The sequence below is a fragment of the Ovis canadensis genome, chromosome 4 (assembly GCF_042477335.2).
Source record: "Ovis canadensis isolate MfBH-ARS-UI-01 breed Bighorn chromosome 4, ARS-UI_OviCan_v2, whole genome shotgun sequence".
NCBI classification, from domain to species: Eukaryota; Metazoa; Chordata; class Mammalia; order Artiodactyla; family Bovidae; genus Ovis; species Ovis canadensis.
The window spans coordinates 35,071,073-35,143,161 of record NC_091248.1 but is presented as its reverse complement, the minus strand read 5'-3'; the positions used below and the strand labels follow the sequence as shown (position 1 = coordinate 35,143,161).

The 72,089-nt window shown below is 37.7% G+C and overlaps 2 protein-coding genes and 1 pseudogene across 2 annotated transcripts in view; all 3 read right to left on the bottom strand.

Annotated features, from left to right (window-relative positions):
- The window catches only part of C4H7orf78 (chromosome 4 C7orf78 homolog), a 17,974-nt gene extending 246 nt beyond the window's left edge, over nucleotides 1-17,728 (bottom strand). The window contains exons 1-5 of the mRNA XM_069587576.1: nucleotides 17,609-17,728; nucleotides 14,334-14,438; nucleotides 4,439-4,876; nucleotides 1,829-1,913; nucleotides 420-559 (exon numbers count right to left, since the gene is read on the bottom strand). Of these exons, the coding sequence (XP_069443677.1) occupies nucleotides 420-559; nucleotides 1,829-1,913; nucleotides 4,439-4,876; nucleotides 14,334-14,438; nucleotides 17,609-17,728 (888 nt within the window). The remainder of the gene's footprint in view (nucleotides 1-419; nucleotides 560-1,828; nucleotides 1,914-4,438; nucleotides 4,877-14,333; nucleotides 14,439-17,608) is intronic.
- Nucleotides 17,729-29,091: 11,363 nt separating this feature from the next.
- LOC138439683 (taste receptor type 2 member 2-like) lies at nucleotides 29,092-30,000 on the bottom strand. Its single transcript, XM_069588801.1, has one exon. It carries the CDS (start codon nucleotides 29,998-30,000, stop codon nucleotides 29,092-29,094), a length of 909 nt encoding a protein of 302 aa, XP_069444902.1.
- Nucleotides 30,001-48,781: 18,781 nt separating this feature from the next.
- Nucleotides 48,782-71,310, bottom strand: LOC138439173 (large ribosomal subunit protein eL14 pseudogene; annotated as a pseudogene).
- Nucleotides 71,311-72,089: the final 779 nt, after the last annotated feature.

Below are 72,089 nucleotides of genomic sequence, written 5' to 3'. Positions count from 1 at the left end.
GCAAGACTATTCAAAGAAGACTAATTTGTCCAGGGAAGAATTTGAGGCATAAAATGTGTTTCAGCATCTTTTTCAGAGTGTTTGGGAGAGCCTTCTTGTCAGGCCTTGTTTGAGTGCAATACACTCAAAATGGGCTGCTCCAAAAAAAGTGGGAGTAAATTTGGGAAAGATTTCCCACAACATTTAGGCTTCAATCCACCATGTCAACTATCTTTGATATAAGAAAGAAAAAAAAAAACCCTCAAATACTAGATAATCCGTTGTTTGCATTTTAAGTAAAAGCAGAAATCTGAATGCTTCACTTTTAAAGATAGGCATATCTTTCACTATAACAAATGACAAATTCCTGCATCAAAGCAATTGTTAACAACAACGCTATATACAAACCGCAACAGCTATGGGAAAAGAGGCAAACTCACTGTGTATGAAGCAGATTTAACGGGCCAAGGGGCTTTTGGTAAAATTAGCTTTGAATCCCAGGTGCATTCACGAGGCTTGTAGGTGATAAATCTTTCTGTACTGTTCTGTTGACCATTTTTCAGCAATGGACATCCACTTACTAGAGACAGGAAGACAAATGAGAAACTTAGCAGTGACATGAGTCTTTTTGTTCATGAAGTCTCTCACAAGATGGTCTCATTTTTGGAGATCAGGACCCAGGAGCAGTAAATTGCTGGGCAATTTATAGGTGCAAATCTAAATTAAAATTTGTTTATCCTTTCTACTATTTCTGCTAGAATTAATTTTGACCTTCTCTAAACATCAATTCAAATCCTACCTTATTTTATTTCTTTGGGGACTTCTTTAAAAATTTTTTTCTCACTAGTGGTTTTGACTTGAAGGGCATATTTTGCATTCTACCTTATATTTGACTTAGATGTTTCCTAACATCAAAGACTTGGTCTTATAAAATATTTTTGGTGTTTCCTTCCATAGTGACTTAGACACGAGGAAATTTGAGGTGTACTAATCTAATTAGGTTCAATTATGTACCTAGACAAGGTCTTTTAAATTTAATCCAGGCTAAAATGTATACATTATTTGCAAATAAATTATCATTTTACAATTATAAAATTATTTGCTACTCATTTTAAAAAGAAGAAAATAAAATTCAACCAGTAGCCAACTATCCAGAAACAACCATTGTTAACCCCTTATTGGTTTATAATTGATATGTAATTATAATAGTAAATACAGTATGTATTAGCTTTATCCATATAAAAATACTGGATTATACAGATTAAGTCTGCATAAACACCATACAAATGGCACCATAATAACACTAATGGTATGTATATTACCATGTGCTAGACAGCATATGCTTTACATACATTATATACCAGGTGCTTTATATACGTATGGGCTTCCCTGGTGGCTCAAATGATAAAGAATATGCCAGCCTTGCAGGAGACCCAGTGATTCAATGCTCACAAAAATTTTATGATGTAAATTCAACTATTATCATTCCCATTTATAGGTAAGGAAACCAAGATATAGACAGCTTAGGTAATTTAGGGCAGTGAGGCCAGGATTCAAAGCTATGCATCTTGCTTCTGGAATCTATTTTAACTCATTGGTTCTCCACACAGAACACACTGAGTTACAACTCAATTTTTAGTAATTTTTAGTAATATATTAAAGGTTGTGGATAACAAAGCATATTGATTTTTGCCATCAATGAACTGAGAATTTAAAAAATTTACTGTATCATTAAAGGTGATACTTAAAAAATACTTTTTTAATTACTTGCCTTTTTAAATATTCCTGTTAAGATATAATGCAGAAAGCTTATGTTTGCTATGTTTATAACTTTATAATAACAACTTACCCGTACTTAAGTGTTGTGACTTAAATTTTAATCCAAAAGGATCCTTTTCATAAGTCGTCACAAAATTTGGTAAATTACGTTCATTCTAGACATGTAAAGAGAAGATTGTGCTATTACTAAGAAATATTCTTATTGCTAACATTCTACTTGGAATTCAGTTTCTCCAAATATTAAATATTTCACCAGTAAAATGTATTCTGAGGATTTTGTTGTAGCATTTAAAACCTGCATATGAACAGTTGATGTAATAATCCAAGATTCCAGACAGTGTTTAACCAATTCTTTTTATGGTGGCGTGAGAACTTCACTTATCCTTCTGTGAATAATTTAGAAAAGATATTTTAAACAGGATAAAATAAAAAGAATCTATTCAGAATTTAGCAACACAACCTCAAATGCAAATAGAATTACATGTTTTATTTCTAGAGCTAAATTTATTTCAGGCAATAGGAAAAAATGTTGAATAAAGCTAAAAATGATTTGCTAAGACTGAATAGAATAAATATTGTTTTTAGTATATTATAAAACAAAGTTTTTTTAATATGGCTTAAATGCACCAATATGAACTAAAATAGAATTTGTACACTTCCCAGAATCAAATCAAATAAAACAACACAAACGTCTCTGCTGCTGCTAAGTCACTTCAGTCGTCCGACTCTGTGCGACCCCAGAGACTACAGCCCACCAGGCTCCTCCGTCCCTGGGATTCTTCAGGCAAGGACACTGGAGTGCGTTGCCATTGCCTTCTCCAATGCATGAAAGTGAAAAGGGAAAGTGAAGTCGCCCAGTCGTGTCCGACTCTTAGCGACCCCATGGACTGTAGCCTACCAGGCTCCTCCATCCATGGGATTCTCCAGGCAAGAGTAGTGGAGTGGGGTGCCATTGCCTTCTCCGTCTCTGCTTGAAAGCTAAATCAGTGTGGCACAAAGAAGAATGAACTTGGGTTGTGATCCAGAAGTTAGACGAGGTTCTCTTCTTAGTGTTTCTAGTCCTGCCACAGCAAATAATAAAATATTAAAAGTCCCAAAGGAAACTCCTTAATACAAAATTTTTGGTCTTTCATCAAATCCAATGTGAAGCCAAGTTTAGAAAAAAAATTGTCCGCTGTTTAAAGCTGTAACAATACTGACATCTGGTGGTTGTATAATTTATATCTTGCTCCCTGCATTCACTCTTAAAAAGCGAATTAATTGACATAAAATTTAAAAGACCCAGATTGGGATTGACATATGCACACTACCATATATAAAATAGAAAACTAATAAGAACCTACTGATAGCACAGGAAACTCTTCTCAATGACCTATATGAGAAGAGAATCTAAAGAAGAATGAATATATGTATATTATATATAACTGACTCATTTTGCTATACATCTGAAACGAACACATTATAAATCAACTATACTCCAATAGAACTTTTTTAAAAGTTCCTCATTCCTTGAACTTTTATTTCTCCAAGTCATGCCATTCTAATTTTCAGTTCAGTTCAGTTCAATCGCTCATTTGTGTCCGACTCTTCGCAGCCCCATAAATCATAAATTAAATAATTAAAATTAATTTAAATTAAATAAACCAATTGCACTTGATATTTAATTGATCTCCCCTCATTTACAAAGGTAATATATTTCATTTACTACAAACATAAGCATTTAGATGGATAAGTAAATAAGGTTATAGATCAAAGCTTTTTGAATTGCCCAACTTTTAGCCTAATAGCTCCTAAAAGTTCACTTTTATTGAGTACCTCAATATTTCCAACTTTGTTGTAAGAAATTTGTATATAATTGTCTCCTTCATTACTTAAAATAACCATATAAAACATAAAGTATTTTTACTCCAATGTACAAGGAGAGAGGCTTAACAACTTGTACAAAATTATTAGAAAGTAAGAGAACTAGGATACTCAGTGCTCTTAACTGTTTTCCTATATTTTCTCACTGGAATAAGCTTTTTCCTTTTTTTCTTTTTTAGATTTTCTGGTATTATCAGTTTTATTGCTTCTCTCTTTACCTAGCAAGAGTCATATTTATGTGGATTATAGGATATATTCATGGTCTAATGGAATTATATTTTGACCTAATCACATCTCCTTAAATATTTATTTCCCACCACAATTTTAAATTAGAAATTCTTGCTCATATATTATTCAAAATATTAGAAAGACTCCAAACCATTAGAAAGACTCTTTGAAGTAATACAATATCCCCTCTTTGTCAATTTTCACTCACTCATCCCTTTGTTCCATGATTGATTCATTACTAGACAGTAAACTCCTGGAGTCAGTTTTCCAAACATACTTCAGTCCAAGATCTTCTTGAACCCTTTCGTGAATGGCTTTCTAAAGCCATCCCTAAACTGGTCATCCCTTCCAGCAGATAAAACCCCGTCAGAAACATCAACCAGGGTCTTGTCTTTCCTTTGCCATTCATTTATTGCTGAATTTGAATTGTATTGTTCCATGAGAAATACTGCTACAACTTTATACACATTATATTCACATATACTTTTTTTATTCACATAATAGTTGTTATAGTTAAGACATGAATAAAAATAATGTATTTTCCCTATACCTGTTTTAAGTTATTTAGAATCAAATGCTTTTTTCGTACCTGTCGAAAGTCATGTGGTTTTGGATTGAGGTATACACCATTTGGATATTTTCCACTCTCCACAAACATTAACTTTGCTTTATGTGAATCCAGACGTGGAAATGTAGTTATAAATTTAGGAGATATGGCCTTCTTGGGAGGATTCCTTAGGCTGGGAAGGTGAACCATTTTTCCTGGAAAATCAGGGATTTTTCTTCTTTCTTCTTCCATGATGGTCCTTGATGGCTTTTCTGCAAGCCTCAAAGATGTATACAGTTTGTAACTAAAATCAGGAGGCTTTATTTCCCAAATGTTGACTTTTACTTCAGATTGTGGTGGTTGCAGTGCATTTATTTTCCATTTGGAGTTGTGATCTTGCATGAGACAGTGCAGCCTCTCTGCAGTATCTCTGCCTCTCCTACCTGTCTGGGACACAGGGGCGTTTTCACAGGTTGAAATCTGCAACAGATACGGAAACTGGTGAAGTATGCCACTCTAGCAACGGTGTATCAGATATTTTCTCTCTTGGCCAGGGTAAGCTCTAAAAGATTTATGAAGCAGGGAAAAAAAAAAAAAAAGCTCAGACATGATAGGGAGTGTGTGTAGAGGTGAAGAAAGTATTGCGGTGGCTGCAAGTATTTATTCAACATGTTTGTTACAGCAGTTACTGAGCTAGGGGCTAGGAATTCAAAACAATTAACTTGAAATCCATATCCGTAAAAAGTGAGAGAATTGGGAGAAAGGAATGAAGACAAAAAAGAAAACCTATGTAATATGATAGATACCACAAGAGTTTTATGAATGAAGATAAAAAATAAAGCCTATGTAATATGATAGATATTACAATAATGTTAAGAGAGGCCTGGGAGAGTGCATAGCTAGCTCTATCAGGAAAATAGAAATGACATTGAAAGAAAAGTTATCATTTGCACTGAACTTGAAGAATAAGAAGAAATAAGTCGGGGAGTAAAGTAAGGAGATAGCATTTCAGACAGTATCTAAAGCACAGACAGTATCTAAATCTTGTCATAAGCTATTTCTGAGGTATCTGTGGCCATCTAAACCATGATAAGTGTATTGGGCTTCCCTCACAGCTCAGTTGGTAAAGAATCCGCCTGCAATGCAGGAGACTCTGGTTCGATTCCTGGGTCTGGAAGATCCCCTGGAGAAGGGATAGGTTACCCACTCCAGTTTGGGCTTCCCTTGTGGCTCAGCTGGTAAAGAATCCACCTGCAATGTGGGATACCTGAGTTAGATCCCTGGGTTGGGAAGATCCCTGGATAAGGGAAAGGCTACCCACTCTAGTATTCTGGCCTGGAGAATTCCTTAGACTGTATAGTCCATGGGGTCACTAAGAATCGGAAGCGACTGAGCAACTTTCAGGTTCTACTATTGGGATCTGTAGATAAGAATTGGAGAAGGCAATGGCAACCCACTCCAGTACTCTTGCCTGGAAATCCCATGGACGGAGGAGCCTGGTAGGCTGCAGTCCATGGGGTAGTGAAGAGTGAGACAAGACTGAGCAACTTCACTTTCACTTTTCACTTTCAGGCACTGGAGAAAGGAAATGGCAACCCACTCCAGTGTTCTTGCCTGGAGAATCCCAGGGACGGGGGAGCTTGGTGGGCTGCCATCTATGGGGTCGCACAGAGTCAGACATGAATGAAGCAACTTAGCAGCAGCAGCAGATAAGAATCACGGATTTCCTCTTTGTTGATCTGTGACAAGGAAATGGTTGGCACAATTCCAGGATTTAGTGAATGTAAAGAATCTGCCTGCAATGCAGGAGACCTAGGTTCAATCTATGGGTTGGGAAAATCTCCTGGAGAAGGGAATGGCTACCCACTCCAGTATTCTTGCCTGGAGAATCCCATGTACAGAGGAGCCTGGCAGGCTATGGTCCCTGAGATCACAAAGAGTTGGTCACAATTGAGTGTCTAATATGATAGTAGACAATGCCAATGAATTTGAAATCTCCATGGAAAGAGGGATAAAAATCAAACAAAATTTATCTGGCTAAGTGCAAATAAATAATGCTGGTGCCCAGGAAATAAGGGTCTGAGGTAGGTACGACTTCCTTCCTCTTGTGCTAAAATTTTATGCTGTTTGATAAAAATAGCAAAACAGAGAAACTTCAAGATTCTAAATGCTATTATGCAGTAATTTGAAATTGAGAATAAAGAAAAGCTACTTTGAAGAAACACTGACAATGTCAACTTAAAAAATTAATAATAAATATTTTGTAAAATAAAATGATAATTGTTTAACTTCTAATATAAATATTTTTTTAAATGACTATGATCCATTGAGAGAAAAGCAAGAGGCATGTGTAGCAAAAACATAGCATATGGATGTAAAGAGGTAGCAGAATAAAAAGATGGAAAAAAATCAGTTGTGGTTATATCACCAAAGGTCTTTTATGACACATCATTTTAACAAATCAAAGATACCATAAAATTTCTTAACCAAGATAAGAAATACAAGAGGAGGAACAGTTTATGGAAAGAAGTTATAATAATATGTAGGTTTAAGCAAAATATATGTCCACTATATAACTCAAAGTATAGGCCTGTGGCTAAGTCAGCTTTTGCTATAATGCTTTTTAACAAACTGCCCCAAAACTCAGTGACAAAAACTCAATGACTCAATGGCAACTGGAGGTCCCTCATCCCCTCCTTGTCCTTAGAGTGCGTGCCTCGCTTGAGTTTCCTGATCTAGAGGTTGCCCAAGGAAACAGCCTTGAGATAGTACTGTGTTGCTGAGGCTATCTGGACAGCAAATGTGACTTTAACCAGGGAAAGTGAATTTGCTCAGTCGTGTCTGACTCTTTGCGACCCCGTGGACTGTAGCCCACCAGGCTTCTCCGTCCATGGGATTCTCCAGGCAAGAATACTGGAGTGGGTTGCCATTTCCTTCTCCAGGTAATCTTCCGGACCCAGGGATCAAACCAAGGTCTCCCACCCACGTTGCAGGCAGATGCTTTAACCTCTGAGCCACCAGGGCAGACCCCTGGGAACCAGAGAAGTCCTCTCTATAAACTTTCAAGATTCAGGCAGAGAGTGGGGAACCAGTGCAGAGATCTACTTGTCTTGCAGCTGCCCAAGAAAAGCCACATATGTAAGTTCCTTTGCTTCTTAAACCTGCCTACCTCCCTATCTGCAATGGTCTACCTCTGTCTTTGGTCTTTCCTTGCCTTCCATGTACAGGGCCCAGGTTCAGATTACACCTGGGCAGCTCCTGAGGAGGTGGCAAACTAACAAATGGATGAAGAACATGTTGTATATACAGAAAATATCAGCCTTAAAAATGAAGGAAATTCTGCCATGTGCAACAAGATGAATGAACTTGGAGGTCATTATACTAAATGAAACAAGCCAGTCACAGAAGGACAAATACTGCATGATTTCACTTATATAAAGAAATCTAAAATAGTCAAACAGAAATGAAGAGTAGAATGGTGGTTGCCAGGGCTTGGTGTGGAGGAAGAATGAGGAACTGGTATTCAACAGGTATAATGTTTCAGTTATACCAGTCGAATAAGTTCTAGAGGTCTGCTGTACGATGGTGTACTATGTTAACAGTATTGTATTGTACACTTGAAAGTCTATCAGGAGGCTAGATCTTCTGTTGAGGATTCTTACTACATTTTTTTTTAAGCTGAACAGAGACCAAAAAAAGAGTGGTACTTAATATCTGAGTGAGAAGAGTAGAAATTCCCTCAAGTGTTCAAAAATATATTATCCTCTGTGGCTCAAAAATATAATAAAAATAAAGGTGATTTGATGAATAGGGAGCCACTTACCATCTCTACAAAATTACTGCAAAATAAGTTAATCATTAAAGTACTAAACCAATTAACAAAATGTGGATATAAGGTGTAGATTTAGCATTTCCAACTGTACAAAAAGATCTTCACAACCCAGATAATCATGATGATGTGATCACTAATCTAGAGCCAGACATCCTGGAATGTGAAGTCAAATGGGCCTTGGAAAGCATCGCTACGAACAAAGCTAGTGGAGGTGATGGAATTCCAGTTAAGCTATTTCAAATCCTGAAAGATGATGCTGTGAAAGTGCTACACTCAATATGCCAGCAAATTTGCAAAACTCAGCAGCGGCCACAGGACTGGAAAAGGTCAGTTTTCATTCCGATCCCAAAGAAAGGCAATGCCAAAAAATGCTCAAACTACTGCACAATTGCACTCATCTCACATGCTAGTAAAGTAATGCTCAAAATTCTCCAAGCCAGGCTTCAGCAAAACGTGAACTGTGAACTTCCAGATGTTCCAGCTGGTTTTCAAAAAGGTAGAGGAATCAGAGATCAAAATGCCAACATCCGCTGGATCATCAAAAAAGCAAGAGAGTTCCAGAAAAACATCTATTTCTGCTTTATTGACTATGCCAACGCCTTTGACTGTGTGGACCACAATAAACTGTGGAAAATTCTGAGAGAGATGGGAATATCAGACCACCTGACCTGCCTCTTGAGAAATCTGTATGCAGATCAGAAAGCAGCAGTTAGAACTGGACATGGAACAACAGACTGGTTCCATATAGGAAAAGGAGTATGTCAAGGCTGTATATTGTCACCCTGCTTATTTAACTTCTATACAGAGTACATCATGAGAAATGCTGGGCTGGAAGAAACACAAGCTGGAATCAAGATTGCTGGGAGAAATATCAATAACCTCAGATATGCAGATGACACCACCCTTATGGCAGAAAATGAAGAGGAACTAAAAAGGCTCTTGATGAAAGTAAAAGTGGAGAGTGAAAAAGTTGGCCTAAAGCTCAACATTCAGACAATGAAGATCATGGCATCTGGTCCCATCACTTCATGGGAAATAGATGGGCAAACAGTGGAAACAGTGTCAGACTTTTATTTTTTTGGTCTCCAAAATCACTGCAGATGGTTGTTGCAGCCATGAAATTAAAAGACGCTTACTTCTTGGAAGAAAAGTTATGACCACCCTAGATAGTATATTCAAAAGCAGAGACGTTACTTTGCCGACTAAGGTCCGTCTAGTCAAGGCTATGGTTTTTCCTGTGGTCATGTATGGATGTGAGAATTGGATGGTGAAGAAGGCTGAGTGCCGAAGAATTGATGTGTTTGAACTGTGGTGTTGGAGAAGACTCTTGAGAGTCCCTTGGACTGCAAGGAGATCCAACCAGTCCATTCTGAAGGAGATCAGCCCTGGGATTTCTTTGGAAGGAATGATGCTAAAGCTGAAACTCCAGTACTTTTGCCACCTCATGCGAAGAGTTGACTCATTGGAAAAGACTCTGATGCTGAGAGGTATTGGGGGCAGGAGGAGAAGGGGACGACCGAGGATGAGATGGCTGGATGGCATCACTGACTCGATGGACGTGAGTCTGAGTGAACTTCGGGAGATGGTGATGGACAGGGAGGCCTGGCATGCTGCGATTCATGGGGTTTGAGAGTCGGACACGACTGAGCGACTCAACTGAACTGAAGCAATGCTAAAAATATAACTTAAAATATCTTAATTTCATGTTTCTATATTATGCGGTTGTTCAGTTGTTAAATCATTTCTGATTCTTTGCGACCCCATGGACTGCAGCATGCCAGGCTTCCCTGCCCTTCACTATCTCCTGGAGTTTGCTCAGATTCATGTCCAAATATTCCCACCACCACATTGACAGTGGTGGCATCCAAACATCTCATCCTCTGCTGCCCTTTTCTTTTGTCTTTGATCTTTCCCAGCATCAGAGTCTTTTCCAATGAGTTGGCTCTTCCCATCAGGTGGTCAAAGTATTGGGGCTTCAGCTTCAGCATCAGTCCTTACAATGAATATTCAGAGTTAATTTCCTAGGAAATTAACTGGTTTGATTTCCTTGCAGTCTAAAGGAGTCTTCTCCAGTACCATAATTCCAAGGCATCAGTTCTAGGGTGCTCAACATTTTTTATGGTTCAACTATCACATCTATATGTGATTACTGGAAAAACCATAGGTTTGACTATATCGACCTTCGTCGACAAAGAGATGTCTTTGCTTTCTAATATACTGTCTAGGTTTGTCATAGCTTTATTATACAGTAAACAATAGGAATGTCTGCATAGAAATTGAAAGGGTTTGTAAATAAAGGAAGTTAAAAAGAAAGGGTGAGAGTTTGAAAGTTGGCCATATCCTTCCAAGATTCTTCCAGAGGGGAGGGCACGCTGGCTAATAATTGGTATTTTTATTTCCCTTCTCATATCTATGCATAACTTTTTATAACCTGGTCCATTTAACTATATAACCAATAATTATTTATTATTCTTATCTAACTTTAACCAAATCAATCTTAGATGATCATCTGGTTTCATATGCACAATAGTCTACTGGAAGACAGTGAACTGGAAAGAAAATATGAGTTAGTTTGGTTTATTTTTCTCATAAACTAATAAATTTGCATGTTGTTTTCATGTTGGGTGCTTCTGAATCTGGCTAATGTGACTTCAACAATGACCCACCCACTCACTAGGAGATGATGAAAATAAGCCCTTGACAGTCAGTGGTTAATCTGTTCCCAGTTCATGCCTTCTTTTATAAGTCTCTTGCCTCACCTATGATCCTTCACATTTCTGTTGAAATGTATTTTTTAATTTCTGAGGCACACCGAAGGCTCAGTCTTGACTAAAATTGTAAATATACCCATCTCCTGCAGGGCTCAGAAATCTGGTTACATGAGCAAAGAAAAGACATGAGAGTATTGATTCGTGGCCAGGGGTTTGTAATCAGCTGCCATGGGCTGCCATCTATGGGGTCGCACAGAGTCGGATACGACTGAAGTGACTTAGCAGCAGCAGCAGCAGCCACGAAAAGACATGGAGGTTGAAGGTGTAGGTAAGTGAGACAGCAAAGTGTCTCACCAGGATGTATAGCTAGGAAGAAACTAACCAGGAAGTTTATAAACTGGAAGAATAAGAATAGGTCTAATCGATATGGAAAACAAGTATCATGGTAGTAAGAGAGCTGGACAGTCAAAAGATTAAGAAGCTCTAACTGGAGAATGCAGTGAGGTCTAGACTTCTTTTTGACTAGGTAGCTGAGAGTAGACACAAGCTCATCTGTCATCTTCTTGCCACTACTGCTCATTTCTGTCTCTGTATATGTCTGGGGCTTCCTGGCTACCAAAAACTGTAACTATGCAATATATAAACCAGGGATAAATTATCTTTAATTTGTATGATACTTCATTGTGTCCTTATATTATGAAGTTATTGTTACATATTATTCAAAAGAATAATATGCATTAAAATTAAGCTTCTGTGCTATACGAATCATGTGTTAGCATATATCATTGTGATCTCGGGTGGCCTCGGTTGGCAATGGCTTGGAGCAAGGCTTTGGTTCCCAGGATATTGTGGCTGGGAAATAGCAGTGAAAGCACCAGATCCTAGCCACTAGATCAATGGTCAGTGACAAGGGCCCTGGCCTTTCAGCTTTGCAGAAAAGAATTCCCACAAAGATGGAAAGTACTGAAATGAGTAAAGTATTTATTAAGAGGAATAAAAGAGTATAATTGAAATCAATTCTGAATATTCACTGGATGAATTGGATGATGCTGAAGTTGAAGCTTCAATACTTTGGCCACATGATGTGAAGAACCAACTCACTGGAAAAGACCCTGATGCTAGGAAAGATTTAAGGCAGGAAGAGAAGGGGACGACAAAGGATGAGATGGTTGGATGGCATTGCTGACACTACGGACATGAGTTTGAGTAAGCTCTGGGAGTTGGTTATGGACAGGGAAGCCTGGCGTGCTGAAGTCCATGGAGTCACAGAGATGGACAAAAATTATCAACTGAACAATAAAAACAATGCGTGGAAAGACACAAGGGCAGACTCAGGGAGAGAGAGAGGGGCTGAGTCACACCCTCATGGCAGTTTGAATTACTTTTATGGGACATTTCTTCCAGGTTTCCTTTGGCAAGTCATTTTGATTTGTCTGGTTCACTGTCCATATTTGGTATATCTCAGGATCCTCCCACGTGTTTGCATGCATCTCTAGGGTCCAGGCTCATCCCTCAATTGTCCTGTTATTCTCATCTTGGAGTTTCAGCCCATAGGGAATTAATCTCTAATTGCTTTACCCTTGGGGTAGGGGTGGCCCATCTGCCTCCTCCCTCAACTGTAGTCCCGGGATACCCCAGCAGAAAGAAATCAACTGGAGAGCTAGTTGAATGATTGAAGCTTGTGATGGCAATATCACATTATACTCCTCACTTTATGTGGAGAAAGCTAAGGCATAGAGAAATATGGTCATAAGATGTGAGGTTGAGAAAGTAAGAAAAAATAAACTAGTAATCTCATTTAGTCAAAGATTTAGTGGTAAATGTTGATATTACAGAAGCTGTACTTTGCAAAAAATGTCTCACTGGAAATAATAGAATAGTTTAATCTGAATTCAACAAGCCCAGTTATTCTCCATCTAAGAAATTACCTGGTTTTAAGGATTAGTTTAAATGCCGCTCCAATAAAAGCTTTTTCCCAGATCTATCAGGGTTCATATTTCCTTATGAATACAGCAGTGGAACTCGGAGTTACATTTTGCCTTGTTCCTTGTATTAAAGTTACTTAATTCCAAGATCTGACCAGTTAGATTGTAACATTGAGTCAAATATACCTATTTTTACAAACACTATGTAGGGTTGTGCATATTTTAGGTTGAGTCATGTGAAATTTCTTTTATTCAATGATTTTTCAGCCTTACAAAAATGCAAACTTTAAGTGGTTCCATGATAAGAGGAATAATTTTATGTGCCAAATTCTGGAAATTACAGATTTTTTTTTGAAACTGTATCTAAAAGCTCAAATATCTAATTACATTTTTTCTAAATAATGAAAACTTCTAATAGTGGCAATATAAAAAATAAACTTTAAATTTCTTCCTCAATATTTTCTACTAGAATGTCACAAAATATTTTTGTTATCTGCTTTTACAATCAGATTTTAAAATAAATGCATTCCTTAGGTTAGTAAATGTATGCAAATTTAAGCTTATTTTGCTCACAAATATGAGTTTAATTTTGTAAACTTAAGTATTTGGGAGGCTAGACAGACAGAGAGATAGAGATACAGATATATACCTGATACCTAAATGATGCCAACAAGCAAAGAGCATTATAAAACAGTCTGCTATTAAGATCACAGTGAATTCCTTAGACCAGGAATTCATTTACATTTGTAGATTTACAAAGAAATTCAGCACTTCCAGCTTTCTCCTTCTTAACATATCTCATGATTTCCCATTTATAATATTATATATAAAGAGATTGCTTCTCTCATAAATGAGTTCATGTCATATATTTTAACATAAAGTACACAAATTCAAAAGACCTAGATAAATCGACAAACTGGAATAATTCAAAATAAATGCAAAAAAGGAGCATTCATTAGAAAATCAGTAACTTAACTCACCATTTAAAATTGCGAGTTTGAATTAAATTGTTTTTGGCAGTATGTCTCAGAAGATCTTTTCTGCAAAGCCAGATGAGACTAAACAGATAGTTTATAAGGAAACATTTAGCCTTTGCTTTACAAAAGATCTCAAAGTGCATTTAAGATTTACCCACCTGGGTTGCTAAGAAACTGAATTAATTTTCTAAAGGACTCAAGTCAGAGTAGGAAAAGAAAGAATGAAAGTAGGGCCTCTAATGTTCCCTAAAACCTAGCAACAAGGCAATAACTCCTGAGCTCTTTTTGGAAATGTTAGAAAATCAATATACTACAAAATTCAAAACTTAGTAAACATCAAGAGAGAAAATAATCCCACTCTAGAGCAGTTTTACTAAATAATGTCTTGACAATTCACTTTTTATATTTGTTTAGTAATCTTTTTGTAAGTCAGTATGAGCTTAACATTTAATATAAGCACAATTTGAAAAGCAGGTTCAACTCTTTTATTACCTTGTGCTTAAGAATGTTTGAGTTAATTTCCTCAATGTTCATTTTATAAGGCAAGTGAGGATTACAAATTCTTCTTCCATAGTTTCCAGCTTCACCTACTGATTTCTGCAAAATAAGTTATGGAGAAAGCTTTCTGTTTTCACTGGTCAAATTCTACACTCAGCGATCTCTTGGTGAGATTAAAAAACAAAAAACACCTCCCAGAAAATTTCAAATGTGTACCAAAATAGACAGAATCGCATAGTGAATCTTCATGTTACCATCACCTGGCTAAAAAGTTGATCAACTTATAGCCCAAATTGCTTTAAATATCCTGCAACTTATCTCTTTCTCTTATTATTATTATTTTGGTGCATCATATCAACTTACTGAGTTTCCTTGGTGGCTCAGTGGTAAAAATTGTCCTGTCAATTCAGGAGATGTGGGTTTGACCCTTGGATTGGGAAGATCCCCTGGAGAAGCAAACAGCTACCCACTCCAGTATTCTTGACTGGGAAATCCCTTGGACCGAGGAGCCTGGCTAGTGGGCTGCTGGCCATGGAGTCAGCAAAGAGTTGGACACTACTTAACGATTATACAAGAACAAAACAATCAACTTATCAGTAATTATTTTAGAATGTTTCCACTAAAAGAGAAAACACTTAAAAAAAAAAAAAAGCATAAGCATAGCACCACTATGAAACCTCAAAAAAGAACATCAATTCATTGATACTAATATATGGCAAAATTAAAGTTTGTAATTATCCCACAAAAGTCATAAATATTTTTGGTTTTTTCTCTTTACAATTTGTTTGTGATTTGGGCTAGTTATTTACTCTCATTTGGTCCAAAAAATTCCTGTGACCTGAGCATTAGCTTCTCTTTTTCTCATATTTTTCTAATGAAATTAGGGCATCTCAACACACTCCAGTATTCTTGCCTGGATAATTCTAGGGACAAAGGATCCTGGCAGGCTATAGTCTATAGGGTAGAAAAGAGTTGGACACAACTGAAGCAACTTAGCAGGCACGCATGCATAAAACTACCTGAACCAAGATCCCTAATGTCTGGAGTCTTTCAACTATCCTATTATTTCATCTGAAGTGAAAGTTCACCCCTGGGTGGCAGTGAATTGCTTATATATAATTTAATCCCAGTTTATAAACTGAAGCTCAAACATCAATTTACCTGCGCTGTTTTTCCCAATATTCAATTTCATTGTGTTTTTTTCCTTGGGGAAATGACAGTAGAGTTGGGTTTACTCAATCTCTTAGAGTTTTGGAATAAAATTAACCTATCTTTATGCTATCTAACATGTATCTCTCTCACTCTCTGCATAGGGATGTATATGATTCTTTCTCAAAAGAATATGTTCAAAGTGCCTTTTTATATTGGTTCAGTACTATTGTGTAGGATGTGAAAATGCACAGGGCATGGCCTTAGATTTCAAGAAAATTACAAATAATTCACTAGAAAAGATACAAACCTATAAGAATGCATTTTAAGACTAAGTACTAAATGCCAAATAATCAGTCCTGACAGTTACTCTTCTGGGAAATTAATGAGGGGGCAGGTCCTTGAAGTAAGAACATCTCTGAAAATTTCTTTAGAGCAACAAAGATCTATTCTGATCTTTCACAACAGTGAAGTTCTTAGTAAAAACGAGAGGAAGGGAAGGTGGTTTAATGGGTAGACACCATAAAAGCTACTATAATTCTCTTTAATGCTTTCATGAATGCTTTTCAAGACGTTTCTGCTAGGGAAATATTGTTTTGTGATTAAGTGACTGAAGTTATACATAGAACCATTCAAAAACCTCCTGTTATGTAGATACTTTGAATGTATAATACATTTTTACTGCACATAAATATCTATGATATGTGAAAGGATCTGATGTTCAGCTTCCTTAAAATTAGGAAGGTAACCTGTTGTGACAAACAAAAACCTCCACATTCTGACTTTCGTGTCTCCTGGTACTAAGTGCTGACTGAAAAAAAAAAAAAAAAAGTGCAACCTGAAAGTTGAGAGTTAGATTTTATTCAGTGGGAATGTCAAGACTTGAGCCCAAGAGACAGTATTTCAGGTGACCCCAAGAGAGCTACCTCCAAGGAGGCAGGGGAGGAGCCAGGCTATATACAAGTTTGCAACAGGGAGCAGGTAATCTGAATATTAAAAGATTATTCTTAATTAAGAAAAAAGTAAATCTCTCACATGAAGAGATTTAGCAGTCTTCAATGTATGAGAAGATGCCAGCATCTGGGCTTGCTGAAATAATCGTTTTCATATGCATCTAGCTATCTGGGGCCAATCCCGCTTTCTTTGTTGTTTACACTCTTGTTCCTTGTTTAACATAAGAGATGGCAAATCTGTCTGATGGCCGCCTCACACATCCCCTCAACTCCTCAGCACTTACCAGAGAGGAAGCAGCTGATGGCTTCCAAATAGCTGGCTTTATTTCACCTGTGCTCAGAAATCTGCATTTGGAAAAGGCTTGTTTACTGGTAGAGCTTAGAGCAGAAAACATTTTATTTTACATAAGGAATGTGCACATTTCTTAAAAGGCTACTTGAATAACATAACAGCATATGTTTATATTGATTCAAATAAATTAACTTAAAAACTATTGTAATAATCTTATCACATAGCTGGAGTTCAAAATACTCCATAAATTAATAAGAAAGTAAAATAGGTTTTCAATTATGTTCAGAATTTTTTAAAAAAAGGATGGGAGTTTCTTGGGCAGTAGGAATAATATTAATGTATGCCATATGCAGCTAAATGGCTTTGTTTCTATTTTATGTCCTTCTTTATGAAAGGGAACAATTTCCATACTGAAAATAACAGAGAAAAATAGGAACATATTGAAGCTTGAGTTACCTGAAAAGACAATAATAAGATAGCATAGTTATTTACATGAATTTGGATCTATAAAACCATAGGGGCTACATTTCAGAGCAGTTAGTACTGGCAGTATGAAATGAGGTGGTACTCTGACTATTCGTCAGGAGGACAAAATTGTGTAAGAGTTGTTGGGGGAGTGTGTAATTTCCTCAGTTCTGTCTCATCACAGCAAAAAATTGAAACAGTGGGCCAGCTCAGTTTTATTTGGCAGACCAGTGTTATAGCTCAGTTTTACTTAGCAAGCAAGGAAAATACATGCTTCAAGGCGTGAGGGTGGGCCAACCCAAAAGAAGAGCTCAATTTTGGCTCCTCTTTTTGTTTTTTTGTTTTTTTTTTCTCCTCCCCCTGAGCCTACCCTATGTAAACTGGCTAGCCAGGAGGGCTGTTTGTTTCACCTGAGGTTCCCACTCCAGTTCTCGCATTTTCTTCTGTTCCATTTTTGTGGACTTTTCCTTTCTTTGTCCTTCAGCCGCCACCGTTTTGGACTCCTTTTTCCTACTGTAACTATCTAACATTTCCCCCGCAAGATATGAGAGGCCCAATTCTTTGGGAATAGGGGCATCAAGGTCTCTCTGTCTACTTTCTGCTGAACTGGGATGGTGAGGGGCATTGGGCCTCCCCCTCTTGCTAGTCTCAAGCCTCAGAGTCCTTATAGCAGTGTCCTTTCAAGGATGAGTGATATTTTCCATGGTTGGGTAGTTTTATATATCCTTGTTGAACTGAAACTACATGTTGTAGCTTGTTGACCTGGGCAGAGACGAAATGGGTTAGAAAACTGACAATGGAGCAATCATAAGCAGCATCAATATGAGGATAACAGGGATTAGTAGGGGCGTTTGCCAACTCTAAATTCCCTCTCGCCAGGAGAAGGATTCCCCCAAAGGGAGATTGTTGTCACCCTGAGGACTCTCCAGCTCATCCTTTGATATCCCATAGGATCAGAATGTTTTTCTTGAGGACTGTGAGACTTTTTAAAACTTAGCTGGAGGTATTTACCCAGAAGCAATACGTCTCATTCAAGATTGCTCAGGTTCCTCTTTGTTCAGGGATCAGGAGATCTACCTCCTGCCTATTTTGGAGTATAACCCCTGAAAACCTGTGTTGGCTCTTTAGAGCTATCCTGAGAAATCTTATCTCCCAAAACTTAATTTTCATGGTGTTCATACGAATGGCACTCATCTGTAGTCCTGAATGGGTATCTGAGATGTCCCAGAGCTCATAGGTATATTGAGTGTCCTCCTCCTCTGTTTCCTTTCACAGCTTGATTTGTGAGTAGTGAATCCAGGAGTCATATCCTGGTACCTTGACTTCTGTGGGGGTAGAAATATTACAGAATAGGGGCCCGTCCATGTGGGCTGGAGTTAAGCCTTTGGGGACCCATCTTTCCAGACTTTAATTAGGACTTGAGTTCCTGGAGCATATAGTGGTGGCTCTTTATAATCTTTTGGACCCTGGTTGATGCCCCCAAATATATATCTTGTTGGAATTGTCCAATGGCCATGGTATAAGACTGGACAGTCTAAGCCTCTGGATCTAGGAAAAGGTCACTGAGATAAACAAAATGTCTCCCAAATAGCATCTCATAAGGACCAAGACCAGCCTGTTCCTTAGGGGCAATACGGGTGCAGAGCTATTGGTAAAGCCTCCTTCTGTCTGAGGGAGGTCTTCTGGGTTATCATTTTTATCATCGATTTTAAGAAATGGTTGGCTCTTTCTACTTGTCCTGAAGACTGAGGCCTCCAGGCACAATGGAGATAATAAGTAATGCCCAATGCTTTAGAGATCATTTGGCTGACCTTAGAAGTAAATGATGTCACATTGTCACTTTGCAATGACCTAGGCAGGCCAGATCTTGGAATGATTTCATGGAGCAGTTTTTTTACTACCTCCTCAGCCTTCTCAGTCCTGGTGGGAAAGCCTTCAATCCATCCTGTGAATGTATCTGTCAGGACTAATAGTTACTTATGCCCTTGAGAAACTGGGTGAAGTCCATCTGCCAGTCCTCTCCTGGCCACGTGGTTGGATGGGCTGGGCCAGCTGGGGTCTTTGAGCTCCTTGGGGGTTGTTTAATTGGCAAGCGGGCAAGAGGAGACCACTTGCCTTATAGTCGTCTGGAGGCCTGTTCCTCTGAAGGACCTTTCTAGTCATCTTTGGAGGGCCTTTTCCCCTAAATGAGTGGCAGCTTGTAAGGAGTTAACCAACTTCCATTGGAGGTTCCCAGGCAGAAAAAGGAGACCCTCCTTTTGAAACCACCCCACATAATCTTCTTGAAAGCTCTCACTCTTAGCTTTAAGAGTCTCACCTTTGGTATATGAAGGAGTTTCTGGCAAATTAGTCTGTGGAACTAAGGTGACAACCCCTACTAGGTCATTGTTCTGTAAAGCTGCTCTCTTAGCTGCCTAATCGGATGCTTGGTTCCCTTGTGGCACTTCCGTGCTCCCTTTTTGGTGTCCTTTACAATGTGAGACTGAAACCTCGGTGGGCAGATGGACTGCCTCCAAGAGCACTGTCTTCTCACCTCTTTCTGTCTCTTCTCACCCTTCAGCCTCTTGGTGCCTTCCTTCACTCCCATTTCATATACTGGTGTCCTTTTGTCATTCTGCAGTGGTTGGTAATTCTTGTTTTACCACCTCATTAGCTGCTGCCCTTCAAAGCATTCTAAAATAATTATTTACTCCCGTTTATGCCAATTAAAAATACTAACACTGTTCATCTGTAAACTCAATATAATTTACTTCTTTTCTCAAAGTACTGATAAAAAGTTTTAGTTCTGTTCAGTAGTTAGAATGGGAAAAAGGAGTCCAAAAGGGTGGTGGTTAAAAGACAAAGGGAAAAGACCACAAAAAGGTAAGAAAGAAAAAATCCATGGATCAGAGTGAGAACCTCAGGTGAAACAAACACACCCAATTCCAGGCTAGACCTAATTTGCATAGGGCAGGCTCACAAGGGAGGAGACAAAACATAAAAAGAGGAAGCCAAGACTTGTTGGGGCCTCTCCTTTGCAGTTGGACCATCCCCATGGAAAAGAAATGCAAAAAAGAAAAATGGCTGTCTGGGGAAGCTTTACAAATAGCTGTGAAAAGAAGAGAAGCGAAAAGCAAAGGAGAAAAGGAAAGATATACCCATCTGAATGCAGAGTTCCAAAGAATAGCAAGAAGAGATAAGACAGACTTCTGCAGCAATAAAGAAATAGAGGAAAACAACAGAATGGGAAAGACTAGAGATCCCTTCAAGAAAATTAGAGATACCAAGGGAACATTTTATGCAAAGATGGGCTCGATAAAGGACAGAAATGGTATGGACCTAACAGAAGCAGAAGATATTAAGAAGAGGTGGCAAGGATACACAGAAGAACTATACAAAAAAGATCTTCATGACCCGGATAATCACGAAGGTGTGATCACTTATCTAGAGCCAGACATCCTGGAATGTGAAGTCAAATGGGCCTTAGAAAGCATCACTGCAAACAAAGCTAGTGGAGGTGATGGAATTCCAGTTGAGCTATTTCAAATCCTGAAAGATGATGCTGTGAAAGTGCTGCACTCAATATGCAAGCAAATTTGGAAAACTCAGCAGTGGCCACAGGACTGGAAAAGGTCAGTTTTCATTCCAATCTCAAAGAAAGGCAATGCCAAAGAATGCTCAAACTACCGCACAATTGCACTCATCTCACATGCTAGTAAAGTAATGCTCAAAATTCTCCAAGCCAGGCTTCAGCAATACGTGAACTCTGAACTTCCTGATGTTCAAGCTGGCTTTAGAAAAGGCAGAGGAGCCAGAGATCAAATCACCAACATCCAATGGATCATGGAAAAAGCAAGAGAGTTCCAGAAAACCATCTATTTCTGCTTTATTGACTATGCCAAAGCCTTTGACTGTGTGGATCACAATAAACTGTGGAAAATTCTGAAAGAGATGGGAATACCAGACCACCTGACCTGCCTCCTGAGAAATCTGTATGCAGGTCAGGAAGCAACAGTTAGAACTGGACATGGAACAACAGACTGGTTCCAAATAGGAAAAGGAGTACGTCAAGGCTGCATATTGTCACCCTGCTTATTTAACTTATATGCAGAGTACATCATGAGAAATGCTGGACTGGAAGAAACACAAGCTGGAATCAAGATTGCTGGGAGAAATATCAATAACCTCAGATATGCAGATGATACCGTGTTATGGCAGAAAGTGAAGAGGAACTAAAAAGCCTCTTGATGAAAGTAAAAGAGGAGAGTGAAAAAGTTGGCTTTAAGCTCAACATTCAGAAAATGAAGATCATGGCATCCGGTTCCATCACTTCATGGGAAATAGATGGGAAAACAGTGGAAACAGTGTCAGACTTGATTTTTTGGGGCTCCAAAATCACTGCAGATGGTGATTTCAGCCGTGAAATTAAAAGACGCTTACTCCTTGGAAGAAAAGTTATGACCACCTTAGATAGTATATTCAAAAGCAGAGACATTACTTTGCCAACAAAGGTCCATCTAATCAAGGCTATGGTTTTTCCTGTGGTCATGTATGGATGTGAGAGTTGGACTGTGAAGAAGGCTGGGCACCAAAGAATGGATGCTTTTGAACTGTGGTGTTGGAGAAGACTCTTGAGAGTCCCTTGGACTGCAAGGAGATCCAACCAGTCCATTCTGAAGGAGATCAGCCCTGGGATTTCTTTGGAAGGAATGATACTAAAGCTGAAACTCCAGTACTTTGGCCACCTAATTCGAAGAGTTGACTCATTGGAAAAGACTTTGATGCTGGGAGGGATTGGGGGTAGGAGGAGAAGGGGACGACAGAGGATGAGATGGCTGAATGGTATCACTGAGTCGATGGACGTGAGTCTGAGTGAACTCCGGGAGTTCCTGCTGGACAGGGAGGCCTGGCATGCTGCGATTCATGGGGTCGCAAAGAGTCGGACATGACTGAGAGACTGAACTGAACTGAACTGCCCTCATGCCTCAAGGGTGTACTATTCTTTGTTTATCAAATAAAACTCTGAGCTGTAACCAAAATGTTACACTGGTCCACTATTTCACATCTTTATTGCAGCGAGACAAAACTAAGGAAATTACACACTCTCCGACAGTTCTGTTTGTCCAATTTCAAAACAGTACAAAACGTACTTAAGAATAATAACCTACAGGCTTCCAGTTCAAGACTGTGGAGTAGAAGGACACGCGCTCATCTCCTGCTGCAAGAGCACCAAAAGCATAACTAGCTGCTGAACAACTATTGACAGGAGGACTTGAAACCTACCAAAAAAAAGATACCCCATGTCCAAAGACAAAGAGGAAGCTGCAGCCAGATGGTAGGAGAGGTGCAATCACAATAAAATCCAATCCCATACCTGCTGCGTGGGTGACCTACAACCTGGAGAACATTAGTCCAAAAGAAGTTCTCCCACTGTTGAGAAGTTTCAAAACCCCACATCAGGCTTCCCAGCCTGGGGATCCAACAAAGGGACTGGGAATCCCCAGGAAATCTGACCTTGAGGGCCAGTGGGATTTGATTACAAGACTTCCACAGGACTGGGGGAAACAGACTCCAGTCTTGGAGAGCACAAACAAAATTTTGTGCATACCAAGACATAGAGGAAAGGAGAAGTAACTCCACAGGAAACTGAACCAAAGCTGCTAGTGTTGGAGGGTCTCCTGTGGAGGTGTGAGTCAGCAGGGGCTCACTACAGGGACGGGAGGACTGGCGGCAGCTGTCTGGGAAGGTCCCCTTTAGTGTTAACCATCTTGGATGTCGCCATTAACCTGACCATAGAGCCATAGACTTAATTTATGAATAAAATTATAGAAGCTTTAACACACTACAGTGCATATGTTAGAACACTTGGGAACACTGATAGAGCTATAGAAAACTTAATGTACATTTAAAAAGTAAAACTAGGGAGTTCTCTGGTGATCTGTGATTAGAACTCAGTGCTTTTGCTGCTAAGGGCACAGGTTCAATCTCTGGTTGGGGAATTTAGATAATGCAAGTCACACAGTGCAACCAAAAAAAAAAAAATTGATAATAATGAGCAAAACCAAAATCTATTAATGATTTTAAGATGATTAAAGAAAATATTTGATCATTTTATTTTACTTCTGTGAAGCTAGGTAGTGAAAAAAACTATAATGGACCATAACGGGGAAGTGGAGAAGGCAATGGCAATCCACTCCAGTACTCTTGCCTGGCAAATCCCGTGGACGGAGGAGCCTGGTAGGCTGCAGTCCATGGGGTCGCTAGGAGTCAGACAAGTCAGACATGAGCGACTTCACTTTCACTTTTCGCTTTTACGCATTGGAGAAGGAAATGGCAACCCACTCCAGTGTTCTTGCCTGGAGAATCCCAGAGACAGGGGAGCCTGGTGGGCTGCCGTCTGTGGGGTTGCACAGAGTCGGACATGACTGAAGTGACTTAGCAGCAGCAGCAGCAGCAATGGGGAAGTAAGATTTTTTAAAAAAGGGATGAAAGGATAGACTTAGCTACTTTTAAAATTATATAGTAAAACATGTTGCAAAAACTAAGGGCCTCTGAAAATGCAAACTTAAACTTGAAAGAATCACAGCTGAGCCCTAGAAAAGAATTGCAAAGTTGATATGATATACCTTTGTTTCCTGTCCTTTTTCTCATTCTATCCCTTAGTGGCTCTCAAACGAGATTCATTCCATCCAAGTCAAGCATGCAGAGTTTAATTTTTAGAACTTACCACCTTATTGAAACTGACCTTATCTCTTTACTCCATGATCAGAGGTCAAGCAACTGACATACAGTTAATTCATGCTATTATCAGAGTTCTCCCTACTGATAATAAATCAATGTTTGGTGTCACTAGTACTATGAGTAACACAGTCATAACCCTAACTAAAAAAAAAAACCTGCATGCATCTTTTCATCCTGAAATTACTTTTGTGTAATTTATTGGTAATTTCCCTATCTATCCTTTAGTAAAAATTAGGAAGCTTGCTTAATAAAAGGGAAGCAGTTCTTAATAAAATTTTGTAATTCTTATTCTTTTAGGGGATTAAATAGACATGTGTGTGTATGTGTGGAGGAAGCTTTTAACTTTCCAAAGATTTACTACTTAAGCAGCGTCACACAGAAGAGGCACAAGATATTGGGGCTTAACTAGAAAAGTGTTCTCTCTACTAACTAATAGCTGAAACTAAAACTTTTTACTGATTAAATATAAATTCTATAGTGTTGATCAGAGGAAGAGAGGGCTGTGACTATTGAGGGAGAAGTCAGAAGAAACAGAATAAATATAGATATCCTCAAATTCATTTTTAGGTTTGAATCAGCTGTGACTTGCCCAAGAGATGGAAACATAAAAACCTCTGCACCTTTCAGTATTGGCTTATTTCCTGAATAACGTATATGCGGTTTTATACAGTAAAGATCTCACCTGCCTATAATACGAAGTCTGTTTGGATACAACATTATCTAGAACATACTGGGAAGATAAGCTGAACTTCTATTTACAGATTGCAAACTCCCACTCCCAGTGACATGAAAAGTCTCTGTGGAATCTACGGGTACCCCTTGCTTTACCTAAGTCCTAAAAAAGTCCTATTCTGTATTTCTGCGCTAAACATCTTTGCCTCAAACCATTTCAGTGCACAACTAATTGGCAATAAGGCTATTCTCTGTAAAAGGTAAACAACTAGGTTGACAGTTACATTACACTAGAAAAGATGAAAGACACTTGCAAATATAAAAGTCTTTGAAAACCCTTAGGTGAGTTAATCCAAGCCAGATTGTTTACATGTTCATGAAATTTATCTGGAAACATGTAATCCTGTTTTTTGGTGGACTAAGAGGAGCTTGATTCTTCTTTTGCCTCCAACTTCTAATATTGTGTGTTACCAACTTCTAAGTTTGGTAAAGAGAGCATTTGAGAATAAGCTATTGTATGTCAATTATCTAGAGAATAGATTCATTAAAGCTTTTGAGAGCTATTGTGAATTGGTTGCTGTTTCTTTTATGTTTGAGATTGCTTGGTAAATGTTTGAATTTGACATGACTGCTCAGTGAAGGATTTGCAAAATCTGACATGTTATTATACCGAGGTCGGAGTTATCCCAGGAGAAAACTAAAAGACACACATTGAAGGTAGAGACTGATTGTCTCTAGCGAGAGAAGGAAAATAGACGGGCAGAGAGAGCTGACTCACAGTCATGGAGGAGCACTAGAGAAGGTTCCAGAAATTATGGCTATTGGGCACTATGGGCTGCCTTTGACTAGCCAGCACTGGCTTCTGGTTTTGGATTCCCATGATAGTATTTCTTTATCATTCCACATGCAATCCATATATTGCTACATTAGATAATTAAAATACAAATCAGCTCCTATGAACCAAAAGAGTATAAATGAAAGGGTGAGTTAAAACTTGAATGTTTTGTAATAGATAATAGTACTATTTAAATGCCATTAAATTTCTCCTAAAAAAGACTTTATTTTGACAGGAATAGGCTCCAATCAGTAGCATTGATATGCTGTAGTGCAATAAGTCACAAACCTTGGTCCATAAAAAGTTGAATCAGAATTTCCTGGGTAGGTTTATTAACGTATTTTGATTTGGGGGGTTCCAGCACCAGAGACTGTATTCAGAATGTCTTAAGATAAGCCTGGGAATACACAATTTAAAAAATGCTTCCCAGGTGACTTTGATGTATAATCAACTTTAGGAAAAAATACGAAGGTTAGATTTATTTATTTTATTTTATTTTTTGAAAGTTAGATTTAGAAGGTGAGACTCAAGTCTAGATAATTCTAGACTAATTCTATTGTATTTTCAAGTTAGAATATTCTCTATTAGGTTGCAAAGATTCTTGACATAATATACACAAAAAAGGCAATTTTGGAATAGAAAATTAATTACTAACTACTAAAATTCAAAGGCATTGATGCTTTTTTTTTTTTTTTTACAGATTTTATGAAATCTTAGAATGCTTGCAATGACATGGCCTCTTTCTAAAATATTCCCAGCCTGAAACCCATTCCAAGGAAATTCAAGCCCATAGCATCATCACAAAAGTTTCCCATGCCAACAGCCCCCATGCCAAGAGATTCCCAGGCCAGATTTTTTCAAGGCATTAGTACCAATTTGGTACTAATGTATAAATATTATTAAGATTCTCCTCTTTTGATTGTAAACTTTTATTTCACATTTTATGTGTTTTGTTTTGTTTGGGTGAGCTTCTTTTTTTCCCCTTTAATAATATAAACATTGTTTTCAACTCTATAGTGCTCTTTGTTAATGGAGATACAGGTTAGTTATAGAAAAGTGGTTAAAAACGAAGTTACAACCACAAAATAAAATATTATTAAGCTGTTAAAATATGCAAAATTTCACACATATAATTTAAATCAAAGGTAGCATAGAATATAAAGTATGTATATACCAAGTTCCTCATAATATAATAAATTATGTTGCGCTGTGCTAAGTTGCTTCAGTCGTGTCCAACTCTTTGTGACTTTATGGACTGTAGCCTACCAGGCTCCTCTGTGCATGGGCTTCTCCAGGCAAGAATGTTGGAGTGGATTGCCTTGCCCTCCTCCAGGGGATCTTTCTTACCCAGGGGTTACACCCATGTCTCTTACATTTCCTGCACTGGTAGGAGGGTTCTTTACCACTAGCACCACCTACACATATATACTTACATATACCTATATGTCTATATACTTCAAACCACCAAAGAATGTATATGAAAATTTTACCTGTGATTGTATCAGGTTCACTTCTAATAGTTCTGTATTTTTCCAAATGTTTTGTTTTTTTTGACCATGACACTTGACATATAGGATCTTAGCTCCCTGAGCAGGGATCAGACTTGGGCCCTCAGCAGTGAACACATGGAATCCCAATAACTGGACTGACAGGAAATTCCTCTGTATTTTCCACATTTTTATATTGTGTATTATTTTACAATTTAATAAACAATTATTAAAATTATTTTTTAAATTAAAAAAAAAGATGAGCACAGTAGAGGATGTAAATGGCCTACTGATATTAGACGTCACTATGGAAATATATGCCACAATTCCCCGGATAATTTAGACGCTAGCATGAGTAAGAGTTTCAGTTTGGCTTAGGAGACCAGGGGGTGTGATGCAAAAGTGTGTAGGTCTGTTTTATAATCTGAAGGGTAGTTCCAGTTACACAGTTATGCAAAACTCAAACATAGTTAATCACATAGTTAATCACATAACCAACATAACTAAACAAAGTTAATAACAGTTTTCCCAGCAAAGAGTTTAGTACCACCTGACTATAAAAGTGAGACTGCTACAGCAGTTTCCCTACCACGTGAGTCAAATGGTACAAAAATGTGAGTTGGGCACCTATGCATAGCTCCTCAGGCTGTCAGGAAACCAAATATGAGAGGAAATAGAAAACAAATAACTTGACCAAATAATAGAATACTTCAGACACTTAGGAAATTTTTCAAAAATTATCTTTCTAGGACATAATGAAGAAAGGTCATATGATGTCACAGGTCATATGTTGAGTGTCATTTCTTATCACGACTTTCAGAACCTAAAGTTGCCTATAAAGAATAATGGAAAGAAAACCAGAGAGTGTACTGACTTTAGTGACAGAAGAACCAGGTTTGAGTTTCAGTTATAGCAAGGAGTGTAGTTGAGTGGACTTAGACATATATAATAACCTCTACAAACCTTAGTTTCTCAACTGTAAAATTGAGATTATTCTACTGCCTACTTTACAAAATGTTCTGAGAATGAAATAAGCAATTGTGTGTGGAAATATTTTGTAAAGTAAAAAAAGACTTCACACATACATATGCATATGCCTACACACATATCTACTTTTTTTTCCCTTACCCTGGCAATTTTTAGTCCATTTAAATTACAATTTATTTACAAGTAAAATGACTACTAGACTTTTTTGTTTGTTTAAAAGCCAATGAGGATGTCACAGATTCGAAGAGATATTCTGAGATGTAAGATATTAAAAAAAATATTTTCTTCCCCAAATCAACAGAATTTTCGATTTTAAAAGAGGAGAACAATTCAAATCTTGCAATAGATTTCAAAGCTTTTACCTTAGGTCTTCAAGTCGTTTGCAACAGCCATACCTCAGACAAGATTCCCAGTTGGGGGGAAATTAAAACACCAGTTGAATGATACCATGCTAGAACTTCATTGTCAGCAACCTCCCTCACATCCAATTTGGGCATGACTTTCACACCTCAAGGGATTGAAAAATGTTTATTTAACTTGTAAAAAATATTTCTTCAGTTATACTGTGTATCTGTATGCCAGCTCTGTTTGACCTTACCATTTACCAACCTGAACTAGTAACTAAATTCAAAAGTATATCTAGCAAAATAAGACTTTAATCTGTATATCCAGCAAAACATGATATTAACCCATGTATCTAAGTGCATTGCCCTGACATACATATACTTTCAACATATAATTTGCATTTTTAGATAATTATACTAAATTATTATTATAATTAAGTATAATTATTATAAATTATACTCTTTGGAAAATAGCTCTGTGCAGTCAAATAGCCAAATTATTATATTGTTCCAAGTCTTAGCCTAAATCAATGTGATGTTGATTATCTAAACCAGAAGACAGGGAACAGAATTATTTTGGTCAGTGAAATGAAATCTTAGTATTTTTTTAAAAATTTTAATATAACTGGTATTCCAGTACAAGTAAATACTAGTTATTTATATGTTACTGTCATAATGTTTATTAAGTACACAGCTCCTAGAAAAAGAGACATCCATCCAACATTAAAATCAGTGCTTTCAGTGGAGAGAAAGAGAACACACAAAACACATAAGTAAACAAAAATAAAACACAAGTCCATTGAATCCGCGATAAGGAAGTACAAAATATTTTACATTGATCCTCCTCTTCACTGACTCCTTCTTAGGCAGAGAAGTCTCCTGATTGGTTGCTGGAACTTGGAATTACTGCAGATCATTATAACCGAATGACCAGAGGGATATGCTGCCATAATATCCTTCACCACAAAGAAGCAATGACTTCCATAAGGAATATTGAATGTCATATTTGCCATGAAGGCACAAAAGTAAGAAATAAAGAAGCAAAAGAATGTTATCACTGTTCTTAATGCATTAATATGGGCTTCAGTCCTGGTGTTTCTGAAACCAGGAGGTCCATTTTGCATCCGATGAGTGTGCTTGTAGAGAGAAATGAATAATATAACAGTGCATATTATAAATATGGTCAGAGGAAATAGTAATGCCAAGTTGACGAGAAGAACTTCATTAATTTGCTTTGTGTTGAGTTTAATCCTCTTAGCTGTGACATTCCCGAGGACATCAATATCCACAATTTTAGGGTAATCCACCTTGACACACAGCGCTGCAATGTTCATAGAGGTCAGCAGGCTTCCCAGGAGCATCCAAGGCATTAACTTTGAGATCCTGACTTTCAGCCAAAGAAAACAGCACTGGGTGAAGCCTGTTACCTTGAGGCAGTAAAATAAAGAGAGACAGGTGGCAAACCAGAGACTGACAGAGCTGAAAAACATCCAAAAAAGCAGCATTGGTGTGCCATAGATTTTTGTGCTATAAAAGCGTGGAAAGAACACTGAGAAAAAACCTTGTACCATTAACACAGTCTGTAGACCAAATCTAGACATCCCGATACATACGAACAGGAGTTGCATGGGTGTTAGCTTTCTGCTTTTGACCAATTCATTACAGTTGATGATTATAAGAAATCCATTTACTGTAACCCCTGTAATAAATTCTGCAGACATGATGATAACATGTGGAATAACTGACAAAGAGATCATGTTTCCTACCACAAATCTTAGCTTTTCCTTGTGGACAGTGTTCCACACTTCCTCCAGACGATCTTGCAGATAGGAAGCATACAGCATTGAGAAATGTGACCCTCCGCCAACTCCTGGGTCATAAGCAGAGTGGATCTAGAGTCTACACTAGACTTCTTCCTTAAGGAAGAGAATCAGAGGCAGTAGTTTTTAAATCTGATGCCCTTCATTCAAAATGGTGGGAATGCAAATCCAAAGATTTGAATGATGGTAAAGTATTCCAATTACATCCTAGCAAAAACTGTCATGTTGACATTATTCAGTTCTCACAATTACTCAATTATATAAAAAATCTGATTATAAATGTTTTATTTAGGTTACTACTATTTTCTTTTCATTTTTTCCAAATGCCACATTCTTGGGACAGACAACAATTTCTTATTATTGGCACAAGTATCCACTCTTCGATGTGGCTCTTTCTTCAGTACACTTTTTTCCTGTTAATACTGGTTCTAAGACACTTTAAATGAATTCTTCCTGACCCTTCCTCACCCAACCCCAGCCCTCCAAAAAGCAATTAATTTTTTTCTCCAGAATTGAACATTATTTCCTGGGACTTAACTTTGTAAAGAATCCTTCATTACCCTAAATGATTTCTCATATTTTCAGTCTTCTTGGTAGAACTGTGACCTAAGGGTCAGCAAACCCCAGTGATAAAAGTAGTGTGCAATTTATTCATATGCTTATGTGCTCATGCTGAAGATCATCATTTCAAAAGATAGATGGTACAGAAACTTAAAGCCAACAGCAGAGAGTGTAATTGCATACACGTTAAATTTATTTTTCTCCCTTTTTACAAAGAGATGTCATATAACCTTGTTGAGCTTTAGTTACAGCACATGTAAAACATAAATAAATCATCACTGGGCTGTGCTTTTGCTTCTGTTAGGCCCATACTGTTTCTGCCCTTTATTGTGCCCATCTTTGAGTGAAATATTCCCTTGGTATCTCTAGTTTTCTTGAAGAGATCTATAGTCTTTCCCATTCTATTGTTTTCCTCTATTTCTTTGCATTGATTGCTGGGGAAGGCTTTCTTATCTCTCCTTGCTATTCTTTGGAACTCTGCATTCAGCTGGGTTTATCTTTCCTTTTTTCCTTTGCCTTTATTTTCTCTTCTTTTCTCAGCTATTTGTAAGGCCTCCTCAGACAACCATTCTGCCTTTTTGCATTTCTTTTTCTTGGGGATGGTCTTGATCACTGCCTCCTGTACAATGTCACAAACCTCTGTTCATAGTTCTTGGTTAGAACTGGAACATGGACATGAAACGGTTAGACGTGGAACAACAAACTGGTTCCAAATTGGGAAAGGTGTATGTCAAGGCTGTCAATTGTCAACTTGCTTATTTAACTTATATGCCTAGTACATCATGAGAAATGCTGGATTGGATGAAGCACAAGCTGGAATCAAGATTGCCAGGAGAAATATCAATAACCTCAGATACTCAGATGACACCACTCTTATGGCAGAAAGCAAAGAGGAACTAAAGGGCCTCTTGAAGAAAGTGAAAGAAGAGAATGAAAAAAACTGGCTTAAAACTCAACATTCAAAAAAACGAAGATCATGGCACCCAGTCCAATAATTTCATGGCAAACAGATGGGGAAACAAGGGAAACAGTGACAGACTTTACTGTCTTGGGCTCCAAAATCACTGCAGATGGTGACTACAGCCATGAAATTAAAAGTGTTTGCTTCTTGGAAGAAAAGCTATGACCAAACTAGATAGCATATTAAAAAGCAGAGACATTACTTTGCCAACAAAAGTTTATCTAGTTAAAGCTGTGGTTTTTCCAGTAATCATGTATGAATGTGAGAGTTGGACCATAAAGAAAGCTGAGCACCAAAGAATTGATGCTTTTGAACTGTGGTGTTGGAGAAGACTCTTGAAAGTCCCTTGGACTGCAAGGAGATCAACCCAGTTAATCTTAAAGGAGATCAGTCCTGACTATTCATTGGAAGGACACTTGCTGAAGCCCACCTGATGTGAGGAGCCAACTCAATGGAAAAAACCCTGATGCTGGGAAAGACTGAAGGCAGGAGAAGAGGATGACAGAGGATGAGATGGCTGGATGGCATCACTAGCTTGATGGACATGAGTTTGAGCAAGCTCTAGGAGTTGGTGATGGACAGGGAGGCCTGGCATGCTGCAGTTCATGGGGTCGCAGAGAGTCAGACAAGACTGAGACCAAACTGAACTGAACTGTGCTGTGCTTAGTCATGTCTGACTCTCTGTGATCCCATGGACTGTGGCCCACCAGGCTCCTCTGTCCATGGGGATGCTCCAGGTAAGACACTGGAGTGGGTTGCCTTGCCCTCTTGCAGGGGATCTTCCCAGTCCAGGGATCTTACCCAGGTCTCCTGCATTGCAAGTGGATTCTTTACTGTCTGAGCTACTAGGGAGGCCCAAATCAGTATTACCTCATAACTGTTTGGTTATGGGGCTCAAACTGTTTAGTTCAATGGCTGGGTCATACTAAGTACTCAACATATATTAACTACTTATTAATACTATCAGTTCAGTTCAGTTCAGTCGCTCAGTCATGTCTGACTCTTTGAGACCCCATGAACCACAGTATGCCAGGCCTCCCTGTCCACCACCAACTCCCAGAGTTCACCCAAACCCACATCCATAGAGTCGATGATGCCATCCAACCATCTCATCCTCTGTTGTCCCCTTCTCCTCCTGCCCTCAGTCTTTCCCAGCACTGGTGTCTTTTCAAATGAGTCAGCTCTTCGCATGAGGTGGCCAAAGTACTGGAGTTTCAGCTTTAGCATCATTCCTTCCAAAGAAATCCCAGGACTGATCTCCATTATAATGGACTGGTTGGATCTCCTTACAGTCCAAGGGACTCTCAAGAGTCTTCTCCAACACCACAGTTCAAAAGCATCAAATGTCTTCTTATTGTATTTACCTCAGCAAAAAAATAAAAACCTGATTCTGTTAACATTTTTAATAAGACAGTTAAAATGCTTTCAATAAGAAATAAGATTATAAGAGTATAGAAAATAAAAGAAGTATAGCACTGGATTTGCCACCCACTGTACAACATCATTCATGGTTTTACTAGCCCATAAACGCATCTTCAGAGCCACCTGTGTGACATTCCCCAGACACCTCCAGGTGACCTCCCCACACATCTTCTATACACCACAGATATCCAAAATGTAGTAAGATGTATCCCATCTTTATCTCTTCTAAAAGGCTGGTTTTGTGACCCATATATCAGTTTCCCTTTAGTGTCTGAATTTGTAATCTTTCTTGTCTATAAACCATGACTGTCCAGTGAATAGTATTTGCCTTGCTTGGTGACGGCGCAGTGGTAAAGAGTCCACCTGCTAATTCAGGAGATGCAGGAGATGCAAGTTCGATCCCTGGGTCAGGAAGATCCCCTGGAATAGGAAATGGCAACCCACCAGTATTCTTGCTTGGGAAAACCCATGGACAGAGGAGCCTGGTGGGGCTGTAGTCCCTGGGGTCATATAGAGTCAGATATGATGGAGCATGCATGCAGACATGACCCTAAGGTCTATTCCCAATTCTAGGTACAGGTGAAGAAGCTTCTTCTCAATTCCAAACTCTAGACCAGAATCAAGGTTCTGGGAAGAAGAAGAAGAAACAGGATTTGTACATTTCATAACTTGATGTCCTAAGTCACCTGAGACTGAGTTACAACTATTGAGTGACTGCATTTAAAAGTTTCTGATAACTGAGTGTTCAAATACTATGGAACTCTAAGGAATCTGGTCTTAGTCAAAATAAAAAGTCAAGCAATCGTAGCCTTCCATTAACAAAAAGTTTTTTTAATTAATATTTTGTTATGATTGTATTTCACTGAATGAATTTGTTGAATTAAGTGATGTACAATAATTTGGCATGTACCTAATCAGTCAGATGATATTTATATGACAACTTAACTAAGTAATGTTAACTAAAAAATGTGACTATCAGGGTAATTTTTTTTGTTGTTGTTATAATAGATGTTCATTGTTCTTTGAGGATATTGTTGCAAGGCATTATGAAAATGGTATATGATCATGGCCAAAATGTATTCTATTCTAGTGCAGCAATGGGGATCTTTTATATATCAGATATCTTCACAACAATAACCGGTATTTGGGGAGACAACAATCATACTATCTTCTTCATTCCCTGTTATCCCTTTTCTGTGGTTGTTTCTCTCAATTTCCATAGTAAAGTAGGGTAGTAAAATATAGACCAATATATGGAAACTCTTGTTAGTCAAAACAATTAACAAAGTTGATTTTAATCAAGGTTAATTTGTTGTAATTATGATTAAGTACAATTGTAATCATATTTACAAAAAGAACTTCTTTTTAAAAATATTGCATATTTATAACAGCTACCTCAGAATGCACATCTGTCACAGAGACATAAAATCTTAAGATAATATAAAATCACAAAGAACATTTTAGGGGTAGGTTTTTTGAATCACACTTAATAGATAAAGATGTAATTTATAATCTGGAATCTATTCTTGTTGAGTGTCCAACTGCTTTAAAAATTTTTGCTGAGTTAGTTTTAAACAACCTTGCTTTTGTCACATTTTCACAGGTATATCTGGCAGTCTGATTTGTGGGTTATATGAATTTGTTAAATAATTTATTTCATTTTGAAATCCTGGATTACAGCTCTAATTTGCCTCTCTAAATACTGCATTACTTAATTGAATACAAAGCTTGGATATTCCAAGGACTATTCTAAAAGTATAATTGGCATTCAACTACCCTTTTGCTGGCTTGTATTTGCATTCGTGATTTTCCTGTCATATGTGAATTGCTTTGCATGTGCCCTTATTGAACTCTGTTTTGGAAGGAGAATTTTAGAGAAGAGCTTTCTTAGATCTGGGGAAAGTTCACGGCGAGTGAGACAGTGTTGAAATTAGTAATTTATAAGTTTGTTTATAGATCTTGGAAAGGCAGTGGTCAAATGGTAAAACTTTGAAAGTTTTACTAAAAAAAATAGATTTCTTTGAAAAGAGAAATAATAGTATCTACCAAGAGACATTGGGTACTTATGATTCATTAGGAAAATTTCAGAATTTTCAAATTAAACAATCTCTGAAAGTTTTACTAAAAAAATAGATTTCTTTGAAAAGAGAAATAACATTATCTACCAAGAGACATTGGATATTTACGATTCATTAGGAGAATTTCAGTTTAGTCACCTTCTAGTAAATACATATGCTTCTAAATGCTCATGCGAACCTTGCAAACTAGTGCACTTTCAGTGAAACTTTTTGTGTGTTTGCTTGCTTTGCTTTTGCTTTGAACAACATGGTAAGAGTCACTTGATTCTAAGATGATGTTCATAAATAGCTTCTAAAACTAGAGCAAACTTTAAATAATGTTATTACCAGTAGGTGTTTCCCATGCACAGAGATCAGTTTATTCTGTTCTCATTGGCTATAACTGTACAGATGTCTGAATTTTTATAGCAAGAACATTGATGCCTTGTTCTCTCATTAGCAGCCTTTGGGCACAGTTTCCTTGCTGAGGCCAAACTTGACTCACTAGAGAAGCAATATTTTAGAGTCTATGAAATATGTCTTCATGTCATTCAAATGTTCAGTGTAGTTTCTATTTTATGTTGGATTGATTTTACTAGTCTAATGGGTTGTCTATGTGGATTTCTATTTTGAAGTCAAATTTTAAAATTTAGTTTCTGAATTCCTTCCCCGAGTTTCCAGAATAATATTAAGTATCAGGTGAGTGAAGAAGAATCCAAATTGGGTGAGCATAAGGCTAATAATCCAAGCCACCAAAATTTCTCCATATGTGTTATACTGCACTCAGGAGGTTAGTCTCTGAAAAAAACAGACCAAATTTAAATAATAGAAATTAAGGAAATTTGCTAATTGTATTCAGATCTGACAATAATATTTAACTTGCCATAAGACTGACAAACATCTATTTTATTTTAAAAATACATTCTAATGCATGTAAGAATTAAAGATATTAAAATTTAAAAAAAAATAAAAAAAAATAAAAATACATTCTAGGCATTATTCTGCATGCGCGCATGCATGCTCAGTCATTTTCGACTCTGTGACCCTTTGGACTGTAGCCCACCAGCCTCCACTGTCGGTAGGAATTTTCAGGCAAGAAGACTGGAGGGGACTGCCATTTCCACCTACAGGGATCTTCCTGACCCAGGGATAGAACATGCATCTTCTGCATCTCCTGTATTGCAGGCATGTTTACCTGCTGAGCCATTGGGGAATACTTATTCTCATTTAATTCTTACTGAGAAACTATGGAATTGTTTGATGAACAGAGCGAAGTCACAGTTTTGAAACTTCAGGAGAGTGTAAATAAGGATTTGAATACAGGTGGTCAGCTTCTGTCCAGAGCCCATATTATTGACCAAAAAACGACATCATATTCAGGTTGGGATACTTTGCTTGACAAAAATCATCAGAAAATATATGTTAAATCACATGGAGAATCACAGTTTAACAGCCATCCACATATACATTGGTAGGGAAGACTTAATAAAATCCATCTGTTTAAGATCACACTGGTGGAATGATAAAGTCAGAGACCCTGGATTATTAACATATCTGACTGCATCTGGATGTCATGGGACTAAGGCAGCAAATAGCAAATACAATCTAGTAGTAAGCACTCAATAAATATCGTTTCTGAATTTTTCTATGGAAGATGAGACAAGACTTGGTTCCGGAATGGTAGAGAATTTCTTAGGATTCAGAAAAACCTTATTGGAAGAAGAAAGGGATCAGATACCATCACAAAAATCCACACTTTATAGAGAAGGGTATTTTGGAATCCTAAAAATTAAGCGACTTATTCAAGCTTCAAATGAGTAAAAACTGACAGAACTAGTATAGGCAGTTTCAATTTTCCTAGCTTACCTTTGCTCAAAGGCAAAATGAGTGCATGGGGAAAAAATGAATTATCTACAATTTTGACTTTGTCAACATTTTCTGCCCAAAGTTGGAAAGTTTCTTGCAGAACCCTGAAATAATTGAGCTGCCTCTGCATGAGCAATGTCCCATGTAGGACAGATAGATAGAGAATAAGATTTAATGATGCACTGATTAATACACTGGATTAATATCCAGTTTTTGAGCTAACTCTTCTCAACTTACCCCACCCTAGCCTAGTTACAATGTTTATTATAATTCTACTTTGATGGTCTTTCTATGTGCAAATTATAATTTGTATCTCAGAGAATCAGTGAATGAGGAGGTAGAGAAGAGCTCAGTTTCTCAGAGAGACTATGTAGTTAAGGATTTCTCTATCTCCTTATCACATGACTAAAATTCAACTTTCACTGTGACATGAGAGAGTTTAAACCAACAGGAAATTAATGATGCAATACTTTTGAAAATTGCATAAAAATGCAAAAGGTAAATAATTGCTATGCACTGGTTGAATATGATATATATGTATCTATGAAAGAATAGAGGAAAATTTGGGAAAGGGACATTTTAATTTTTTCATTGGAACTGAGCAAATGTTAAATAACATAATAGAAGCTGACCAAAGAAGAAAGGCTTAGTTTAAAAGTCAGAGAGAAGTAATTAGAATGGTGTACTGTTAAAAGTAAGACACAAGCATTCTATTATATCTCTATCCTGAAATGGATTGTAGCCCACCTTCAGATGTATAACATTCCTTAGTAACACACATGTAACCAGGAAAAGTAGCTGACAGCAGAAAATATGGTAATAAAAATAAGTGTACTCTCCCAAGTTAAGATGTTATAAAATAATTTATGAGAGAGTAAGAGGTATATCGAAAAAGCAAGAGAGTTCCAGAAAAACATCTATTTCTGCTTTATTGACTATGCCAAAGCCTTTGACTGTGTGGATCACAATAAACTGTGGAAAATTCTGAAAGAGATGGGAATACCAGACCACCTGACCTGCCTCTTGAGAAATCTGTATGCAGGTCAGGAAGCAACAGTTAGAACTGGACATGGAACAACAGACTGGTTCCAAATAGGAAAAGGAGTACGTCAAGGCTGTATATTGTCACCCTGCTTATTTAACTTATATGCAGAGTACATCATGAGAAACGCTGGACTGGAAGAAGCACAAGCTGGAATCAAGACTGCTGGGAGAAATATCAATAATCTCAGATATGCAGATGAGACCACCCTTATGGCAGAAAGTGAAGAGGAACTAAACAGCCTCTTGAAGAAAGTGAAAGAGGAGAATGAAAAAGTTGGCTTTAAGCTCAACATTCAGAAAATGAAGATCATGGCATCTGGTCCCATCACTTCATGGGAAATAGATGGGGAAACAGTGGAAACAGTGTCAGAGTTTATTTTTGGGGGCTCCAAAATCACTGCAGATGGTGACTGCAGCCATGAAATTAAAAGATGCTTACTCCTTGGAAGGAAAGTTATGACCAATCTAGACAGCATATTCAAAAGGAGAGATATTACTTTGCCAACAAAGGTCCATCTAGTCAAAGCTATGGTTTTTCCAGTAGTCATGTATGGATGTGAGAATTGGACTGTGAAGAAAGCTGAGAGCTGAAGAATTGATGCTTTTGAACTGTGGTGTTGGAGAATACTGTTGAGAGTCCCTTGGACTGCAAGGAGATCCAACCAGTCCATTCTAAAGGAGATCGGTCCTGGGTGTTCTTTGGAAGGACTGATGCTAAAGCTGAAACTCCAGTACTTTGGCCACCTCATGTGAAGAGTTGACTCATTGGAAATACTCTGATGCTGGGAGGGATTAGGGGCAGGAGGAGAAGGGGATGACAGAGGATGAGATGGCTGGATTGCATCTCCGACTCGCTGGATGTGAGTTTGAGTGAAGTCTGGGAGTTGGTGATGGACAGGGAGGCCTGCCGTGCTGCGATTCATGGGGTCACATAGAGTTGGACATGACTGAGTGACTGATCTGAACTAAACTGAAGAGGTGTATAAATTAAATAATACATTTTCTACCAAAATAATGAGTGCAAAAAGCTCATTTAATTTTTAAATTTTTCTGATAATTTTAAAAGTTAGAATTACCTCTTTTGAAAATAGAGATAGGAAACTACATCTTCAGATATTAGATAACTTACCTAAATTTAACCAGACAATCCATGATCAAGCTAGAAACATATTTTGATTTCCATATACACAAATGGATATATTCCAGGCACATAAGTCACATTTTCTACATTGTTGAGAGATTTCATATTCTGAAATACAAAAAGAATACAACTCCAAATCATAGTTTAGAACACAATAAAAAATAAAAATAAATCATGCAAAGTTGGTATTATTTAGCCCATTTTGAAGACCAGATTGTTTCAAATTTAAATAAACATAAAGTGTTTAGATATTTTGACAGTGATCTGTGCTTTCTCTGAGTGTTTTTTTAATATTCATTTTTAAAATATTTATTTCACATATGAAGTGCTCCTATTCCAACATGAGACTCTGCTATACCTTTATATTTCTGGAGGTGCTCTGGACTCAAAAAGAAAAGCAATAGCAATTTGTTGGAAAATGACATATTTGTTACTATTTTCCTGATCTTCTCAAGGATAAATTATTAAAAGAAAAGATTTGTAGCAACTAGGAACCAATCATTAATCAGTTAAAACTCCAACACCATCATTTATCCTCTTTAGCTTCAGTATGTTAGTTTGGGCTGTCCATGATCCAAGATCAATTTCTGTTCTTTGTTGTTGTTGTTTTTTTAATGTCCTTTGCTTAAGAGAGATATCAAAAGCTTAATCAAACAGTATTTTTCCTTGTCTGAGATACAGCTGATGTTACCTGCAGACAACATTTGTAGAAAATAAGAAGCTCTGTGTTCAATTTTGGTGATACTGACATTTCAGAGCTCTTGATGAAGTGGCAATATATGAGCCTTTCAGAAGGTCACATCAAGTAGTCCATCTATAGCAGATAAAAAAGGAGCACAAACCTTCCTTGATTTACATATGGATGTAATCATGTGGGCCTTTTGTGCCAACTAAAAGAAAAAATAGTTTGCATTAAGCAGTATGTGTAAATTGAGCTTTACTCCAAAAGGTATTCACATATAAAAAGGCCATCACTTCTAGGAGACATTATTTCTTCTGAATCTGAAATATCAAACTAGTATACTTATGACTGGGCTTCCATGGTGGCTCAGTGGTAAAAAAAAAAAAATCCACCTGTCAACGCAGGAGACGTGGGTTTGGTCCTTGGCTGGGGAAGATCCCCTGGAGAAGGAAATGACAACCCACTCCAGTATTCTTGCCCCGGAAATCCCATGGACAGAGGAGCCTGGAGGGTTACAGTCTGTGGAGTCTCAAAAGAGTCAGATACAACTTAGCGACTAAACAGCAACAACAAATATTTAAGACTGTGACATCCAAACACTAGTGAATGTAAGAGAAATGTTTCCTTTTCTAAGATTACATGCATAGTATATTTGTGTACATGTGTATAGGGCTGCCGTCTATGGGGTCGCACAGAGTCAGACACAACTGAAGCGACTTAGAAGCAGCAGCAGCAGCAGTATAGCAATATGTATTTATAATATTTAGGTCATTCTACTGACTCTGTCCCTTGGAAATAAAAGATTCTAGAAACAAGTTAACCAGTTGATTCTAAATTTTGAAGACTGGATTTTTGGAATTGAAATTTTCATTTGGGCTAGATGTGTGTTGCTTCTTTTAAACGCATATGTTCCGATTCTCTAACATTTGGTGATCATGTTGCTGATAATAGGTAGAAGAAAAGGGGAGGGCGGAAATTCTTGAGAGACGTTTCTTTATGTATTTAGGTCAGCACAGTTCCCTCTCTAAATGAAGAAGAGTATATGTTCATTCACTGTAAACCTTACAAATGACATACCAGTGACAACTTTGTATCAGAATCAGCTAAATGTTAGCAGTAGCCAATCAAATAAGTATGATTAATTATAAAGTGAGCCTATTTTTTCTGGGAAGTTTAAGAATAGATGTTAGAAAGGTAACTCAATATAACCATGGATTCTATTACATAATTCTTCTGTAAAAATGAAAACAGAATCTTTGAGTAGTGTCTCTTTTTCTATCATTTTAATTAATTATGTGGTTGTTGGCATCTAAAGTATTAACCCTGTAGTTGCACATTTTGGATTAAGATTGACATCACATTTAGCTTGAGAAATAAGCATCGAAACCTGTGATAGCCTTTATGCAGTTCAACAGGTGTCAGCATGTGAACTGATATGAACGTGTCCTACTGCTTTCCAGAGTCCAAATCAGATTCCCTTCTACCTTGATCTGTCTCCCAAGTGATCCCTGACATAAACAAATTACTCATGAAGAAATCTCAGTATTTTGGCATAAATTATGAGAACACTTGAGCACTTTTCTAGCTGGCAGTGTCTTGAATGAATACTAAAATCTTCAGTGATGGCTGGGCATAGTTCTTAAAATGGAAGCCCTATTATCCATCATTAAATGAAGTGAAGTGAAGTGAAGTGAAAGTCACTCAGTCGTGTCCGACTCTTTGCAACCCCATGGACTATACAGTCCATGGAATCCTCCAGGGCAGAATACTGGAGTGGAAGCCCTTTCCCTTCCGATCTTCCCAACCCAGGGATTGAACCCAGGTGTCTCCTGCATTGGATTCTTTACCAGCTGATCCACCAGGGAAGCCCTATTATCATTAAATTTTTTTTTTGTCAAATACTGTATAGATGAATGATTAATCTAGGTCTAGGATCACAGTTGCACAACTTTCAAGACTTTTATATTGTTTTTCTTTTGAAAAGGATGCAGTTGCTATAAACACTGACCATACATTTATTATAAGAAGGGTTCTGCATGACACATATAGCATGAATTGACAACCCATTGATGTCGTAGATTACTTTTCATCCCATTAGACTGGAAAATGATCTTCCAAACCTCCAACAGGTAACTAAAATTTTATAGTACATTCAAATAATAATTAACCATTCTTAAGTTGTTTCTAATTCTTGATAAGTAATACTAACCAGAACATCTTTGCATTTGATTTCATTTCTAATTACCTCCTTAGATGGGGATGTAAGAGTGGACCAAAGTATATGACCATTTTTAAGTTCATGTTATGTATTGCCATATGGTTTCCAGAGAAATTCTATCAGTTTACATCCCATCAGCATAATATGAGAGTTTCTGTTTCCTATACATCTCCCAGCTTTTTACGTAAAAATGTACTGTTTGTACTAACGATAAAATTACATTTGATAGTACATTTGATAAAAATGTACTAATTTGATAGAGAAAACGGCATTTGATTTTTATTTGCATTTTTATATGAACTTTTCTAGATATATGCATGCCCCACTCAACTTTTCTGTGACTCACCTATTTATATCTATTGCCTTTTTTATTTTAAATTAAAGGGGAATTTCTTTCATCTTTATGCTTTAAACACTTTCCTAATGAGAAAGGCAAACAATTCTATATATGCAATTAAAGTCATAATATACTTATAACTTCTTGCATCATTTTTAAAAGCATTTCTAATAGGAACACTTTAATTTAGCTATTATGCATTTTACTTTTTAATCTCCCTTGATATATTTTAATACATCATCTACGAATGGAGCCCAGAGTACACTGGAAATTTCCTGGTAAGTATGAGAGAGATCCTTACTAGTGGTAACATACTCTGCCAAGAGTTTAGGCTCTTCTTGGTTATTTGGGCCATGTTTACCTAGATCGTTATAGACTGATGAAGTAAGCAATTGTTTCATCCAATTCCTTTAGGCACATTTCACTGTTTGTGAATATGAGAGAATAGAGATTATTTTTAAAGATGGAATTTATTTTATTTCCTTGTAATGTTCATCCCTTGGGTAAGGGTCCTTCAAATTAGTATTTAAAATTATTTCTTACTTATCTAAAGATTTCATTAAATTCTTATATTAAATCAATAGTTTATCATTCTTAGGTGAAAACCATGTTGCTAGTCAGTCAGAATGAAGATCAAATGAAAATGTTAGGTGGGGCAGCAAAGTCATCTACATATACATCACTACAAATTGAGTGAACTGAACATCTTAAGTAAACCATAAAGCTTATGTCAAAAATCTGTGTTTTTTTAAATTTGCAAATATAGTCTCACTGTTCTGTGGACTTTATTAATAAGAACTACTTACAGTCTGATCTTTTGAAATGTCTCACATTAAGAACTTACTGAATTAAGCCATCTGAATATTTTCTACTCATTCCAGGCAGTGGACTTGTGAATAAGTTACAGAGAAATCATAAAATGCTCTAAGCTATTTCAATTGGTTTTAACCAGTCTTCTCATATAGCAGACATCAGATAATTTCACAATATTAAAATCACACATCATTCAATGTGATAAAAGGAAAATGGAAATTTTTTCTCCCAATAAATCTGAATTTTAATAGTATTTTTTCTTGGATGAAGTACATACATATTTTATGAAGGGCAAAATTACCATTCAAACTTAAACTTTTTTAAAGGACTTACAATGTGGTCAAAACTTTTTTTTTAAGCTCTAATTATTTATCTCAAATGAAGTAACTCAGAAAATGTGTCTGATGAACAAAATTTTCTGAGAAAAATGATATTACTAGCTTATAACAACCGGCCAGACCCAACAGACTGCTCTGTTTTTCATATATAAAGGATTTTGTCTACTTGTACTCTCATTTCTGGCTATTCTGATTGAATTCTTACTGAAAATATCAATAAAACACATATTTTTATTTTCTTAAGAATTTAGATATATATATATATATATTACAACTCTAGATTCTATGTCAAACTATTAGGAAGCCAAAGTTAGCCCCATGAAGGAAGAAAATATAAAAGGTGTCTTATTCACTTAAGAAGAGCAAACAAAGCAAAACAAAACAAAAAACAATACATAATGAAGGCAGTACCTTCTTTAATTAGGAAGATTAAAATGCAACACAGGAAGCTTTTTGCTTTTAAGGTGAATCTCTAAAAATATTACCATAAAAGCTTAAGTCCTGCCTATATATACTGGTAGTTTCCAAACTGTCAGTTTTAACAAGTTAAATATCAGTGAATATCAACAATGTGCTGAAAAGAGAATGAAGAGAAAATTAATGACTGTTGGGAAGTAGGCAACAGAGTGCTGAAAAGTTAAGTTGAAAATATGAACATAGACTATATATGTATACAGGATCTTTAGCAAATGATACACACACCACACAGAAACAGAAAGTAGCATTTCTTATTTTTCAATTAGCCTATTACATTAAGTACAACAAAACGAGTAAACCAGTTCAGGATCCTTTTTTATTTACTTTGAACAGAAATTATTGTTCTTGTTACACAATAATTTGAAACTGAAAGAAAAATGTGTGTCATGAGAGTTTAGTAGTTTTCAGAAATACTAACTGAAACTTTTTGAATACTTCATTTAAGTATTTTCTGTGATATATGATTGGTTTGCAATGAAGGAAGATGGAAATCTACCTTGAATGAAATAAATAATAGTTATACATAAAGTTAATATGAAAATTCAGCTGGATACAGACACTCATGATCTCCCAGGGCTCAAGAATTTTTCTTGGATTAAAGTTTTTCACTTTCTTACACTGCAGATGCCAGCGATATCAATTAGGTATTGAGACCTTTTATATTCTTAGAACTAATGAACTCTATAAACCACTTAGAATCTGAAGTTGATTAGTGAGTTACATACCCAGATTAAGGTCCTTATCCTAAAGGAAAAAAGATATATGTATCGGAAGGTTGCAATAACTGATGTTGAAAACAACTGGTTTTAAACACACACGGCATGGAGATAAAGGAATGGTCATTTATTTATTAGATTCCACTGAGCCACCAGATGAGCCCTCAAAGCAGTGGTGGATCAGTTCAAACTTCCTTTGATCAGGAGTGCATTTACTTATTTCCAAGTTTAACTTCAATTTCAAGTAAGTTTTTAAGACTAATTAATTTAGTTGAATGAGATGTGGTTATAGCATTTTGTCTGATGTATTGAAAAAAAGAAATTTTACCTTAAAAAGGCATTAGCAATGGAAACCAAGACTGGCTTCTAGGGAATACATTTTTCAATCAATTTTTTTCATAGGAAATCATCTAGACATAATGATACCCATTATTTGATTATAAAAACAGCTTTTTGGTTTCATATAATGTAAATTCAGAATATTTATCATGTTCAATAAGCACTGTGGCACAGTGGATTTATTGTGCCCCCAGTTAATTTGGATTTCTGACTGTTTTCTGATTAACTGACACATTATTGATCTATTGGGATGAACTGCACTTAAAAATAAGAATACTTCTTGTGTCTTTGTTTATAAGAAATCTCATTTTAATATTTCATGTATATGTTTTTGAAATTGTTCTAGTTATAATAATTTTTAGGATATGTATAGAAAGACAAAAATACACATCTTCTTAGTTATCTTTGGGTCATAATTTATCACCAAAATACAGATATTTTTACGATTAATTATTGTATTGTTCTTTCATAGATAATACAAGAATATTATTGTAACTTTTACATTAGTAACTAGGTTATATAATAAAATAACTAAATCTGTGAAGTAATAAAAGAGATTATTAAATAATGTTTAAAATTGTTTAAATGGCATATTTACAAAGATAAAATCATGTACTATAGTTTTAAATCCAATTTATCTAATCTATATTTTGTTATCAAGGTAGTCTGTATATACAGAATGACACATTTACATGGCGGAGGGGTTGTAGTTCCTGCTGTGTCTTCTTCGACATTAAATCACCATAGTGTAGGTAAATGTAGGTTTTGTTCTATGTAAATAAGTGAGATGATGGGTCTTTTTACTAATCCATATTTACATGTATTATCCAGATTTTCACTGTTGACAGTGAATCTTGTTAATAGCCATGGTGTTTTATGGAAATGTATGTTGAAAAGTTAAATACCATGTAAACATAGGGATCAGTCCTGGGTGTTTATCGGAAGGACTGATGCTAAAGCTGAAACTCCAATACTTTGGCCATCTCACGCAAAGAGTTGACTCATTGGAAAAGACTCTGATGCTGGGAGGGATTGGGGGCAGGAGAAGGGGACAACAGAGGATGAGATGGCTGGATGGCATCACTGACTCGATGGACATGAGTTTGAGCAGACTCCGGGAGTTGGTAATGGACAGGGAGGCCTGGAGTGCTGCGATTCATGAGGTCACAAAGAGTCGGACACAACTGAGTGACTGAACTGAACTGAACTGAATGTAAATATGTTATAATTTAAAGAGTAATCCAGTAAGCTGAAATACTTAATGTTTGATATGGGAAGAGATCTCTTTACTTGCTCAAATGTTCATTAAGTTGTATAGATGCTTAGTGTCACACAGCTCAATGTCTGTGAAGAGTTAACAGCTTTAGGTGAGGGAGAAATTTCAGGACACCAGCTTTTAAAAAATAAAACACAACTTTCCAGGCAGAAGTAGATTTACCAAAAGCCAATGAAACAGAAGTTTCAGGGCCTCTTATTATCACTGGCTATTTACTTCCAAGGCCTTGTAAGAGACCATGGCAATGTGTGTGAACACAGGTTTTTTGGTAACTTGTAAAAGCAAAATATTTTATCTGCAATTTACTGGCTTCCCTTCACTTTGTTTTCTTTGTGAAAGTTAAGAAAGTGGAAGTGTTTTCTTTGTACTTTCCTCATTTTAAGTGGGACTGGAGTGGCGCAGCAATTTGTGAGATATGTCTAAAAACAAGTTGAGTTGGTGATGCACTGAGATTAAGTTTAATATGGTATAGTTATGTGATCCACAGTCTCTTACATGAATAGTTACATAAGAGCTAGCTGTCTCTGTGTAGGAATGGCTTTCTACCATCCATCATACCAATTCGGCTGGTGTCATTATCAGATGTCCAAACTCCTTCTGCTTCCTACATTCCTTGGGGCAAGGACTAGCAACTTTATTTGGAAAGCCAGCAGACCAAGAAGATGGTGGACTGGTGTCCCAAAGAACCATCTTGTGTGCTGTGCTTAATCGCTCAGTCGTGTCTGACTCTTTGAGACCCCTATGGACTTGGCTCACCAGGCACCTCTGTCCATGGGGATTCTCCAGGCAAGAATACTGGAGTGGGTTTCTATGTGCTACTTCAGGGGATCTTCCCATCCCAGCTAAAATTCAGGCTTCTTTATACTACCAGAGGAGGGGGTGTGGCTGGTTGTTGCAAACTTCTTGGTGCCAGAATCCTTTGTTTTTGTAGCTGTTCATATAGGTTTGGTTACAATCTTGCTGTAAACCTCCAAAAAAACAGTTGTTATTTACTGTTCTACAACTTTCTCTATGAATGGAAAAGTGTTACACCTTTAAAGGTCAGAGCCTTAAGAATGGGCTATCATGCATATTTCAGGTTAAAAGCAACATTCTAGAGAGGTGCAGAGCCAACATGACCAAGCACAGGCAACAGAGCAAAAGGTTTAGAGCTAAAGAAATAGATCCAATATGAAGTCAGATTTTTTCTTCTCTGTTAAATCATGTCACAAGGATATTAGCACCTGAGTCAGAACCTATATAAACATGTCCAACAACATCTAACACTAGAAGTGTAGAAATGGATGAAAAATTGGTCTAAAAATAAACATACTCAAAAGCTAGTCTGTAAAAATTTGACCTAGCTTTATAGCCTACAAACAAAGGAAACAGGAATCCTAAAACTTTATGTGATAGCACTAGTGGTAAACAGTGAAACTGAAATAAATTTTTCTAAATTATTATTAATAATAAAACATTTCAGTCACCTAGCTAAAGTATTGAATTATCTTCATATTCTATTTTTTAAGTGCTATAATATTGCTTTATGTGAGGAGGCACTCAAAAACTATCATCCAAAAATGCATGAAAATGTATTTTAGAAGTAAGGGAATTATTAATAAAAGTACTACAATTGTGATTTTTTTCTTTCTAAATATTTCTCACTTTTGTATGCCTAATTTTATATATATATTTTTTTAAATAAAGAGGGCTCAGATTATATAAACTCATAAAACTTGATTCTGTCCCTTAAGGAATTTACAAAGAATTCCAAAAGGAGAATCTTTAGGAAGGAAAAAGTAATCCAACAACCTCTTTGTCATGACTTTCTAACTTGAATCCTGATGCTGTCACCACAGTCAGCTTTCAGGGAGACAGATTAATTTCTCTTTATTTAAATCCCTTTAAATTTCCTTTCTTGAATAAAGAAAGTTTGCATCAAAAATATTACAGTTAGACATTTTTTCATGGTAGTGTCAGTTCAGTTCAGTTGCTCAGTCATGTCCAACTCTTTGTGACCCCATAAACCGCAGCACGCCAGGCCTCCCTGTCCATCATCAACTCCCGGAGTTCACCCAAACTCATGTCCATTGAGTCGGTGATGCCATGCAACCATCTCATCCTCTGTCGTCCCCTTCTCCTCCCGCCCTCAATCTTTCCCAGCATCAGGATCTTTTCAAATGAGTCAGCTCTTGACATCAGGTAGCCAAAGTGTTGGAGTTTCAGCTTCAGCATCAGTCCATCCAATGAACACCCAGGACTGATCTCCTTTAGGATGGACTGGTTGGATCTCCTTGCAGTCCAAGGGACTCTCAAGAGTCTTTTCCAACACCACAGTTCAAAAGCATCAATGGTTCGGCACTCAGCTTTCTTCACAGTCCAACTCTCACATCCATACATGACTACTGGAAAAACCATAACCTTGACTAGATGGACCTTTGTTGATAAAGTAATGTCTCTGCCTTTTTTTTTTTTTAAATTTGCCAGCACATCAAAAAGAACTTTTATTCTGATTTGAATAGCCTCTTATGCACTCATGCTTTCTTGCCAGATGCCTTTGGAGCAGGGGCTTTCTGGGATGGAGCTTTCTGACCCTTCTGAGTTTTAGGAGGAAGTGCTGATTTCTGGCCTACAGCTTTCTGGGCAGGAACCTTCTGGGCTGGAGCCTTCTTACCCTCAGTGGTGATCTTTTTAGCTGGAACCTTGGCAGCAGCAGCAGCTACTGCAGCTGCCCCTTAGCAAGAAGGGCTTTCTTGGGAGAAGCTTTCAGGAGAGCTGCCTTTTGAAGTTCCTTAACTTCAATCTTGATTAGTCTGTTCCTCATTTACTTTGCCTTCATGATTTTGTAACAATCAAAATCTGCCATCTTCGCTTTCTTTTCTCTGGCTTCAATCTTCTTGGCCCACCTTGTGGCTGCCCACTTTGCATTGATATCTGCCTTCTCCCAGGCTTCCCGGACATACTTCTGGCAGGCACTGTGTGGGAACTTAAGGATGAAGTCAGTGAGCTGTATGCCTTTGAAAGGCATAGCTTGTCTCCTAACTTAAGTGCAAGGTCCATCCACCAAAGCCCTGTTCTGATCAATAACATCTACAATCATGACCAGCTTCCTGACATGAGGCCCAAAGAAGATGTAGGACATTCGACCAACTTCTATGAAGTGTCTGAACACCACATTGGAGGGATTCGGTGAGAGGATTGTCTGCTTTTTAATATGCTCTCTAGGTTGGTCATAGCTTTTCTTCCAAGGAGTAAGTGTCTTTTAATTTCATTGCTGCAATCACCATCTGCAGTGATTTTGGAGCCCCTCACAATAAAGTCTGTCACTGTTTCCACTGTTTTCCCATCTATTTGCCATGAAGTGATGGGAAAGTGCTGTACTCACTATGCCAGCAAATTTGGAAAGCTCAGCAGTGGCCACAGGACTGGAAAAGATCAGTTTTCATTCTGATCCCAAAGAAAGCCAATGCCAAGGAATGCTCAAATTACAGCACAATTGCACTCATCTCACACGCTACTAAAGGAATGCTTAAAATTCTCCAAGCCAGGCTTCAGCAACACATGAACTGTGAACTTCCAGATGTTCAAGCTGGTTTTAGAAAAGGCAGAGGAGCCAGAGATCAAATCGCCAACATCCAATGGATATGGAAAAAGCAAGAGAGTTCCAGGAAAACATCTATTTCTGCTTTATTGACTATGCCAAAGCCTTTCACTGCGTGGATCACAATAAACTGTGGAAAATTCTGAAAGAGATGGGAATACCAGACCACCTAACCCACCTCTTGAGAACTCTGTATGTAGGTCAGGAAGCAACAGTTAGAACTGGACATGGAACAACAGACTGGTTCCAAATAGGAAACGGAGTACATCAAGGCTGTATATTGTCACCCTGCTTATTTAACTTATATGCAGAGAACATCATGAGAAATGCTGGGCTGGAAGAAGCACAAGCTGGAATCAAGATTTCCAGGAGAAATATCAATAACCTCAGATATGCAGATGACACCATGCTTATGGCAGAAAGTGAAGAAGAACTAAAGAGCCTCTTGATGAAAGTTAAAGAGGAGTGTGAAAAAGTTGGCTTAAAGCTCAATATTCAGAATACTAAGATCATGGCATCTGGTCCCATCACTTCATGGCAAAAAGATGGGGAAACAGTGGAAACAGTGGCTAACTTTATTTTTCTGGGCTCCAAAATCACAGCAGATGGTGAGTGCAGCAATGAAATTAAAAGAAATTTACTCCTTGGAAGAAAACTTATGACCAACCTAGATAGCATATTAAAAAGCAGAGACATTACTTTGTCCACAAAGGTCCGTCTAGTCAAGGCTACGGTTTTTCTAGTGGTTGTGTATGGATGTGAGAGTCGGACTATGAAGAAAACTGAGTGCCAATGAATTGATGCCTTTGAACTGTGGTGTTGGAGAAGACTGTTGAGAGTCCCATGGACTGCAAGGAAATCCAACTAGTCCATCCTAAAGGAGATCAGTCCTGGGTGTTCTTTGGAAGGACTGATGTTAATGCTGAAACTCCAATACTTTGGCCACCTGAAGCGAAGAGCTGATTCATTTGAAAAGACCCTGATGCTCAGAAAGATTGAGGGTGGGAGGAGAAGGGGACATCAGAGGATGAGATGGTTGGATGGCATCACCAACTTAGTGGGCATGGGTTTGGATGAACTCTGGGAGTTGGTGATGGACAGGGAGGCCTGGCATGCTGCGGTTCGTGGCGTTGCAAGGAGTCAGACATGACTGAGTGACTGAACTGAACTGAACTGATGGGACCAGATGCCATGATCTTAGTTTTCTGAATGTTGAGCTTTAAGCCAACTTTTTCACTCTCCTCTTTCACTTTCATCAAGAGGCTCTGTAGTTCTTCTTCACTTTCTGCCATAAGGGTGGTGTCATCTGTGTATCTGAGGTTATTGATATTTCTCCTGGAAATCTTGATTCCAGCTTGTGCTTCTTCCAGCATATAAGTTATAAGTACTCTGCATATAAGTTAAATAAGCAGAGTGACAATATACAGCCTTGACATACTCCTTTTCCTATTTGGAACCAGTCTGCTGTTTCATGTCCAGTTCTAACTGTTGCTTCCTGACCTACATATAGGTTTCTCAAGAGGCAGGTCAGGTGGTCTGGTGTCTTTTTCAGAATTTTCCACAGTTTGTTGTGATCCACACAGTCAAAGGCTTTGGCATAGTCAATAAAGCAGAAATAGATGTTTTTGTGGAACTCTCTTGCTTTCTCGATGATCCCGAAAATGTTAGCAATTTGATCTCTGGTTCCTCTGCCTTTTCTAAAACCAGCTTGAACATCTGGATGTTCATGGTTGATGTACTGCTGAAGCCTGGGTTGGAGAATTTTGAGCATTACTTTACTAATGCTAGTAGTGTCAGGGGAGTGTGTAATTTCCTCATTCTGTCTCATCACAACAAAAATTTGTAGTAATGGATGTTAAGCACTCAGCATGTCACAGCTCTTGGACAGTGTTATAGCTCCATGTTACAGCTCAGTTTTATTTAGAAAATACATCCTCCAGGTGTGAGGGCATGCCCACCCAATAGACACAAAGAGAGAGAGAGAAAGAGAGTGCGAGAGAGAAAGAGAGAGAGAGAGCGCATGTGGGAGAGAGACCCTGGCCCTTTGGCTCCTCTTTTTATGTGTTTTTCCTCCCCCTGGGCCTGCCCTATGGAAATCGGGCTAGCCAGGGGTGCTGTTTGTTCTACTGAGGTTCTCACTCCAGTACTCGGACCTTTCTTTGTGCTATTTAGGCGGGCTTTTCCCTTCCTTGTTTTTTCAGTTCAGTTCAGTCACTCAGTCCTGTCCGACTCTTTGCAACCCCATGAATTGAGCACGTCAGGCCTCCCTGTCCATCACCAACTCCCAGAGTTCACTCAAACTCATGTCCATCGAGTTGGTGATGCCATCCAGGCCTCTCATCCTCTGTTGTCCCCTTCTCCTCCTGCCCCCAATCCCTCCCAGCATCAGAGTCTTTTCCAATGAGTCAACTCTTCACATGAAGTGGCCAAAGTACTGGAGTTTCAGCTTCAGCATCATTCCTTCCAAAGAACACCCAGGACTGATCTCCTTTAGGATGGACTGTTTCGATCTCCTTGCAGTCCAAGGGACTTACAAGAGTCTTCTCCAATACCACAGTTCAAAAGCATCAATGCTTCGGCACTCAGCTCTCTTCACAGTCCAACTCTCACATCCATACATGACTACTGGGAAAACCGTAGCCTTGACTAGATGGACTTTTGTTGGCAAAGTAATGTCTCTGCTTTTGAATACGCTATCTAGGTTGGTTATAACTTTCCTTCCAAGGAGTAAGCATCTTTTAATTTCATGGCGGCAATCACCATCTGCAGTGATTTTGGAGCCCCCCAAAATAAAGTCTAATACTGTTTCCACTGTTTCCCCATCTATTTCCCATGAAGTGATGGGACCGGATGCCATGATCTTTGTTTTCTGAATGTTGAGCTTTAAGCCAACTTTTTCACTCTCCTCTTTCACTTTCATCAACAGGCTTTTTCGTTCCTCTTCACTTTCTGCCATAAGGGTGGTGTCATCTGCATATCTGAGGTTATTGATATTTCTCCCGGCAATCTTGATTCCAGCTTGTGCTTCTTCCAGCCCAGCGTTTCTTATGATGTACTCTGCATATAAGTTAAATTAGCAGGGTCACAATATACAGTCTTGATGTACTTCTTTTCCTATTTGGAACCAGTCTGTTGTTCCATGTCCAGTTCTAACTATTGCTTTCTGACCTGCATATAGGTTTCTCAAGAGGTAGGTCAGGTGGTCTGGTATTCCCATCTCTTTCAGAATTTTCCAGTTTATTGTGATCCACACAGTCAAAGGCTTTGGCACAGTCAGTAAAGCAGAAATAGATGTTTTTCTGGAACTCTCTTGCTTTTTCGATGATCCAGTGGATGTTGGCAATTTGATCTCTGGTTTCTCTGCTTTTTCTAAAACCAGCTTCTGGACTCCTTTTTCCTATTCTAACTACCTAACAGTAGGATTATGAGTGGCTTTTAAAATATATCTTCTTTTGACATTGTTTATATTCTCTACATTGAAAAGTACTTTTATTTTAGAAATTAAAACTGTTTTTTTAAAGAACTTGGCTCAAGCACAAAGTGAAAACTATTTTTGTTCTCATTAGCATGGTTCAATTGGTACTAAATTTACATGATTGAATATTTATTTACTACAGGGCCTAGAATTAACTAATTTGTTACAATGTTAATTTTAAATGCATGAAAAAAAGAAACTGAAAAAATCATATGATATGTGCTAAATATTTAATCTTACAGAGCATTGTTGTTTGAGGGAAACAGTTTATACTTTGTATATTATCTTGCATGTCTTATCCTGTTTGAGCAATCTGTGCAGAGATTTGCGTGATTACCTCAGAAGTCTTCCCTCCTCTCTTGCTTCTTAGGTCTGTTGTCTGCATAGACCTCCTGTGGAGAGAAGTGAGGGATAATTGGGGTTAAAGGCTATGGTGTACTAAATCTTTGTGCCCCCATTTCTCACGTTGAAATTCTAACCCCTATTTTGATGGTTTAAGAGGTGGGTTCTTTGGGAAGTAACTGGGTCTAGATTAGGTCATGAAGGTGGGGCGCTCATGAGCCGATTAGTGCCCTTAAAGGAAGAGACAGCAGAGTTTGACTTTGCCATGCTATGATACAGCAAGAAGGTCATCTGCAAACAAGGAAGAAGGTTTTCACCAGACACTGTATCTGCTGGTACCCTGATCGTGGGCTTCTCAGGCTCCAGAACTGTCAGAAATATGTTTGTTGTTTAAGCCACCGAGTCTGAGGTATTTTGTTAGAGCAGCTTGAGCAAACTGAGACAAGAGACCCATCACTGGGGGGAGTGTTGCATGGCTGGTATTCCTCCAAGTTTCCAGAAAAGACAAACAACCTTCCACACACCATCTCCTTGCACCATCTCTCTCTCTTATTTTCTCTTTCTCTCTGAATAATGGTTATCTTCCCACAGGGAGATAATTCCCATTCACATGTAGGAAGTACTTCAACCTCTATTGGTGACAATACCCCTTGAAGAGAGAGCTTCTCTTTGTTCTTTATGAATGCTTGAGTTAGCAAAGCTATTTCAGGGTTCAAACCAAGCCTCTAGAAGCCTGTGCTGCCTAGCTTCAAGGTTTTAGGAAGAGGGATTTTGCTACAGAGAGAGGAACTTGCCTTCCAAAAGGGAACTGGAAGGCGGAAGAGTGTGCCAGGCAGTTTTTGACGAAAAACTGAAACGGCTGGAGGATACAAAAGGATGAATGAGAACTTCTGAGGTACTTATTGTGAAATGTGCAATATAGGCCCTCTCTTTTGAATCCTGGGTGACACTATTAAGAAATCTTTGATTTGATGTATAGGCTTGAAGCCTCTTCACTCTTTGGAAAAGGAGGCTTAAACAAGAGCTAAGACCTGGGTTCCATGGGTAAAGAAGCCAGAGGTCAGCAGGAGTGCTGACACCTGGGTCACTTACAATAAATTCTGGTGAATAAATGAATGATAAGAATCAAGACACACAAGAATTATTTCAATAAAACTGTATGAAAGTACATAGAGATGTAGGTAAAATGTGAAGATGACTGATTTATTATAGAATGGATATAGGATTTATGGCCAAAGATCTATGGATTTGAGAGCTCTGTATGTTGTTTGCTTGTTGTGTATTCTTGACAAGTAATTTCAATTTTCCAAGTTTCTGTTTTCTATCTGTAAAATATCTGTTGCCTCTATCTGTAAAATAGGGGCAACAATTTGTATAACTTATCTGAATAGTTTTTGGTAAGAATTTTTAATAAATGGTGCGAAAGTGCATTATTAGAAACCTGAAACTCTTAGGTAGGAAGTTAGGCATGAGCAACAAGGGGTTGCCTAGAAAAGACTCAAGCTGAACTTTAAACTCCACCCCAGACATACCCTAGTGTAGCCCAAGAGAGCTCACAGATATGCTACACATTAATCACAGAAACTTCTTGAACTCTAGCACATGTGCCCTTAAAACACAGCTGTGTCCTCAAGTGACTTCAGGCAGTCGGGAGTTCCTTAATTGTCATAAATATTCTATATATACATATGATTATAATAGACAGAATTATGGGAAAGGCATGCATATCAGAGCCTGTTGTTATGTAACTTGCAATTGTCAATCAAAACTGTCAGTCCATACCCACCTAAATGAATATGTAAATGTCCTGTCTTGAAAACTCCCACACCTCATCATTCCTGGGCCAGTGCCTCTCTTGGCCTGGCCTACCTCTTCCTTGTGGTGTTATTTCTGCTCCTTACTTAATAAACTTGTTTTTGCCACAGGTAAGACCTCAGATTCTTCTTTGTGGCCTTACCAAGAACCTAGGCCCACAAGGGAGGGTCCTCTTTGATCCTCCTCCATGCTATAACAGAACCCTTATATAAATGGCCACTCTAGTCTATGAGTAGAAAACAAGGTCATATTTTTTCCCACTATATGGTAACACTAAATCCCACTAGTCCAACTAATAAAATTAGCTCTAAGCTTCTTCCTAGTGTTTTAAGTTTTCCAGGCTATTGCCTCACATGTATCCAGGACTCAGAGCTATCCTTCTGTGGGAAAACTGCTGATGCTTCCCCAAGCCTTGGTACAGGAAAGACACTGTGTGCTCCCACTTCCCACAGTACAACTGAGAGCAGGCTGTGACTTTTATCATCTAGAATTTGTTGAAGCGTCGCATTAAAATAGGAGCATTACTTCTAGGGCAACTTCCAATTTGCATTAGAGTCTGTTAAACTAATTAAACAACATGAATCATTAGGCTGAGATGGCTCTAATGCCATGGCAGCGATGTAAGCAAACCAAAATCTAAGCCTGTAAATGCCTCAAGGTTAAGAAATCAAAACCCAAGGTCAACCAATCACAGTTTAGGCTTTAAGCAACCGCCAATCAATAATCTCTTTGTTTTGCTTCTCTCTTTTCTGTAGAAGAGTCTCTTCCAGAGCTCCTATCCATGGAGCATTCTTAACCACTTCCAGTTTGGCACTGTCTGATTCCAATCAACTTCTGCTCAAATAAACTCATGAAGTTTTTTTTAAACTTCATTTTATACTGGAGTATAATTGATTAACAATGTTGTGAGAGTTTCAGGGAAACCCCACTTTCATAGTTGATTAACAATGTTGTGATGGTTTCAGGTGTACAGCAAAGTGATTCAATCATAAATATACATGTATCAATTCTTTTTCAAATTATTTTCCTAGTTAGATTATTACAGAGTTTTGTAAATTTGTAAAATTTTTAATATGCCTCAGTAAGTCTTTTAACAAGTCCCTGAGAGGCAAGCCATTCTCTACAAAGGAGAAGCCAATTCATCTATCACTGAAGGCACCAGGCATTTTCTCACCTCACAGTCTGGGCCCAACTACCTATTCTCTAAGGAGAAAGCAGATTCTTACCTGCCAGGGCCAAGGCCTTTCTCATTTCCTTTCTCACACTTAAATCCTTACTGGGTTTCTTGACAGTGAAAACATATCCCTTCCCTTTAGCTTGGTACTTTTACCACAAGGAAGATCCAGTCCTGTGAACCACTGCAGACCGTCAAAGTATTTGATGATACATTTTTCTGAGTCTGATTTGTTGTGTACACACATGCACACACACAGAGTTCAGTTCAGTCGCTCAGTTGTATCCGCCTCTTTGCAACTCCATGGACAGAGCACGCCAGGCCTCCCTGTCCATCACCAACTCCTGGAGCTTACTCAAACTCATGTCCATTGAGTCAGTGATGCCACCTAACCATCTCATCCTCTGTCATCCCCTTCTCCTCCTGACTTCAATCTTTCTCAGCATCAGGGTCTTTTCCAAGTAGTCAGTTCTTCACAGCAGATGGCCAAAGTATTGGAGTTTCAACTTCAGCGTCAGTCCTTCCAATGAAGATTCGGGACTGATTTCCTTTAGGATTGACTGGTTTGATCTCCTTGCAGTCCAAGAGACTCTCTCTCTCACAAACACACACACACACACACAGACAACTAATGCAGTACAAATAGTCCATTCCACCCTATATGCTGTGCCATCAAAATTCCATCTTTCTAGCTTACAATCTTTGGTCCAGTTAGCTGGGTTCGAGGGAAAATGATCCTGATAGTCTATAAGCAAAATACATGGCTAAGATTATCTCCCAGGGAGAAAATGATTGTGTTCAGCATATGGCCTCTCCTTGCACTGATTTAACACGTTTCCTGGTCTGAAACATCTGCTTTAGGCTATTTCATTGTACTGTGATTCCCCAGGAACTATGAGGCAGCAATAACTTCCAATAAAAAGCCTTACCAAAGGAATCCTCCCCAGAAAAAAGGAACCTTTGCCTGAGAGACAAAGCACTGTCTCTATCCAAGGAGGCAGGATCTATCTGTAATTTTCCCCAAAGGCAGTTTTTCCAGCTACAGAAAAGTATTTAGGTGTCATGCTCTGCTCAATGTCTTATATATTATATAACCATTGCTTACTATAATTTAAAAGATTAAAATGACAGAAAATGCTCTTAATATATAATACAAATATATGATTAAATGTAAAGTATATCTTAGAATTTGAATACTTATGCTTTTTTATAACTTCTAGAATAAACAATAGAATAAGTTGTTACATTATCAACAAACATTAAAAAGTCAAACATGTTGGCATTTTGTGTGTATATTTAGTAAACAATGTATAATAAAATTTTTCTCTTATTATGAAATTAATGTGCATTATTGTTCAACATGTCTAGATTAAAATATTAGTAAAAAATTTTAGCCCAAAATAATTTTAATGCTTAATGTCCTTATTTACAAATAGTTAGAAAGGTACACATTGTTTAACTGGTTAAAGAGTAAAATGCATCAAGCCAACAGGGTCTTGAGCTATCTTTGAAGCTTATTATGCTGGCCTGCACCAGACAGTGTCTGCATTACTCTCATTGCTAAAAATGTGTAGAACAAAACTGCACTAGGATTAATTTATTTACAAGAAGAAATTAAAACTACGTTTGGTTTTCACATACAGCAGCTCTATGGAGTAACATGCATCTGAATTTTAAGTTTGCAAAGGTATCTGAATAGTTAATTTTTCACGTGCATATTTTGTTGAATGTTTTGGTTCAAGAAAGAATGTTTAAAGCTTTTTTAAAGACTTCAGTTCTTAATGTAACTGTACCCTTCTGCATGGAAAATCATAACCAACATGGCTGCAGTAGACTTCTTAGTGGTATCCAGCACCACTTGCAGAGGGCTGCTTTATATTAATTGTACTTGGGTGTAGGACTCTAGTGTTCTTGGGTGTATTGCATGGGCTGCATTATCTACAGCATTGTACAATAACAACTAGAAGAGGCAGTATACTTCACTGATGCTTGTCTGGTAATATCACTTCTGTGTTATAATGGAAGGTTTTTTGTGATGTATGAAACTTGTGTTTTTTATATATAAATGAGTATAGTTAGATTAGTGTCGTGGTAATGCCTGTTTTCATCTGTAAATAGTTTTAAGTATGTACACGAGGCACTACTTCTGATTTATTGCAGTGTTCAGTCTTAGTTTTTACTTTTATTCTTAAAGCATTCAGTTTTGCTTTCAATTTTATGTACCTTAGTTCTAAAGTTAGATTTGCAGATGTGTACAGATAGTACATATTTATGTATTGCACATAATCATGCTATTCAGCATTGATGCTATATTGTATTATGTAAATAATAAAAGCCATGTACAGAGGGAAAAAAAAAAAAGAAATTTCATTTCCAAATATACTGGCCAATGACTTAGTAGGGTTTTCTACTTGTAATAATCTGTTATGTCATTTCAAATACAGTACCATCATTATAAATTTCTTCATGCCAAAGACTAAAGCACAACCATTCACTTCATACAATGATACAGGTGTATGTAACAATTAAAGTGATGACATACAGCTTTATCTATTATAAACAATAATAATAATATATCATAAAAATAAAAAATTATTATAAAACAATAATTAAATGTAAATAATTAGTCACACAGAAAAAATCTGGAATGATGTAAATTTTTTCTTCATACATTCAATTTTCTAGTTTAAACATCTATTACTTCAACCTTAAAATATAGCTTTCTTGAGTTGATATTAATAGCAAAAATGGCTAAAATGTAAAATCAAATTGGAGAATCAAAAAGACTTTTTTAGGTGTTCATTATGAAAATGTAAATCTAATGAACATAGTTTAAATTACAGATTGGTTAATTATTAATTGAGCCTTTAATTCTCAGAAATAGTGTTAGCTTGTTTAATTGATATTGAGGCCACATTATCTTACTCTGATTTTATATTTTATTCTTGGATCCTTCTGACACCTCTATCTAAAACTAGCACCAGTTTTACTTCCTTTACAGTTGAATAGAATAAAATTATTGATTTTACTTGTTAATTATCTGTTTCCTCTAATAGAATATAAGTTTCACGAGGTCTAGACTTGGCTTTGTTCATTCTAGTACTTCAGTTTCATGCATTGTTTACAGCAGGTATCCAATGAGAAAACTGATAAACTCTGACTCAAAAATGTTTTAATTCAGATTATCTGTCTTTGGTCCATCAAATAGTTCCTGTTGGTGTGTTGCAATGAGCTAGTGATATGTTTTCATCACACTGTTATTATAAATCCTGTTGTTGGTTTTAAACCTAAATGCATTTTCCTATCTTGGATACAGGAAACCTTATCTTATTCACTGTGTGTGCTGACATTATTCTTTGCTTTATTTTATTTTCTCTATTTATGGCCTTTGAATTCAATATATTTATTTTTTCATGTTCTCTTATCATGTTTATTTATAAGGATGCTTTAAATTCTCTTGAAAATGAGAAAGGGGGATAAGGAAGGACATAAAGAAGAGCATACATTTGATACGCACTGGTTATAATTAGAATGACTATAATTTATCACTCAAACCATGGCATTTTGAGAGTGAAATAGAAAGTCTATAATAATTACATCAACAAAACAGCTACTTCCAGAAAAATAAGATGTTGCTCTAATTGTAATAACTTCGTGTTTGGCAAGATACAGAAAATTGTAAATACAAAAATAATGAGCCAGGAAACATGTGCTCTTGCTTGGTCTAGCCAGGTCTTTGGGACAATGACACATGGTCCTCTACTCTCCAACTGGTGTTCTCTATACACGTAGCTTCACTCTCCTTTTTCTATTCCATCCTTATCTGGAATATTTTTTTTACAGAGTACAGAAGTTCAATGGTATCACTCTATTCTCAAGGTACAGATTATTCTTTCTGTATTGTCACGCACTAAATTATCCTATGAACTCATGCAATTCAAGCAAAAGCTGAAAGTTTCTCAGTACAATATTCTCAGTTTCTGTCTCAGAACTCTCCTTGAGGCAAGGAACACAGAGAAGACTATACTAAATACCTAAGCAGAAAAAAGATGAAATATTGGCAGGAAGAGAAAGAAGATGGACTAATATTTCAAAACATTATTCACCAAACCTCTCACAGCTGGGTCCAGTTCAGTTGCTCAGTTGTGTCCAACTCTTTGTGACCTCAAGAACTGCAGCATGCCAGGCCTCTCTGTCCATCACTAACTCCCGGAGCAACTCATGTCCATCACATCAGTGATGCCATCCAACCATCTCATCCTCTGTTGTCACCTTCTCCTGCCTTCAATCTTTCCCAGCATCAGGGTCTTTTCCAAGGAATCAGTTCTTCACATCAGATGGCCAAAGTACTGGAGTTTCAGCTTCAGCATCAGCCCTTCCAATCAAGATTCAGGACTGATTTCCTTTAGGATGGACTGGTTGGATCTCCTTGCAGTCCAAGGGACTCTCAAGAGTCTTCTCCAACACCACAATTCAAAAGAATCAATTCTTCGGCACTCAGCTTTCTTTATAGTCCAACTCTCACATTCACATATGACTACTGGAAAAACCATAGTTTTGACTAGACGGACCTTTGTGGACAAAGTAATGTCTCTGCTTTTTAATATGCTGTGTAGGTTGGTCATAGCTTTTCTTCCAAGGAGCAAGTGTCTTTTTATTTCATGGCTGCAGTCACCATCTGCAGTGATTTTGTAACACAAAAAATAAAGTCTCTCACTGTTTCCACTTCCCCATTTATTTGCCCTGAAGTGATGGGACCAGATGCCACGATCTTAATTTTCTGAATGTTGAGCTTTAAGCCAACTTTTTCACTCTCCTTCACAACTGGGGCCATTCTGGCCTATTTTTCTCCTTAACGTCTTTGCATAAGCAGTGTAAACTAAGACCCAGTGCAGTCAAAAAAAAAAAAAAAGAAAAGAATGCTTCTAACTCTTGTCCATGGCTATATAGACGGAAGATATAAATTATATTTTATTAAAAATTGATTTGTGGATATTTCAGGAAGGCTGATATGCAATACGTGATAAATGCTTCTGGTCAACAAAAAAGATGTCACTAAAAGTGAATAGAAAAAACTTCACAGTTTTGCTCAGCAACCAGCAAACAAAAATGTAGATGCCAGCATGACAGCCTCTATATAGAATAAACTGGAAGGAGTTATACAAAGGCTGACTGAGGAGATACTGAATAATCAAGACAGAAAAGATACTTCAAAGAGTTTCTAGTTCAAGGTGTATTCTCTTCACCTTAGTATTTCTGGAAAATGAGAACTTACATAGTTGTTATTCATATGAAGGCCAAAATATACATTAGAATATGTGGTTTTAACTTCTATGATCAATCATTAATTGTGCACAGACAATTTTCTTCATTTTAGGAGCTTGCTGCCACCTATGGATAAGAATAGAGTTTTACAGTTTGCATCAAGACTGTCCAACATCAGTCCATTGGTGAGGAATAACATAGCAGTGAATTGTAGATATAGCTTGAGTTTCATACATTTCAATTCAGTCAATTCAGTTCAAACAATGTTATCATCAGTATTTAACACTTGATTAGGTACTGGACAATCAGAGATATATAAACAAGGCTTTGATCCTCAAGTAGCTTAGAGTTTAGTAGGTGAGATAAACCTAGAAACAGATCAAATTTCAATACCATGTGATAAAAGAAAATGTTCTGCAGGGAAAGAGCAGAGTTCAGCTCTAATAATGTAAAGGTATAAAGCAGGAAGAGTGAGAGTAAAGGCTGAGAAATTAGACACAGTCCAGATACGGAAAACAGTGTGCTTAAAAGTAGAAAATTATTCAAGTAAATTAATACAACATGTATATTTGTGTGTTGATGGTAATATACAATAAGTTAGGTCCTATATGTGTTGAATGAAGATGTTAATTATATATATCTCAAGCTCCGACAACAGTTCAGGACTGGAGATTGACGTTGATGGGTTGGTGGATATGAATAACAGATAAGGTATGAGAGACTACTATACAGGCAAAGTGAGAACAAGGGGCCAAATAAGGGAGTTTAAGAACATATTTATTGAGAATCAGAAGAGAAAGAAATCTACCAGGAGTTCATAGAGGTAAAACCAGGAGATCCCTAGAGCACTAAAAGAGATTTAAAACTTTTTTACCATGTCACAGGATTCTTGTATAATATCTGATTTAAAAAATGTGTGCACTTGTCCAGTAAAATCAATATAAAATAGTGTTTAATAGAATATGCAATCTTAACTAATAACAGCCAGTATAACCAATATAGTTAGTATTCACTTGTAGAAGTTAATGTCCTTAATATAGTCAGTATTAACTAATATTTACACCCTTGTACCTCTAGTTTTATATTTTCAAATATAGAAATGAAAACTGAAAGTAAGAAAAAAGCATAGTTTATTAGGAAGATGTCATTATTTGATTCTTAATTTTCAGAACAGACTTTTATGTGTGAAATAATGATTATATATTATACTAAATTAATTTAATCTTGTGCTAAAAAAACTTTGACTCATAAAATGATATAGCTATATACAGGATATACACTACAAAGCCCATGCTGCAAAAAAGTGTGAGCAGTGTATCGTAACATCAGAATTTTCCAAGACTCTACGCTGATCCTTTTACGTCTTTGCCTTTGTCTTCAGATTGATGGCAAAGATCAATCTCTTTGGCAAAGTTTGCCCTACTAATAATGTGTGACTGCAGGTTGGCAGCTGTCCTGTTATTCAAGAGAAGGACTCCATGATTCCCATTCTATCTTCAGTGAAAGCTCTAGACACATTAAAATTTCCTTCGAATTTTTTTTTATCTTCACAAAGCTTAAAAACTATCAATCTGGATGAGATCAACAGTTCTAAAAAAGTTATTTTTTATCCAGATATTATATTTTTATTGTTTTTTATTATTGTGCAAATTAGAATGTACAGAAGCTCCAAAATAGGCAGATATTTTTAAAGAAAAAAAATACAGTCTGTAGAAGACATGTTGATAATTATTAATTTGCAAGCAATCCGTCCACAAGCTATGGCTGGCATACCAAATAAAGCTGGGTTCTGTTATTGTAAATAAGGTTTCAATAGAACACAGCTATACCCATTTGTTTATAGATTGTTTATATCTGCTTTTGCCTCACCATAGCAGAGATAAATAGTTTCTACAAAAGATTAGCCAGTAAAATTAAAAATGCTTACTATCTAACCCTGCCAAACCTAGAACAAAAGCTGGACAGCATGCATGGAGCAGAATGATTCTAGTTCAGCTGGGGACTAAATAGTATTTAGAGATCTCTGGCTAAAGTGTTGGTTAAGGCAGCCTTTTGTTCTCTTAGCGCTTATACTCTGATTAGCATATTTACTCTGTTACCAACAACAGAAGAGGATATTTCAATCACTGTGCTTGTAATAATGACCCAGCAAAGATAGTCCAGTAAGAATTGCTGATTATTGAGCACTTGCTCAGCATTAGGCTCAACATTTTATATGCATCACTTTATTTATACAAACTATACCACTCAGTTGCAAATGATTCTATATTATTCCCATTTTCAAGAGGATAAAATGAGGATTGGTTACTTTGTGTAGCATTGTCAGGTCACATTTAAACCAACACCATCAATGTCAAGAGCCTCAATACTTAATATGAAATTAGAGGGCCAAGGAATAAATAGTAGAGGATTGTTCATACCCAGCCTTTGCAGGTAAATTTGTTACAGGTATCATCATATTAGCTAACTTATAAGGAAAGAGGCTTCCCTGGTGGCTCAGACGGTAAAGCGTCTGCCTGCAATGTGGGAGACCCAGGTTTGAGTCCTGGGTCGGAAGATCCCCTGGAGAAGGAAATGGCAATCCACTCCAGCACTCTCGCCTGGAAAATCCCATGGATGGAGGAGCCTGATAGGCTACAGTCCATGGGGTCGCAAAGAGTCGGACACGACTGAGCGACTTCACATCACATCATCACATCAAGGAAAGAGGAAGAGTTAACCAGAAAAATAGGAGAGGCTGGGTATATGAAGGCCATAGACAATCTCTGAACTCCCTAACAATTTTGCAGGGTAATATGTAATTTAGTTTGTTTTGGGGTGTGCTGAGTAGCAAGATTTCATTCATAGGTCATATGAGAAATAATAATACTAAAAATAACAACAGTTCCCCCACTTATTGAGCACATTCTATACCAGGAATGCTAAAGCTTCACATGAACCATTTGTTTCACCCACACAGTAACTCTATGAGGACTTCCCTGGTTGCCCAGTGGTTAAGAATCCACCCGCCAATGCAGGAAACATGGGCTCTGTCCCTGGTCTGGGATAATCCTGCACGTCATGAGGCAGCTGAGCCCATGTCCCACAGCTCCTGAGCCCACATGCCTAGAACTCATGCTCCAAACAAAGGGAAGCCGCCACAACAAGAAGCACATGCAATGGGCTTCAGTGAAGCCCCTCAACGAAGAATAGCCCCTACTGGCTGCACATAGAGAAAGCCCTCCCATGGCAATGAAGACCCAGCACAGCCAAAAATAAATCAATGAATAAATAAAGTAAAACTTTTCTAAAAACACAAAGTCTGTTGCTTATTTAAATTATATGCAGAGTACATCATGTGAAATGCTGGGCTAGATGAATCCCAAGCTGGAATCAAGATTGTCGGGAGAAATATCAACCATCTCAGGTATGGAGATGATACCACTGTAATGGCAAAAAACGAAGAGGAACTAAAGAGCCTCTTGATGAATGTGAAAGAGTGAAAACTGGCTTGAAACTCAGTATTCAAAACACTAAGATCATGGCATCCGGTCCTATCGCTTCAGGGCAAACAGATGGGGGAAATGTGGAAACAGTGTCAAATTTCATTTTCTTGGGCTCCAAAATCAATGTGAATGGTGACTGCAGCCATAAAACTAAAAGAAGCTTGCTCCTTGTAAGAATATCTATGTCAAACTTACACAGTGTTTTAAAAAGCAGAGACATCACTTTGTTGACAAAGGTCCATCTAGTCAAAGCTATGGTTTTCCCAGTAGTCACATATGGATGTGAGAGTTGGGCCATAAAGAAGGCTGAGCACCAAAGAATTGATGCTTTCCAACTGTGGTGTTGGAGAAGACTCTTGAGAGTCCCTTGGGCAACAAGGAGATCAAACCAGTCAATACTAAAGGAAATCAACCCTGAATATTCATTGATTCTGAAGCCGAAGCACCAATACTTTGGCCACCTGATGCAAAGAGCTGACTCATTGGAAAAGACCCTAATGCTGGGAAAAATTAAGGGCAAGAGAAGAAGCGGGTAACAGAGGATGAGATGTTTGGATGGCACCACTGACTCAATGGACGTGAGTTTGAGGAAACTCGGGGAGACAGCGATGGACAAAGAAGCCTGGCATGCTTCAAGGGGTCACAAAGAGTCAGATATGAAATAGTAACTGAACAACAACAATTAAAAAATAACTTTATGAGGCAAATATTATTACTATCCCCATTTTACAGATGTCAAAACAGGTAAAAATAAGTTAAATATATTGCCAGAGTTACCTGGTTAGTATCCCTGGTGTTCAGATGGTAAAGAATCTGCCTGCAATTCGGGAGACCTAGGTTCGATTCTTGGGTTGGGAAGTTCCCATGGAAAAAGGAATGGCAACCTACTTCAGTTATCCTTGCCTGGAGAATCCCTGGGACAGGGAAGCCTGGTGGGCTACAGTCCATGGGATCACAGATAGTCAAACACGACTGAGTGACTAACACTTTCAATTTTCATCTGGTTGGTAAGTGGCAGAGCTAGTTTTCAAAACTTGTCATTCTGAATATAGGTCTCTTAACCACTGCACTGCAGTGCCTTACATTGGGAAACTCCTTGAGTAGGATGTGGTAGCTCTCCGAGGAATGGCAACCTGACAGCAACCCACCCCTACCCAGCTGACTTCAAGTACTGAATTCAATTTTCCGAAGGTAAGGACATAATGAGTCTAGAGAATGGGTTTAAAGAATCAGCTCTATCTTGGAGTGTCCTGCTATGGATTGATTTGAGTGCCTACCTCTCTGAGAGTCTTTAGGAAGTAATAAAGGTTAAATGAGATCAGAAGGAGACTTGCAGATGACCAACATCCTCCCATGGTGGAGAGAGAAATGTCTATTCCTCTTCCTATAAGACCATAATCCAGTCAGACTAGGGCCCACCCTTATGACCTGCAAGACAGACAATGCAGTACTGGAAAACAGTTAGAGAGCACTAATTTATAAAATCTGCCCCACCCCACCCTTTCCCCACACCAGCCCCATGAATGGTCTGTACTGGCTGCCAGGTACTTGAGTTGGAGTTAAACATATGCAGGGGTCAAGGCAAGCACTTGTAACCCACAGGCTATTAATAACTTCCACAGTAGAGCTGTAGTGCCCTTTGGAACCAGAGGGCCTCCTGGCGGCCAGATACTTGAACTTCTAATGAACCCAATGCATGCACTCTGATGGTGTTGTCTGTGTCATGAACACAAGGCTCTAATCTTTAGATTTCCCCATGAAATTCTAGTGCAAACTGCTTTGATTGGGTTTCATATAAAAAGCCAATTTACTTTAAAAAGGGGAAAAGAAAGAGCAATGGAAAGATTTTCTGTTTGAGTTGAAGAATATCAAGAGATCAGTGAGATCAGCCTGATTACAAACAACTTTAAAATCTTCAAATCACACACAGAGGAGAACAGTCCTCTGAAGTTACAAACTATGTTTGGCAGCATTTAGTAGAGATGCAAATGGGTCCCTGAGGGATACAAAAAACCTTGGCAGAGAACGGTAAAGAGAGTTACAAAAAGTTTCATTTAATGGAAAAAGGATAGCTTATCTCTAAAAGGCTCCTCTGGATGGAATTCTCCAGGTAAGAATATTGGAAGGGGTCACTGTTTTCCAGGGCACCTTCCTGACCCAGAAATCGAACCAGTGTCTTCTACTTTGTGGGCAGGTTCTTTACCAGCTGAACTACCAGGGAAGCTTATTTCTAGAGGCAGTCACAGTCACTTAAGAGCACCCAAATCCCTACAACTCAGAGTGACTGAGTCCAAATATAACTTCAAGTTATCTCAGAAGCTTAAAGAATTATGTCACATGGGAATAATACTTTTGATGCAAATGCTCAACTTCAGAAAGCTGAAAGCTTCTGAATGGCAGGAAAGAATGAGAAGCTAAAAGAACAACAACAAAATGCTTGAAAACTTCAACACACAATGGGAACTCTTGTAAGTGATAAAGAGAGAGAGTTAAAATCTCTGAAACTTCCCGATGAGTGTGCCTCGTCTCATTAGAGAAGACTTACACTGATGATGGCAACTCTAAATCAGAGGGGAAAAGGTGGTTCAGAAAAATGAGACAAGATAATCAGTCAGAAGCGGATTTTAATTTCTTTAAACAGAGTTAAAAGAGAAAACAAGTGATAATTTAAAAGTTATTTGAAGACAATTGAATGAAATAAAAGTCTCAAACTGAGAGAGCATCTTTAGAGTATGAAAACGCATATTTTCAACATGAGATTCAAAAGCCTCGACTGAGACTTTAAAAGCTGTCTAAACTATATCACGAATATGAAACGCAGCGTCAACTGAGGGAATTTATGACTTACAATGGAGTGGCACACCCAGAGAGGAAGGCAGTGCAGAAGATGAAGGCAGATATAGGAATGTTGCAGACTCCAGGAGCTAGAAAACACAGGAAAAGAACTCTTCCCTGGAGCATCCAGAGTGTGAGTGCCTGCCAGTTGATTACTGACTTCTGGCTTCCAGAACTGTGGCAAAATACATTTGTTGGTTACAAAAAAAGAGAGAAGAACAGAGTACAAACTTCCCAAAGTTTATGAAAACATTACCTTTACATACTGAGAACTTGATACCTACAGTAACATGGCCGAATGTGGGGAAAGAATCAGAATGCACCACTTCTTTCTAGATACAGGATTTTCTCCTATGACAAAAAAATTTGAAGTTGCTTGGCAGCTCTGTTGACTGAAAGCTCAAAGAGCTAAGAAAATGATCAAAACAGACAAAAATGAGCAGAATCAGAGTTTAGAATCCAGTCTTTGCTGCACCTGGTATTCCACTTGCAGCCCAGGGCAGCTGCCAGAGAGGGTCAGGGAATTTCCTGCATCGTCAATTCACCAGGGGAGGAGGGGGATGCGAGGGCACCGGGTCCAGGGTGACGTGCAGGTTTGATTCAGTTGCTGAGAACATCCATATGTACAGCCAAAGGTCTGTGTGATTTCCTCTCTTTAAAGAAATTTTGACTGACCTTTTTCTAGTGTAGCTGCTGCCCTTTAAATGATGACGCATTTTCTCTTATTAAAGTTTTATATATTATAACTCCTAAAAGAGTAGTTTCAGAATATAGATAGCTGAAACTATAATTCTTATTAAAACATTATTTTCATTTTAGTTGGACCTCCCAGAATTCAATTGTATAAGTATTGTATTTTAAATGAATCATGATCGTGAAGTCGCTCAGTCGTGTCCGACTCTGTGACCCGTGGACTGTAGCCCACCAAGCTCCTCTGTCCATGGGATTCTCCAGGCAAGAATACTGGAGTGGGTTGCCGTTTCCTTCTCCAGGGGATCTTCCCGACCCAGGGATCGAACCCAGGTCTCCCACATGGCAGGCAGACGCTTTAACCTCTGCACCACCAGGGAAGCACTAGTCCATGACAACTGCAGCCATAATTGAAGTGTGACATGACCAGTCAGAGATATTTGAAATATAAAAGTCTATTTCTATATGCTACCCGTTATATGAAGAAATCAGCGCATTTACTTTAATAATCAATGACTGGCTTTGAAAATAATGGTGTAGCCACAACGTTCCGGGAAACAAACTCACTCCGAAGGACAATGCAGATAGTGGAGAGCAGTTTATTACACTGGCGGGCCCAAGGCAGAGTCTCCTCTTAGCCAAGGACCCCGACCAGTTTTTGTGAAAACCTTACACACCCTAAGTGTACATGCCCAAACCCACCTCCCCAAATTCCCTGAAACTAGTCTGAACAACAAAAATAAAGATACAATCAAAGTTAACCCATGATTCATATGCCTTAAGCCTAGGTAGTTAACAGTGGACAATTATCAATAGGCCTGTGGTCATACCCAAAAAGCATACTAACATTTATAATTCTATTTGATTACACAGATAATTAGGGTGTTCTTTTAGGCGATGGAGAATCTAGGTATGAGCCCTGGGGCAATCCATCCGGGGGGTCTGGTTTTCCAGTTGATATGTTGTTTCCATAGATACTGGGCCTATAGCTAAACGTCCACAGTTCAGCCCAAGATGGAGTCCTACTTTAAAGATGCTGTCTGTTCTGTTTCCTCCTTCAATAACAGAAAAAAACACATGAAAATACCAAAACAACAACAGTCCCTTGGCAAATTTTTCTTCATTCTCTTTAGGAATTTTTCTCATGTTTTTGGTGTTCTTAATCTTTTGTCCTGATGCTGGGACAGACTGAAGGCAAAAGAAGGAAACAGCAGAGGATGAGATGCTAGATAGCATCACCAACTTAATAGATATGGATTTGAGCAAACTCCAGAAGACAGTGGAGGACAGAGGAGCCTGGCATACTACAGTTCATGGGGTCATAAAAAGAGTTGGACACAATTGAGCGACAAAACAACAACAATATTTTGAAGATGAGTTCAATATAATTCAGTTGAGTTTCTTCAATAGCCCCAATTAAATCTACTATTAACATTTTTATTGGTTTAATAATAATTTTATAGATTATTTTAGGGTGAGTTGACATTTTTAATGATGTCTCACATCCACAGAAAATCATACATGAGCATTTAATAAACTGTTTTTCATATATTCAGCAGAATTTTCTTCATTCACATGCTACACATTTAAGACTTGTTTTTCAGCATGTTAACCTGCCAATAATTATGCAAATACAACATTTTAAGGTGTTAAGCTTTTTTTCCTTCATTTTTTCCCCCTTTCTTTCCTTCAGTTAGCTTCTTTGCATAACCTCTGAGAGAATGGATAAAACAGGAAGATAACAGAAACTTGTTCCATGTGGTTCCATTTTTATTTTGAAAAGCTTAAACCTTGGAGGAGAGAGAGAGAATTTGGAGAGGGAATAAAATACCTCTGGGAGAAAGATGGCAGGAACCGTCTGTACCCTTTCACCTGTCACCACCTGAAATACAAAGACACATGGGCATACCCTAGACAGACTACCCTAGATTCGGAAAAGGGAGAAGAGAGAGGCAGGGGCAGAATCTTTAAAGGAGTGGCTATAGGGCAGATCTAGGCAGAAAGATCAGGATCAGCCTTGAAGAAAGTTTCCAGTGCCCTGAAGATGGCTATGAAGCAGCAGCAACCTGGGTACACATGACTAGCAAGGCAAAGTCTATTGCAGAGGATAAGAAGAGGGGCAGAAATCCCCAAATTAACAAAGCCTTGCCACTCTGTGGGGCCCCCAGCACTGACAATACCAGGGACATACCACATGAAGCAAGAACTCATCTTCTAAAAATTCCGAGTCGAATACACACTCACAATCCAACCCCACACCAAACACATACACATTAATAATTATCTTGTTATATTGATGATAGATTTCCTCATTTAGCCCAGGTATGCCCCACATCATTGTGTGGACTTGTTAAAAATTATGGCATGATACCACATCCTTCACTTTCTCATGTTCGGTGAGAAATAAAACATTGACACTTCAGTTGTTGCTCTTTATTTTTGTTGAATTCTGTGAGCTAATCAAAAAGTATAGAGCTATGCATATTATTCAATATCTCAGAATTTGTCATTGTTTGTTCCATGTTTTACTAAATTTGGCATGTATTTTCACAGGTTGATATTTAGGAATGAGGTTATCTGTGGCTTAGAGTGTTAAAATATTTATGAACTTTTTAATGTCACATATAACACACATACAGAAATGTAAATAAACCAGAGGTACACAGTGTTCTGTGATATACAAGTACAAAGCGATCTCCTGTTACAGCACCTTATTCAAGAGAGAGAGTATTAACAGCAAGTTCTTCTCAACCACCTCACTCCTTACACAGTTGGTAAGCTTAACCACAAATAAGGTTTGGGTTTATGGGTCTAAAATGCCAATATGACTGCTTCCAATTCTTTTTTCTTTTTCCTTTCAAAATAACATAATTTCCATACACTAAATGTACCCTTTCATGTATAGTTTTGAGAGTTTTCATGAACATAATCTGTGTGCACCCACCTCTATAAGGAAAGTATATAGTATATATCTCACCCCAAAATGTATTAATATCTCTTCATTCCTTTGGAATCAACAAATATCCCATTGTCAGCCCCTGGAATCTACTTACTTGTTCTCTGAGCAGATATACTGCCTTGCAACAATATCATATAAATGGAATCACGCAGTGTATA

Excerpts from the sequence above, each read along its gene's own strand:
- LOC138439683 (XM_069588801.1), bottom strand. The coding sequence starts at position 30,000 with ATGATCTCTTTGTCAGTTATTCCACATGTTATCATCATGTCTGCAGAA.